The sequence below is a fragment of the Muntiacus reevesi genome, chromosome 3, assembly GCF_963930625.1.
Source record: "Muntiacus reevesi chromosome 3, mMunRee1.1, whole genome shotgun sequence".
NCBI lineage: Eukaryota > Metazoa > Chordata > Mammalia > Artiodactyla > Cervidae > Muntiacus > Muntiacus reevesi.
The window spans coordinates 35,960,529-36,032,396 of record NC_089251.1 but is presented as its reverse complement, the minus strand read 5'-3'; the positions used below and the strand labels follow the sequence as shown (position 1 = coordinate 36,032,396).

At 45.9% G+C, this 71,868-nt stretch overlaps 1 protein-coding gene across 1 annotated transcript; it reads left to right on the top strand.

Moving 5' to 3' along the window:
- The first annotated feature begins 17,240 nt into the window (after positions 1 to 17,240).
- CAPN13 (calpain 13) lies at positions 17,241 to 70,942 on the top strand. The gene is made up of 21 exons (XM_065927235.1): positions 17,241 to 17,438; positions 26,076 to 26,154; positions 27,762 to 27,877; positions 32,859 to 32,992; positions 39,333 to 39,507; positions 40,444 to 40,518; positions 45,365 to 45,450; positions 49,124 to 49,198; positions 51,205 to 51,350; positions 51,516 to 51,518; positions 53,349 to 53,500; positions 59,531 to 59,733; positions 60,995 to 61,031; positions 61,389 to 61,445; positions 62,897 to 62,954; positions 63,048 to 63,106; positions 65,005 to 65,073; positions 66,946 to 67,021; positions 69,132 to 69,260; positions 70,301 to 70,356; positions 70,916 to 70,942. Exons 1-21 carry the CDS (start codon positions 17,241 to 17,243, stop codon positions 70,940 to 70,942), a joined length of 2,010 nt encoding a protein of 669 aa, XP_065783307.1.
- Positions 70,943 to 71,868: the final 926 nt, after the last annotated feature.

Genomic DNA, 71,868 nt, shown 5'->3' with positions numbered 1-71,868 from the left:
GATGCGGGCCTCTGGGGTACTTTTCCGCTGGGGGTTGCTTTTAGGCATGTAATCTGTGAGTTTTATTTATTGTTCCCCTCCCAGTCAGGTTGCCCTCCGAGGTTCAAAAACTTCCCCCAGACCAGCCAGTGCGAGGGTTTCCCGGTGCTTGAAAACTTCCTCTAAGAGTCCCCTCCCGGGACGGATCTCCGTCCTTAGCTCCCCTGTCTCCCCTTTTATCTTTTATATTTTGTCCTACCTCCTTTCGAAGACAATGGGTTGCTTTTCTGGGCGCCTGATGACCTCAGCTAGCGATCAGACGTTGTTTTGTGAAGATTGCTCTGCGTTCAGTTATTCTTTTGATGAATTTGTAGGAGAGAAAGTGGTCTCCCGTCCTATTCCTCCACCATCTTGGCTCCTCCCCCTCACAAAATTTCTTAAATTAAGTTCCCATAAGAATTAATATATGGCTCAATTTATAAAAATTAAACTTCTAAGCAAAGATTCATAACATGTTTATATTTGTACACAATGAATATCTCTGTTCATCCAAAGACATTTTAAAGGAGGTAAAAAAATAAACCGCCAACTGGGAGAAGAGGCTTACAACACACGTGACCAACAAAATAGAAATATCCAGAGTAAATAAAGAATTCCTCCAAGTCCATAAGAAAAATATAACTTACAGACAAATAGGCTTAGATGTGAATATTCATCTCATACAAGAGAGAATACAAGAATAAAAATATTGAAAGATGCTCAGTCTTACCAGTAATTTCAAGGAGACATAAATTAAGACTGCAGGTTGCCATTTTACTTCCACCAGATGGATACAAATAAGAATCCTGCCAATATGCAGCATTAATGAGGAGGTAGAGCAACAGGAACCCTTTTACATCACTGGTGAGATTATAAATTGTTAACAACCTTGGGAAATACTGAGGCATATGTAGTGAAGTTGAATATATGCACAAGTGAAACCCAGAAATCCCACTCAGTAGACATATCATTTCACATATGCACCAATAGTATGTTAAAGTTCCAGCCATTCCATTTTGCCTCACCAATACTTAGTATAGTCAATATTTTTAATTTTAGTCTTTCTACTGCATGTATGGTGGTACCTCATTGTGGTGTTAATGTCCATTTAACTGACAACTTAAGATGTGGGACATTTTTCATATTGGTTATTGCCTGTTTTTGTATACTTCTTGGTAAAATGTCTGATCAAATCTTTGGATCATTTTGAATGAATTATCTTCCTCTTATTGCTTGATTTATCAGTTCTTTATGTATTCAGAGTGCCTGATGAACTATGGACGGAGGTTTGTGACATGGTATAGGAGACAGGGATCAAGACCATCCCCAAGAAAAAGAAATGCAAAAAAGCAAAATGGCTGTCTGAGGAGGTCTTACAAATAACTGTGAAAATAAGAGAAGCGAAAAGCAAAGGAGAAAAGAAAAGATATACCCATTTGAATGCAGAGTTCCAAAGAATAGCAAGGAGAGATAAGAAAGCCTTCCTCAGTGATCAGTGCAAAGAAATAGAGGAAAACAATAGAATGGGAAAGACTAGAGATCTCTTCAAGAAAATTAGAGATACCAAGGGAGCATTTCATGCAAAGATGGGCTCAATAAAGGACAGAAATGGTATGGACCTAATAGAAGCAGAAAATATTAAGAAGAGGTGGCAGGAATACACAGAAGAACTATACAAAAAAGATCTTCATGACCCAGATAATCATGGTGTGATCACTCACCTAGAGCCAGATATCCTGGAATGTGAAGTCAAGTGGGCCTTAGGAAATATCACCACGAACAAAGCTAGTGGAGGTGATGGAATTCCAGTTGAGCTATTTCAAATCCTGAAAGATGATGCTGTGAAAGTGCTGCATTCAATATGCCAGCAAAATTGGAAAACTCAGCAGTGGCCACAGGACTGGAAAAGGTTAGTTTTCATTCCAATCCCAAAGAAAGGCAATGCCAAAGAATGCTCAAACTATCGCACAATTGCACTCATCTCATACACTAGTAAAGTAATGCTCAAAATTCTCCAAGCCAGGCTTCAACAGTACATGAACCGTGAACTTCCAGATGTTCAAGCTGGTTTTAAAAAAGGCAGAGGAACGAGAGATCAAATTGTCAACATCCGCTGGATCATCGAAAAAGCAAGAGAGTTCCAGAAAAACATCTATTTCTGCTTTATTGACTATGCCAAAGCCTTTGACTGTGTGGATCACAATAAACTGTGGGAAATTCTGAAAGAGATGGGAATACCAGACCACCTGACCTGTCTCTTGTATGCAAGTCAGGAAGAAACAGTTAGAAGTGGACACGGAACAACAGACTGGTTCCAAATAGGAAAAGGAGTACGTCAAGGCTGTATACTGTCACCCTACTTACTTAACTTATATGCAGAGTACATCATGAGAAACGCTGGGCTGGATGAAGCACAAGCTGGAATCAAGATTGCTGGGAGAAATATCAGTAACCTCAGATATGCAGATGACACCACCCTTATGGCAGAAAGTGAAGAAGAACTAAAGAGCTTCTTGATGAAAGTGAAAGGAGAGTGAAAAAGTTGGCTTAAAGCTCAACATTCAGAAAACTAAGATCATGGCATCTGGTTCTATCACTTCATGGCAAATAGATGGGGAAACAGTGGAAACAGTGGCTGACTTTATTTTGGGGGGCTCCAAAATCACTGCAGATGGTGATTGCAGCCATGAAATTAAAAGACGCTTACTCCTTGGAAGGAAAATTATGACCAACCTAGGCAGCATATTAAAAAGCAGAGACATTATTTTGTCAACAAAGGTCTGTCTAGTCAAGGCTATGGTTTTTTCAGCAGTCATGTATGGATGTGAGAGTTGGACTATAAAGAAAGCTGAGTGCCAAAGAATTGATGCTTTTGAACTGTGGTGTCAGAGTAGACTCTTGAGAGTCCTTTGGACTGCAAGGCGATCCAACCAGTCCATCCTAAAGGAAATCAGTCTTGGGTGTTCATTGGAAAGACTGATGCTGAAGCTGAAATTCCAATTACTTTGGCTGCCTGATGCGAAGAGCTGACTCACTTGAGAAGACCCTGATGCTGGGAAAGGTTGAAGGCAGGAGGAGAAGGGGATGACAGAGGATGAGATGATTAGATGGTATCACCAACTCTGGACATGAGTTTGGGCAAACTCTAGGAGTTGGTGATGGACAGGGAGGCCTGGCGTGCTGCGGTTCACGGGGTCGCAAAGAGTCGGACACGACTGAGCAACTGAACTGAACTGATACAAGTCCTTTGCCTAACATATGTGCTTCATATGAATATTTTTCTCCTGGCCATGGTTTGCATTTTTGCTAATGGTGTCTTTTACACTTCTGATGAAGTTTTGTTTATCTATTTTTTTTCTTGTAAGGCTCATATTTTTGTGTATAAAAGACCCCAAGATAGCAAATATTTTCTATATTATCTTCCAAAATGCTGTAATTTTAAGTTCTATCTTTAGGTTTGTGATCCTTTTGATTGGATTTTGTGTGTATTGTATGAAGAAGGGTTTGAGTTTACTTTTTTTTCCAAGTGAATATCTTGTTGCTCCAGCATCAGTTTTTGAATTACATTTCTGTCCCTGTTGAATTGCTTTGGAACCTGGACAAAAATTAATTGACCACATATGTTTTGGTCTATTTCTGGTTTCTCTACTCTGCCACACTGATCTATTCATCTGTCTTTCTGCCAATACTGTATCTTTATAACAAGTTTTGAAGTTAGGTTGGCTAAAGCCTCCAATGTTTTCCTTTTAAAAAATTCTTTGGTTATTCTAGGCCTTTTGTTGTTTAGATACAAATTTTAGAATAGGCTTATTAACATCTAAAAAATGATAACGCTAGAATTTTGGTTGAGATTTTATTGAGTCTTTTGGAAGAACTGTAATACTTAGCCATGTAATCAGTGAACCTGATCTACCTTTCTGTTTATTTAGGTCTTATTTAATTTCTTGTCACAATGTTTTATAGTTTTGATATGGAGAGCTTGGATGTCTTTAGTTAAATTTTCCCCCAAGCATATATAATAAAATGCTACTACCTTCCTATTGTTTTCAGCTTGTGTCTTGTGACCTCAAATTCAATTGTTAATTCTACTAGTTATTTTATAGATTTTGTTTTTGAAATCCAAACATCAAATAGGGATCATTTTTTTCTTCTTTCTGATCTTTTTGCTTTTTATTTTCTTATTGAACTGGTAAGGACGTCTGGTACAATGTTAACCAAAAGTGCTGACAGCAGGCATCTTTGCCTTAATTGTGATCAAAAGGGAAAAATACACTCGTCCATCATTAAGTTTTATTTTAGCTGTAGGTTTTTCATAGATGTCCTTCATCAGTTTGAAGATGTTACCTACTTTTTCTAGGTAATTTTCCTTTGAAAGTTTCTATCATAGGTATATGTTGAATTTTGTGAAATAATTCTAATTTGATTATTGGTTTTCTTTTTAGCCTTTTAATATGGTTAATTACTCTGATTTTTTAAAGTCCAACCTTATATTCCTGAAATAAATTCAACTTAGTCTTGATGTGTTACGCTTTTTTCTTTTTTACATTGTTGGAGTTGGTTTGCTAAAATTTTTTAAGGATCTTTGCCATCTCTGGTCATGAGGGATGCTGATTCATAATTTGATGAGGGGCAGGGTAGGGGTGGATTCCTTTATAAGGCTTGGTTGTCAGTGTTATGCTGTCCTGATAAAATACATTCAGCACTGTTTCCCTTCTCCTCTCATTTCTGAAGAAGTCTATAATCTCAGTGCTATTTTTCCATTGATGGTATAATAGAATTCACTGGTGAAACCACCTAAGTCTGAGAGTTTCTTTGGGGAAAAGCTTTTGATAACATATTCGGTTTCTTGATTAGATATAAGGTTATTTAGGTTCTTCTCCTGTCAACTTTGGTAAATTTATATTTTTATTTTATATTTATATTTTTCAAGAAATTTATCCATGTCATATAACTTATAAATTTGTTGGCATTAACTTGCTCATAGTATCTCATATTAGATCTCTAATGTTTATAAGGTCTGTGATGAGGAAGAACTCTTATCAGTGATGATATTGGTGATTTGTGTTCTCACTCTTTTGTTCCTTCCTCATTTGACTTTGGGTTTGTCAGTTCTGTTGATGTTTTCAAAGAAGCAGCTTTTGCTTTGTTCATTTTTCTCTACTGTTTTTCTCCTTCATTCATTTCTGTTCTTGTCTTTATTTACTGCCTTCTACTTCTTTTGGGTTTTCTTAATTCCCTTATGATATCACCTTTGACTCATGATTATTTAGAAATGTGTTTAATTCTGGATATTTGGGGTCTTCTTGAACATTGTTATTAATTTCTAATTTTGATTCTGTTGTGGTTAGAGAATACTCTATGAGATTCGATCCTTGGAAATAATACTGTTTTATGGCTCAGCATGTTATCTATTTTGATGATTATGTATCACATGTTTGCAAAGAAAGTATATACTACAGTTTATATGTATAGAGTAGTATACATGTCAATTAGACTGAGGTGATGGATTGTGTTATTCAGATTTCTGTTTCACTAACGTTTTTGTCTAGTTTGTCTACTAGATGATGAAAAGTGAATGCTGAAATTTCACTATAATTGTGGTATTGTTCCCGTCTTCCTTTACTTCTGTTAAGTTTTGATTTATATATTTTTGGTTTCTATTATTAGGTCACATTTATGATTTTATTTCTTCCTGATGTATTTTTACCAATATTAAATGTCCCTGGTAATTTTATCCCTGGTAACACTCTTTGTTATGAAGTCTGACTAATCAATCTACTAAAAACATTCACACCAGCCTTCTTATGATTACTATTTGCATGGTATATTTCTTTTTGTCCACTGTTTTTCAAATTAAGTGGCTTTGCATTTAAAGTATGTCTTTAATAGACAGAAAATAGTTTAGTCTTACTGTCAATCTCTGACTTTTACTGGAATTAAATTAACATTTAATTATTAATATGGTTAGATTTAGGTTTATTTTATTTGTTCCATTTTAATTGATTTTTGTTGATTACTTGAATATGTGTTTGTATTCCATTTTAACCTACCTATTGGATTTTGGGTATATCTCTTTTTGTTAGTGGTTGTCTGGGAATTAGAGTGTACATACTTAACCTTTCTCATTCTATTGTACCACCACATTCTAAAATGCAGAATATTTGCAATCATATGCATCCCTTTAATTCCCTTCCACTATTCCTTATGTTATAGTTATCATATGAATTATACCTACATATATTTGAAATCTCTCCTGATAATGTTATACTTTTTGCTTTAAACACATATGTACTTTAAAGAATTTAAGAGGAAAAATAGTCTTATGTATTTATTAAGATATTTACTATATACCACTTCTGAAAATTCAGTTTTCCCTATTTTTACTCCCTTTTATGATTTGTTACTGTTCTTTATTATTTATTCATTACTTTCTTTATTATTTCTTCTGAGACATGTCTCTGCATGATGTCTCTTAATTTTTGTTTATCTGAAATGTCTTTATTTTTATTCTTGAAATTTTCACTGGATATGAAATTCTAGGTTGACATTTCTTTCTTTCAGCCTTTTAAAGTTATTCCACTGGCTTCTGTCTTCCATGGCTTTGGATAGGAAATTTCTCCATTTTTCCCTTCTGTTTAATGTGTTATTTTTCTCTAACTTCTTTCAAGAAGTTTTCTTTCTTTTCTCTAACTTCTTTCTTTATCTTTGGTTTTCAACAGCTTGATTATGATGCGTCTAGTTATGGTTTTCTTGACTTTGCAAGCTCCTCTAGTTCATAAATTTATCATCAAATTTGGGGGGTTTGGGGTCATTATTTCTTCAGGTACTTTTTCTGCCCTATCTTGATCCTCTCCTTCTGGATTTTCAACTACATATAAATCAGACATTTTGATATTACATCATGCGTCTCCCTGTGGTTATATTCTACTTTATTTTCAATGTTTTATTCAGTCTGTTCTTGAGATGAATACTTTTTATTGATCTTTTCCCTCATTCCACTTATTCTTTCCTTGATAACCTTCATTCTGTTCTTCAGCCCATCCAGTTAATTTTTTATTTCAAATTTTATATTTTTCAACTCAAAATTTAGCTTCTATTTGTTTCCTTTTTTTTTTTTTTTAATAACTTCTGTTTCTCTATTGAGATTGCCTACCTTATCATTCATTTCTAGTGTGTTTTCCTTTTATTTCATGGAGCATAGTTTAGTAGCTGCTTTAAAACCTTTTCTTTGTAATTTCCACATCTAGATCATTGCAACATTCTCATTTGTCAGTTGTGTTTTCTCTTGAAAATGAGTCACCTTTTCTTAGTTCTTTTATTTTGAGAAGTTTGAGATTATATTCTGGACAAAGTAGAAGTTATGTTGGGTAGATTTTGTGTTCTGTTATAATCTTCTGGGGAATGTTGATTATTTTTAGAAGCAGGATTCAATTTGATTAAGTTCAGAATATACATTCTAGCTCACCTTCTGTGGAAAGTGATTCAAATCTCAATTTATTTCTTTAAATCTCTGCTGTACTGATTCGGCTCTGGACCACACATTTATAATGCAAATAGGTTAGGCTAAAACAAGTGCAAGCTTGCTGACATAATTAGACACTCTCATTCTCTGGCGCCCTCTCTTCTCGGCTTCTTTCCCCTAGTGTCTTCCCCCAGGTCTGTAGGAATTTCTTCCTCAGAAAAACAGCAGGGTATCCATCAAAGCTTCAGTTATCTGCACTGGGACACTTGATGACTGAGCCCCATCCTCATGGCAAAAGTATGAGAGGGAAAAATTAAAGACCTGGAAATTCACCCTCCTGCTTGTTTCTTCTCCAAGTTTTGACTCCCCTGTACAATTTGCCAGCTTTTGTTTTCAGATTCCCAGTTTTTATTGTTTCCAGAGGTTATAGTTATAATCAGGAGGACAGGTGGATACTATAGGGGGCTTCTTACATTGCCATAAAGGAACTGGAACTTCTCTCTATAATTTTTAAAAACTGAAAAACAAGGAAAAGTAAAATAATTCAATATAGAAATGCATAAGTATGTGATAAACCTGTTTTTCAATAAAAGCAAGAGAATGATAAATACAACATTCTGGTTTTGGCCTCCTCTGGGGGAGGAAAGCACAAGTACCTTCATAAGTGTTGGTGTGTTCATAACCTTGGTGGTAGGTTCATGATATTGTTTCTGAGATTATGATATTTCATAGTCTACATAGCTTATATAGGTCAAAGGCTAACAGTTTTGCCAAGAGAACGTGCTGGTCATAGCAAACACTCTCTTCCAACAGCACAAGAGAAGATTCTACACATGGACATCACCAGATGGTCAATACCAAAATCAGATTGATTATATTCTTTGCAGCCAAAGATGGAGAAACTCTATACAGTCAGCAAAAAACAAGACCAGGAGCTGACTGTGGCTCAGATCATGAACTCCTTATAGCCAAATTCAGACTTAAGTTGAAGAAAGTAGGGAAAGCCATTTAGGTATGACCTAAATCAAATCCCTTACTGTTATACAGTAGAAGTGACATAAATTCAAGGAATTAAATCTGATAGACTAGAGCCTAAAGAACTACGGATGGAACTTCATAACATTGTACAGGAGGCTGTGATCAAAACCATGACCAAGAAAAAGAAATGCAAAAAGGCAAAATAGTTGTCTGAGGAGGCCTTACAAATAGCTGAAGAAAGAAGAGTTGCTAAAGGCAAAGGAGAAAAGGAAATATATACCCATTTGAATGCAGAGTTCCAAAGAATAGCAAGGAGAGATAAGAAAGCCTTCCTCAGTGATCAATGCAAAGAAATAGAGGCAAACAATAGAATGGGAAAGACTAGAGACCTCTTCAAGAAAATTGGAGATACCAAGGGAACATTTCAAGCAAAGATGGGCACAATAAAGAACAAAAATGGTATGGACCTAACAGAAGCAGAAGATAGTAAGACGAGGTGGCAAGAATACACAGAAGAACTATAAAAATAAGATCTTCCTCACCCAGATAACCATGATGGTGTGATCACTCACCTAGAGCCAGACATCCTGGAATGTGAAGTCAAGTGGGCCTTAGGAAGCATCACTATAAAACAAAGCTAGTGGAGGTGATGGAATTCCAGTTGAACTATTTCAAATCCTAAAAGATGACGCTGTGAAAGTGCAGTATTCAATATGCCAGCAAATTTGAAAACTCAGCAGTACCGCAAGACTGGAAAAGGTCAGTTTTCATTCCAATCCCAAAGAAAGGCAATAACAAAGAATACTCAAACTACTGCACAATTACACTCATCTCCCATGCTAGCAAAATAATGCTTAAAATTCTCCAAGTCAGGCATCAACCATATGTGAACTGAGAACTTCCAGATGTTCAATTTGGATTTAGAAAAGGCAGAGGAACCGGAGGTCAAATTGCCAACATCCACTGGATCATCAGAAAAGCAAGAGATTTCCAGAAGAACATCTACTTATGCTGTATTGGCTATGCCAAAGCCTTTGACTGTGTGGATCACAAGAAACTTTCGAAAATTCTTCAAGAGATGGGAATACCAGACCACCTGACCTGCGTCTTGAGAAATCTGTATGCAGGTCAAGAAGCAACAGTTAAAACTGGACATGGAACAACAGACTGGTTCCAAATCGGGAAAGGAGTACATCAAGGCTATATATCATTACCCTGCTAATTTAACTTATATGCAGAGTACATTGTGAGAAATGCCAGGGTGGATGAAGCACAAGCTGGAGTCAAAATTGCTGGGAGAAATATCAATAACCTCAGATATGCAAATGACACCATCCTTATGGCAGAAAGTGAAGAAGAACTAAAGAGCCTCTTGATGAAAGTAAGAGTGAAAAAGTTGTCTTAAAACTCAACATTCAGAAAATATTCAGATCATGGCATCTGGTCCCATCACTTCTGACAAATAGATGGGGAAACAATGGAAACAGTAAGAGACTTTATCTTTGGGGGCTCCAAAATCACTGCAGATGGTGACTTCAGCCATGAAAGCAAAAGACGCTTGCTCCTTGGAATAAAAGCTATGACCAACCTAGACAGCATATTAAAAAAAGCAGAGACATTGTCAACAAAGGTCCATCTAGTCAAAGTTATGGTTTTTCCAGTTGTCATGTATGTGAGAGTTGGACTATAAAGGAAGCTGAGCACAGAAAAATTGATGCTTTTGAACTGTGGTGTTGGAGAAGACTCTTGAGAGTCCCTTGGATGGCAAGGAGATCCAGTCAGTCAATCCTAAAGGAAATCAGTCCTGAAATATTCATTGGAAGGATTGATGCTGAAGCTGAAACTCCAATACTTTGGCTACCTGATGTGAAGAACTGACTCCCTTGAAAAGACCCTGTTGCTGGGAAAGATTGAAAGTGGGAGAAGGGGATGGCAGAGGATGAGATGGTTGGATGGCATCACCGACTCAATGGACATGAGTTTGAGTAAGCTGCGGGAGTTGGTGATGGACAGGGAAGACTGGCGTGCTGCAGTCCATGGGATTGCAAAGAGCTGGACATGACTGAGTGACTGAACTGAACTGACATAGCTTATACATTCTCTTATATATATCAAAGTGGCCTAATTTAAAAACTAACAAATGCAATTGTTTGTGAAGTTTAAAGACTTTGGCTCTGCTGTGTTGTGCTTCGTTGTTCAGTCGGGTCTGACTCTGCTACTCCATGAACTGAAGCCCACTGTCCATGGGCTACATGGATTGTAGGCTCCTCCATCCATGGGATTCTCCAGGAAGGAATACTGGAGTGGGTTGCTGTGCCTTCCTCCAGGGGATCTTCCCAACCCAGGGATCGAACCCACATCTCCTGCATTGCAGGCAGATTCTTTACTGTCTGAGCCACTAGAGAAGCCCATGTAATCTTACAGCTATCCATCTCTGAGTGGTAGAAATGCATGAAAGTTTAGGACAAGATTATTGGAGTCAGAGAAATAAGAAATTAATATCTTTGTGTAATGCTTCATGATTTATATCTCATCCCACCTATGTTTTCATTATTCAACAAAGTATCATTGTACCCCTATGACAGAAAAGAAAACTGAAGTTCTAAGTGCTTAGAAAACGTCTTCAGGCTCATATGACTAATAAGGGGCAGAATAAAAACTCGAATTGGAATATTCTGTAGTCATTTAACTTTGGGACTTTTTTTTTCTTCTTAAGTCTTTTAATTTTCGTCCATCTTCTCTTTATGTTAGAATGACTATCATTAAAAAGTCTACAAATAATAAATGCTAGATAGGGTGCAGAGAAAAGGAAATCCTTGTAAACTGTTGGTAGCAATGTAAATTGGTACAGTCACTATGAAAACCAGTAAAAAACTAAAAATAAAGCTACCATATGATCCAGCAATCCCACTCTTGAGCTTATATCTGGAAAAGATGAAAGTTCTAATTCAAAAATATACATGTACTCTACTGTTCATAGCAGTGCTGTTTATAATAGCCAAGAAACGGAAACAACCCAAGTGCCCATCAACAGATGGTGTAAGAAGATATATAAATATACAATAGAATATTGCTCAGCCAGCAAAATATTGCCATTTGCAGCAATATGGATGGACCTAGAGAATATCATACTAAATAAAGTAAGTCCAACAAAGAAAAATATGGTAACACTTATATGTGGAATCTAAAAATTAATACAAGTGAATATTTACAAAACATAAAAGATTCACAGACATGGAAAACAAACCTATGATTACCAGAGGGGGAAGGATAAATTAAGAGTATGAGATTAACAGATACAAAGTACTATATGTAAAATAGATAAACACCGAGGATTTACTGTAGAGCACAGGGAACTATATTGAATATCTTATAATAACCTATATTGGAAAATAACCTGATACATATATGTGTATATATATATACATACACATATATATCTGAAAAAAACTTTGCCGTACACCTGAATCTAACACAATATTGTAAATCAACTATACTTCAGTTTTAAAAAAGAACTCGATTTCAACTCTTTTTGTCATTTTTCTAGCTTCTCCTGTGCCATTTTCATTTTTAGATCCAACCCCAGCAGCAAGACTAGGTATGATTCTGACTATCGGGTAGGCCTTCCATCTTTCTTTTTTTCTTTCTCTTTCTAAGATAGCTGAGACTTCTCCTGCCTTTGTTTATTTTGCAAAGTGAAGCAAGTATGATATAGAAGAAAAGGAATAAGCCAAAGAGTCCTTGCCAAAGTGACAGGTGGGAATATTATTTGGTCTTTTCTGCTGCATGCAAAAGGGAGATGTTGTCAAGTTCTGTAAACCCTTTATGCCCAAGAAAGCGAGTCTACAGGCTGTTGCCTGGCAAAGCCGTTACCAATTCAGAGAGCAAGAAGGTGAACCGAGTAGGTGTGATATCTGTGCCTGTGGAGGCTCCCTTCCAGCCTACTCTCTTTTCCCATCAGTATTCTCCTCCCTCCCAGAGCAGCAGACCACCTCCTCCAGCAGCAGAACCAGGCCTGCCGCCTGGCCCCCAGAACCTTCTCCTTCCTCATTGCACTCTTGGTTAGTGCATACAGAGCAGGGGCAAAGTCAAGGACATGGGTCTGATGTACCAATCCTGACCCTTTCCCATGCTGGCCCTTCTGGGCCTGGCCCATCATTCATAAGAGCAAGTCCTCCTCTTAGAGGGTGTATGACTTCTGCATGTCCTTTCATGACCAAAATGATAATAATGTTAATTATGCTAATAACCACTGTTCAGTGACCAGTTTCTGTTGATCAGTCAGTGCTAAACATTCAGCAAGCATGGTTTCATCTGAGTCTCACCACAACTCTATAGCTTGTGTATTAGTATCATCTCCATTTCACAAAAGAGTAAAGAGAGTCTTAGAAGGGGGATTCCTAATGCTACCCAGCCCACTGCTCAGTAGTGGGCAGTAAGGGCCCTGGAGATGAGCCTGGATCTGATCCCCAAACATAAGGCCTTTTTTTTAAGATTCTTGTGGAGAAGTCAAGCCAAACTCTTCTGACTCATTTTTTAGCTGTAATTAAGAGCTGCTTAAAAACAGTCCCATAATCACAGGTCGATGGCTTGGCAGTGCTGTATTGGTTCCACCATCTCTAAGCATGTGCAGAGTTGGCAGACCCACAATTTACACAACTCTCCCTTATCAGGTGTCATTGCCTTGTCTTTACTTGGCAACCAAATTCTATTATTGTTTTCTTGTTCTTGAATTGTACCTGACTGTTATTTCAGCTTTATCACTCTTACATAATTTGTTGTAGGTTTTCCTCTTATCCCTATAGTGAGTGGTGAGGTACACTGACATATTTTTACCTGTTATTTTCCAAGAACTAGAATGAAGAAATGTGTATATCATAGAGGACTAAACCAAATAAAATTGCCCATATTTACTTTTATATGGTCCAACCTAGTAGTTCACATATAAATTATTCTTACTTCATTTATTAGGCAATTGTATATATAATTCTCTCTAAATGTGTGTGTGCAGTGATACTTCAGTGGTGCTATTCTGTGGATTTATTTGTGTTATCTAAATAATTTGCAATATACTATTATATATAAACTGTAAGAAAATTATAAATTATTTTTATGTGATCCAAAATCTTGATTATAAGCTCATATTCTTTATGAGTTGTTCATTCATGTTCCTCTCTAGTTCTGTCACCATTTGATTGCTTTTTCACTGTGAAGTAGGTATGAATAGGACATATGAACCTTGGGGTCTTTTGTGTCACCTTAACAGACTCTGGTCAAAGAAGCTTGAGAAGTACTAGTTTAAGTGCTAAATAGACTTTTCAAGTCCCGCAGCTAGTAAGTGTGGATTCAGATCCAAGCCAGCTTGTCTAGCAGATGGAGGATGTGATACATATTTTGTTAAATGGCATCAGTTACACCCTGTAGCTTCCTGAACAAGAAAACCCAGACTTCCTTGACTTCTCTTTAGAGAAATTAGGACACTGACATTTATTGTCTGCCTACTGTTGCCAGGTGGCTCAGTGGGTAAAGAATCCATCTGCAATGCAGGAGACGCAGGCAGACGTGAGTTTGATTCCCTGGTAGGGAAGATCCTCTGGAGGAGGGCATGGCAACCCACTCCAATATTCTTGCGCAGAGAATCCCATGGACAGAGGTTACAGTCCATAGGGTTGCAAAGAGTTGGACATGACTGAAGTGACTGAGCATTATTCAGTCTGTTAGGTCCAACCTCATTTAATACAGCAATAAACACTCCAAGATTGGTATCATTAATCCATACAGGTGGAGAAATAGGTTCACAGGGTTGAATACTAACTCACAATTGCAGAACTGGATATGTAGGTGGTGAGAGCAGAAAGCAAACTTCAAAACTTATTTGATTGTTCGTCACACTGCCTTTTCTTTTTCCTACCCCACATCCCCATATTCATCTTCAAGCCCTATATATTCTACCTATAAAACGACTCTGGAATACATCTCTCCACCATCTTCACGACCACTGCCGTAACACTGACCCTCCCAAGGACAAATGCAGCAGCCTCCCAACCTCCACCCTGTCTCAGACCCTCTCCATTCCACCACATGGCCTCCAACTTGCTCTGTAATCCCACACACGGGTCGTCAATGGCCCTGCAGTGCTTGAAGGGTATAAAGCAAAACAATCCAGCTTTCCAACCTGCCTTCCTGGCCTTGTCTGGCAATACTCTTTATCCCCAACCCCCACTCCACTGACCCTCCAGTCTCTCCCATTCCTTCTAATACCCATGACCTTTCCAGTCCAACTCCTGGTCCTCCATGTACTTGCTACTTGGGACACTGGAGGGACTTTAACTTTTTATTTTTTATTTTTTCATTTATTTTTATTAGTTGGAGGCTAATTACTTTACAATATTGTAGTGGTCTTTGTCATACATTGACATGAATCAGCCATGGATTTACATGTATTCCCCATCCCGATCCCCTCTCCCACCTCCCTCTGAGTAATGGGGGAGTAATAGGGAATTTTAAAAGAAAATAAAAGAGAAAAAATTTTAAAAAAAGAAAAGAAAAAAAATTTTTAATTAAAGAAAAAAAAGTAAAAATATATCTAGGAATTTCTCTGGAACTGTTGCGGTCAGTGTGGGTTTGGTTCAGTTTCAGATAGCTCCTTGTTCCAGCTTACAATTCTTGATATCTATAGGCCCCTTCCGGTGTAGTCGGTGTTATCTACAGGGATTTTAATCTGTTGCACTGGTCCCTTCTGAAGCGGTTCCCTTTGTTTATTTGGCTTCTGTTTGCTGGTCTCTTCAGTGTCTAATTTCTGCCCTGTCACAGGCCGGCAGAGGTGGTCTTTTGTTTAGGTTCGCTAGTTCAGTCCTGCTGCGGGGAGGGAGGGGCGCTGCAGACAGATATCGCTGTGTGTGGGGAGCGCTCACAGTGTTCCGGCCACACTCGATTTGCCCTGCTCACGGGTGTGTGCTCTCCCCGTCTACACTGCTCAGGCTCCCGGCTGCTCTATATGGAGCGGGCCCTGCGTTGCGTGTGGTTCCAGTTTTCAGGTACTCCACAAAAGCGTGGACTCGGTTGGGCCTGCGTTTTGTGCCTTCCCCGGTCCAGCAGCTCCGGCAGCCAGGAGCTTGGCGGGCGCACTCTCCCCGGTGCGGTGCGCCTTCTCCCCTCCGCGGTCCCAGCCTCAGTTTCTGCCCGCGCCAGTCAAATGCGTGTGGCCTGTGTCTATTCTTGGGAGTTGGCCTCTAGCCGCGACCCTCCCGGCAGATGTCGACCATCCAGAATCTCAGGAAGTCTTTGGTTAGAAACTGGAGGCCTGTTTGCAGTTTGGTAGGGGTGCCATCTCTGGGGCCGAGTTTGCCCCTTTCCCCTCCCCCCTGCCTCCTGCCTCCAGCGGGGATGGGCAGGTCCGCCGCCGGCTAGCTCTTCTCTGGAATTGCTCAGTCCCTTTGTTCTACGAACGGCGGGCAGTGTGTTCGGGCTGGTTAATTTTCTCTCTCTTTCTTGCTATCCCACAGTTTAAGTTGCTATCTCACTTTAGTTCCCCCTGATTGCCCTCAGGGCATTCGAGCCCGGTCCTTACCCTAAGCAATGCCGCCTGCTCCTCTCCGTTCTGCCGCCACTTGCTGGTGGCGGATGCGGGCGTCTGGGGTACTTTTCTGCTGGGAGTTGCTTTTAGGCATGTAATCTGTGAGTTTTATTTATTTTTCCTCCCAGTTAGGTTGCCCTCTGAGAATCAAAAACTTCCCCCAAACCCACCCGTGAGAGGGTTTCCTGGTGTTTGGAAACTTCCTCTATTACGACTCCCTTCCCGGGACGGGTCTCCGTTCCTAGCTCTTTTGTCTCTCTTTTTATCTTTTACATTTTGTCCTACTTCCTTTCGAAGATGATGGGCTGCTTTTCTGGGTGCCTGATGTCTTCTGCTAGCAGTCAGAAGTTGTTTTGTGAAGTTTGCTCAGCGTTCAAATGTTCTTTCGATGAATTTGTAGGGGAGAAAGTGGTCTCCCCGTCCTATTCCTCTGCCATCTTCTGGAGAGACTTTTTAAAAAATATTTATTTATTTTGCTATCCTGGGTCTTAGTTGTGGCATGGGGATCTAGTTCTCCTCGGGGATCAAACCCGTGCCCCCTGCATTGGGAACACAAAGTCTCAGCCATTGGACCACCAGGGAAGTCCTAGGACTTTTTTTTTAAACCTACCTACCAGTTCTCCACCTGGAAAATTCTTTTCCCTCAAGGCCAATTGCAAGGTGAGAACTCGTGGGAGAAACATCCCTTGGCAGTTCCTAGCTCCTCTTCTTTATGTCCACAGGACTTTTTACACATTTTTAAGTAGACCATTTCTGTTGAATGATAGCTAGTTGTTGAAATGTCTAATATATTTTGCCACTTGATAATGAACCTCTAGGGGATAAAGATCATGTCATATTTATCTTTGAATTACCAACATTCAGAAAAGTGCCTGGTACAAGGTCAGTACTCAATAAATGTTCATTAAGGTACACATAGTCTCTCATGCATGTAAGAGCATCCTGAGAAGCTGTTCGGTAAGCAGATTGAAAACTGACCTGGAAGGAAGTTTTCTTGGATTCAAGTCTGGGCTTGCCTCCTATCAACTGGCTGGGTCCACAGGGACAGAACTTACGTGGTTCCAGTCTCACCTGTGAAGGTAGCAGACATCTGAATGCCTTCCAGGGCTCACATCCAGTGATGCAAAGTACTTGACTGCTTATCCTTAAAAATACCTCTCTTTCTCACCCAAAAGGTAAGATCTGATACCTCTTCTAGGAAGAATCATGGCACACAACCAGCAGTTTCCAGACAAGACCCCCATCATCAAATTCAAGGAGCAGGACTTTTACTCCTTGTGGGATCATTGCCTAAACAGAGGGCTGCTGTTTGAGGATGAGACGTTTCCTGCCGAGACTTCTTCCATAGGTCTGCAGCTCCTCAAGGGAAAAAACCTCTCCAGCCTAAGCTGGATGCGGCCAAAGGTGAGTGAAACTCCCCACCAGGGACATGCCCAGCTCCTGGGCCCTCTGACCATCTCCGATGGTACTTCCCACTGAAAGGATGGGCTTGAAACCTGGTTTTCAGGGCTTGCCGAAACCAAACTGGAAGGAGACTGAAATTCATCTGATCCCCTCAGCTACAGTGTTGCATCCAGAGTGGGATGGAAAGACTCTATACCAGGAAGTAGGACCCCTGGGTTTTAACACAGTTCTAACACAGCATGTCACTAGGTTACATGCCTCAGGATTCCCACGTAAAAAATGGGGAAGCAAGGGTATGAGGATTGTAGTAGCTGTAGGGCCTCTTCCAGCTCCATAAACGAACCCCTCTGTCAGTGTTCACCACTCTTTATTCTGTTCAGGTATCACTGTCTTTTTCTTTTTTCTTTCCTTGTTAGAATTTACTCAAAGGGAAGATAACATGTCAATCACTTGTACAATAGAATGAATTTCAATAATTGCCTTGCCTCTCTCACATGTGTTTGTATTTTTAGTCTTGTAAATGCTGATCACCTATAAAAGAGTTTTAGACATCAGCTGTAAAATTAAAGAGATATTTTGTGGCAATGTTCAAACCCCCTGACACCCCCACCCCAATAGATGACCACCAACTCCACCTTGCAGCCAAGTGAGCCCTCTTGGTTTTTCTAGAACTATTTCAGTTTCAGGACATGAAGCGCCAAGGGAAATTTCTCAGTCCACTAAACATTCGTGTGCTGTCATTTTCAATGATACAAAGGACCTAGCTAAGGGCCACTCAGGGCACTGATGCTCAAACATCCTGTTCATGCTTCCAATAGTAGACAGCAGAACCTAGAACAAGAGGACAGAGTATAATGTCTAGTAAGCTAATGGTTATAATATCACCAGGGTTACTGAACGTGAATGAAACGCCAAGCACTCTGTGGAACACACTCAATGAAGCCAGGTTAGGTTATACAGAATAGGTGTTTTCTGATGACAGAACAAGACATAAACCCTGGAGTAACCACCTCTTGTCCTAATTCAGGACCGATTTGTAGCTTTGGGGAAGGCAAGGGTGAGTGGGGATCTGATGGGGTTTAGAATGCTGCTTAGTTAAAATGAGGGTGCTTCAAACTTCTAGGATCCATCTTACCAGCCAGAAGCAGTAAGTCCCCAACAATGACTTCTTTCTGGACTTCACTCCTAAGGAGAACTGAGCAGAGAACTCTATTTAAAGCTTAGGAGGATTATATTTTTCCTCCCTTTGTTATTTTCAGATGAGATTCTTTTAGAATGTTTTTTTTTTCACAAGGTACTGAGCAATAGATGTGAGACAATATTTATAGTGTTGAAGAATTTATAACATTTTTATTTAGAAAGGATTGAGTTTTTTATTATCTAATTCCAGCAACATCTCAACTTCTGATGTCTTTTGGGGTCAAGGAGAAACTGAGGCAAACAGAAATGAAATGACTCACACAGAATCATTCCAGGAAACCCAAAGTAGAGGCAGCCAGGGGCCAAGTACATTTTACTCCCATTCTTCTCACCCAAAAGCTTATCCATCCAAAAACTCTACCAGGGGATCATTTTTCATTCCCACATTTCTTTTAAAATGTACATGTGGATATTTCTTTGTATCCCTTGTCGCAACTGGCAGCACTTAACACTTGTATTTTTCAGAGCTTTCCATATGTCCTCTCTTTCTCTGTCTTTTGTTCTTTCCCAATTTTATGAGGGAACAGGTTCAGACAGGTGATGTGACTTGCACAATGTGACATAGTTAGGGAAAGAGCAGGATTTAAAATAACATTTCTGACTTCACATACTATGTGCGTGCATCTTCAGTTGCTGTCATGTCCGACTCCTTGTAACCCCATGTACTGTATGTAGCCCGCCAGGCTCATCTGTCCATGGGATTCTCCAGGCAAGAATACTGGAGTGGATTGCTATTTCCTTCTCCAGGGGATCTTCCCAGGGATCGAAACTGCATCTCCTGCATCTCCTGCATTGGCAGGTGGATTCTTTACCTCTGAGCCAACCGGGAAGCCCCCCCACATACTGCACTTTTCCTCATATTGTGTTTTAGGCTCCTGTTTGCTACTAATAATATCTTGTACATCAATAGAATCTCCTGCTTTGTCTGAGTAACCAGGAATCAATCTCTGTCTATGTTCTGCCCTTCTTTTCCTTTTTTTTAGGTGAAAACAGTGAGGATAAAAATGGAACCAGTGCCTAGCAAGATTATTTTAAGGAATAACTGAAGACAATACATAGAACATTGTCTAGCACATTGTAAGAACTTACTAAGCACTAGTTATTGTTACTCTGATTAATTTGAGAGGGATGGCATAGAGTAGCAGCCACAGGAGCCATCCCCTAGGATTCCTTGGGCTTTCACTGTCCAGTCATCTCAGCTTCAGTCTTCAGGCAATTTCAGCAGACACTTTTAAGGAGAAATGTGGGTCAGAGGAAACCATCTGGGGAGCCCAGAGGAGTCTGGCAGGGAGTGTGCAGGATGCTTTTCCTCTCACATTCTGCTGTCTATCTCTATTAGAAGGGTGGCTCCCAATCTAAAGCTTGCTCAGTGCCTGACCAGAGACCTGACTGGCATCCCCTAAACTTCAGTTATATAGCAGCTGAGGTGGCACCAAGGCTCCTTAGGCCATTTCTGCATTCTGTGGTTTCTAGACAATGGAAAAGCATCATACTCTAGGCAGCCACTAAATCAGCATGGATATCCTTCTACCTCAAGTACTCATCCAGGCTTGGTAGGTTCAGCAACAGGGACATGAAACTAGGCTTGGCTTTCTACACGAAGAAGCAAAGTTGTTTCTCACGTAGTTTATGTTCTCTCGCTCTCCTTTTGTCTACCTCTTCTTTCTTCTTATCTCCCCTAACAATTAAACCTGATCCATTTTGCTATGGTAGAAGCTCCTCCCATTGCTTCTTTCAGCTATTCTGGGTTTAAGGAATCAGTAACCCACTCCCCAGACCCTCCCTTCCCCCGACCAGCAGGTAGTCAGGTTCCATAAATGCCTGTGACTGTGCCCAGAGCAAAAGGCCCTGAAAGGACCCAACTCCTCATCCTCCTCAATGCTTCCTGCAACCCCGGCCTCAGGAAGAGATAATGCTGGGAATTACACCTGTACTCAGAGACTCTACATGAGATTTCCTCAAACTAAATTTGGTAGAGTCACTTTCTTCTAAAAATTTTGTCTCATGAATATTATCAAATTCCATTTATCAAGCATGTCTCTATGCTGAGTATTAATCTAAGCACCTTACATACAACATTTCTTTTAGTTGCCATAACAGGCCACTGAGGTAGATGATATTGTGTGTGTGTGTGTGTGTTAGCCACTAGTCATGTCTGACTCTTTACAATGCCATGGACTGCAGCCCACCAGTCTCTGTCCATGGGATTCTCTAGGAAAGAATACTGGAGTGGGTAGCCATTTCCTTTTCCAGGGGATCTTTCCAACCCATGGATCGAACCCCGGTCTCATGCATTGCAGGCAGATTCTTTACCATCTGAGTTACTAGGGAAGCCCAGATGATATTATCCTCATTCAGTAGATCAGCACCATCCAAAAGAACTTTCTGCGAGGATAGAAACGTCCTTTCTGCCAATACAGGAGCCACTAGTCACATGTTGATATCAGACAATTGAAATGTGGCCAGTATGACTGAGATGTTGAAGATTAAATTTCATTTAAATGTAAGTGGCTAATATAGCTTGTGGCTACCATATTGGAAAGCACAGAATTGTAGATGTAGATCTTCACAGCAGAGTTGCCAATACATCAGATTGTGTATGCATGTTCAGTCATGTCTGACTCTTCGTGACTCCATGGACTATAGCCCCCAGGCTCCTCTGTCCATGGAATTTTCCAGGCAAGAATACTGGAGTGGGTTGCCATTTCCTTCTCCAGAGGATCTCCCTGATCCAGGGATTGAACTCATGTCTCTTATGTCTTTTGCACTGGCAAGCGAGTTCTTTACCAGCTGAACTGGATTTAATTTAATTTGAATGTTAGTAGCCAATATGGCTTGTCGCTACCATATTAGAAAGCAAAGAATTGTAGATATAGATCTTTACAGCAGAGTCACCAATATGTCAGAGTAAGAGATTGAAATTTCATCTTTGTCTTCATTCTTTAGTGAAAAACATGCTCATTACACAACTGAAGAATGGGCTGTGGGCCCAAAACAGGTTCAGGGTTCAGCACCCAGCCCCACTGTGGATTCTGGCCTGTGGTAAGCCCAGAATGTCACTTACCCAGATGACAACATTCATCTTCCAAGTAACCAGAGCAGAGTTTCCGAAAGGACCATTTGCTGGAAATGACTCACCTTGGTTCCAACATAAGTTGTCCCAGAAAGCAAGGGGTTAACAAAGTAACAAAAGGCAACAGAGGGAGAACACGGGGCAACAGACAATTAGCACAGCACCAAAGAACTTTGATTCCAATAAAGCAAAGTTCTCTAGCCAAAAATAGAAAAGGGAGTGGCGAGTGACGCTGCCACCTGGTCCTGCGTGAACTCTGGCCACTGACTGAAAGGGGCTGTGTCTGAAGGCCAGCAGGCTAAACCTGGTGTTTCCCCATCTCAGAGCAGAACACCATCTAGGGAAGGGCGTGAACTCTGGCCACTGGCTGAAAGGGGCTGTGTCTGAAGGCCAGCACGCTAAACCTGGTGTTTCCCCATCCCAGAGCAGCACACCATCTAGGGAAGGGCATGAGGAGCTCTTGAAAAGAACACAAGAATCACTGTCCAGAATACAGGAAGTGATGCCACATTAGAAAGACACCTCCAAGGATGACTGCAGGGGAGTGCCTGATGTCATACCACTTCAGATATGGGTGTGGGTATGGATGCAGAGGGGAAGAGGAAGATGGAGAGGGGAGAGGTTGAGATCTCCAATAGGACATAGCCAATAGTAACTGTAGAGATATAGCATGTTGCTTCATCTATTATGAGGAATTGGCACACGTAGTTATGGAGGCAGGACATCCCACACTCTGCTATCTGCAAACTGCAGACGTGGGAGATCTGATGGTATAGTGTAGCCCACGAGGGAAGGCCTGAGAACCAGGGGGGCTGATGATGTCATCCCCAGTCCCTGGGCAGCAGTCAGACAGAGAAGGGGTAATTCTCCCTTCCTCTATCTTTTGTTCTATTCAGGCCCTCCATCGATTGGATGGTGCCCATCCAAGTTGGGGAGGACAATCTTCTTTACTGCGTCCCCTGATTCAGATGCTGATCTCATCTGGAAGCACTCCTTTGAAATAATGTATAGCCAAATATCTCGGTACCCCTTGAGCCAGTCAATTGATACGTAAAATGAACCATTACAGCTTCCTTCTGTACGGATGATGTTGCAGAGGCCTCAAAGGGCCAGTCCATGTCACAGAATCAGAAAACACTGAAGAATGTGCCTGCTGGTGTGGCCCATGGCAAAGGCACTGTGTGGGTGGAGTGTCTAATGCACAGCCTGCCTCCTGTGTGACCTAGAATAAATCACTCAACCTCTCTGAACCTGCTTCTTGCCCTGCTAAGCCTCGGAATCACCGAAGGAGCTATGTGGATCCTGAACTCTACCTCCACTGACCTACAGAATACAGGTTGTGGGAAGGCAGCATCCAGCAGCCTGCATGTCTGCAAAACTTCTGGGTGATTCTGAGTCACTCCTGGGCTGGAGGCTGCCCGTCACCAGTCCTGTCACACTCCCTCGCCGTCACGGTGCGCCCGGCCCGCCTGGTGACAGGGCACCTGCCCAGATCCAGAGGGTTTTTATCTTCCAAGCATACTGACCTGTTTTCTCTGAGGGCCTGGTCTCAGAAGGTCGCCCAGCAGACTGAAATGCTTCTGGGTAGAATTTCTGTCTCCTCCTACTTTTGCTCTTTTGGGATTGCCCAGGACCCTTCTTAAGCCAGGGTGAGGAAGAAATGGGTAGCTCAGAAAAAGAGACAAAAAATCCTAGTTTTGTACCCAACTTTGATGCACACACTTCTAGTGTTTGTCCATGAACTTGATGACTGATTTTTGGTTTGAAATAATTGCCATTTAATCTTCAGAACGTTAAAGTATCCTTCTGTTCCTACTTGGCAAAAATTTCAGTTTTTTAATTTTACTATTTTGGTAAATCAGAAAAAGTTGTGCATTCATGAAATGCCTTCATGGCATTTACTAAAAAGAGAGCAATTATTTCTCTTCTGGCCTATGTAAATGTCATTTGATATCATCAGATATCCTGATAGGAATCCATCCTGGCATCCTACGTTTCTGTGGCAAACCCTACTTGATGCCAGTGGGTTAGTTGTGTAATTTATTGTTGATTCCCTTGCCAGGTATTTATTTCAGTATTTTTCCATAAGTGAAATCAATCTTGGAGGGGTGGGGGCTGTGTGTGCGTGTGTGTCTCAGGTTGGGCATCCAGGCTGTGCTGGCTTCTTAAAATAAAACAGTGACAGGATTCTTTTTTTTTTTTTTTTCCTAATGCTGAAACTATAAGCGACACAGGAATTTTTTATTCCCTGAAAATTTGAGAGAACTCAGCAGCAAATTTGTGTGTAGAAGCCTTGACAGAGATATTAAGGAGGTATTCTTTAATCATTAAAAAACACTACATCAAGGTTATTGATTTTCAGGTGATTTACCAACTTGGATCATTTTTGGCCATGTTAGTTTTTGTTCAACAAATCTTCAGTATGTTTTAAACTGATTAGTGTAGAATTTTATATCATGTTTTCATATTGTTAAAACAAGATTTCTAATTTTATTTGAAATAAGATTCTCTACTATATTAGCCAAAGGTTGGGTCTAAGTAAACCTTCTCCCCAAATACAATGTATTTGCTGATCTTGCTGTGTTTCTATTTTGTAATTCACCAATTGTTCTCTTTATCATTTCTTTCCACCTATATTTGTGAGGCTCTATTTTTCTTTTTTTTTTTATCTATACTTCGACTGTGTAATTCCTGTTTTTATTCTCTCTTGTTTAATAATGAATGCATTGGAGACACTAGGTTTATCCACGAGTGTGGTCTTTTTTATTTCGCAAATATTACAGAAGCAGAGAATCAATATTTATTGAACAGGCCCCTTGTCTGACGCTACGCTAATATTGCACATACTTCCTCATTTGTGAAATAATGAAGACTCCTGTTTGGCAAGTCCATCAGGAGATCACTGTGAATGAAGCATCTCCTCCTCCACGAGGGTTTGGTCACAGCAGCTGGGACATCATGACTTTCTCATTTGATGCCCATTTTCTTACATGTGAAGAAACCAAGGCTCGGCAAAGTAAAACAAGTTGCTCAAGGTCACCGTAGAACAATGCAGACAGGATTCCACACCAGGTTCTGCTCTTCTGACCCTCAGCACACCCACCCCTGCTCTGCCCAGCAGGGTGGTAAACCAGGAGGAAATGACAAAGAAGCTGAGCCAAAACCCAAACACCTTCACCCTCTTCTTTAACTCCCTTGAGTGGAGGATCTCCAGCCAGCCTCCACTAAGGCCTCGAGTTTCCTCTTCCAGTAGAAAGGGAGAGGACAACTAGAGCCACTGAAGCACCCCAAGTTGCTTTGACACTGGGAGAGTTGCTCCCTCCAGGGCCCAGTGACAGCTCTGCCCTTCCTGTTGGTGTTAAGAGAGACCCTGAGTTCTATGCAGCCAACGGTAGGGCAGAGGGTCAGCTCCGTGCCTCCACTGCAAGGACCTGGGCCTGAGGGCCCCCATCGTGGTCATCAGAGAGGGCCAGTTGTATGCAGAGAAGATGGTGGGAGGAGGCCTGGTGCGGTGGGCTGGCTGACTTGTTTGCAGGCATGCACACCTTTATTTGCCCCTCGGAGGCTCCACCAGGAAACTGAAGGGCAGTTTACAAAGGGCTGACAGGTCTCACAAGATACAGGACTCCATATGTTCATGCCTGTTGAGCAGATGAATCCATTTCCACTTTGCAGCCCCGCTCTCTGGGAACTGTTTTATCAATGTGAAAAGAAATGACACAGGAACAATTATACCAAATCATGCAAATCCATGCAATGGAGATCCAGGACACAGAAAGGATGCTGAGGAAATCCTGCAGGCTCCTGGTTGCAGGAAAACCTAGAAGCTGCCTGGGGTCTTCCAGAATCAGTCTGGGTGTTAGCCAGGGAGTGGGCAAAGACCTGAGTAATACACAGCCTGCATTCTGTACAGCATGTAGCTGGACTTGGACCTGGAGCTCCGAATGCCTATACTGACTTCTGAGAGATGACATTTCACAAGGAAAGTGTAATTATGCTTGTGAAAGTTTTCTCTAGCAAATGCATCCTTTTCTTTCTTGGTTGTTTACAGACTCTTAATGAAACACTGCTGTTGGGACCAGGATGGCTGATCAGTCGATGTAAGGATCCTGGTCCTTATCTCCTCGTGCAGTCTACCCATGCATTTATTGCCTATCTGGGCAGTTACACATATGCCCCTCTGACATCTGCCTCCCTGTCAGCAATAAAACCTGAAGGATGAGGAGAACTTTCCTAACTCAGATCCTAAAGACCTCTTTACAAAGTAATCTCTACTCCTCAAAGACGAGGAGAGTGATGTCTTGGGTACCACACTGGGCAGAGGGATAAAAGATGCTCATGGCTTTCCCCTGCTCTTTTCTAAGGATTTATTGAAGGGTAAATCAGAGCCTCTCTTCATCCTGGAAGGTGCGAGCAGATTCGATATCCAACAAGGAGAGGCAGGTAAGAACTCAACCTCTTTCTTCTTGGCCCTGGATGGAGGCAGGCTGCCCAAAGTCCACCTCTGAGCAGCAGTGGGTGGAGAGAAGTGCCCCCACCCAGTCCCACAGAGGCCGGGACCCTCAGTGTTGCTGTGGTTGGACTACTCATGTTCAGACCTTCAGCCTGCAAATCAGCTTAGCAGTGGGTGTGCAGAGCCCTTTAGGGAGAGGAATTGTCAAAGAAAAGGAGAAAATATACACAGAGTTCAGTCTGAGCCCTGAGTAGAGGGAAGTAAATGTTTACTGAACTTCTGCAAGGTTTTGCTAGATACTTTGCATGAAATAGTTCATTAACCCTGCAACATCCTCATTTTATATATGTGGAAACTAGGGGTCCAAGGGACACAATAATGTCTTTCATGTCATAAAAGCAATACATGACAGAGTTGAGTTTGAATCTAGGGCTGTGTGACTCCCTCCAACCCACTGGACCCAACTGGAGTTGTTGCTGAGACCTGAGGAGTGTGGCAGGAGAAGGGAGGCCCATGGGCAGTAGCAGGTGTGGCCATGCAACACCCCTGAGCAAGAACCCTAGGAGTGAGGGGCGAGACTTCTTGGGGTGGGCAAGTAGGCATGGAGCCCAGAGACATCGCAAAATAAGATGCAACCCTTGGGACTCCCCTGGTGGTTCAGTGGCTAGGGCTCTTTGTTTCCATGCAGGGGGCCCAGGTTCAGTTTCTGGTCAGCGAACTACATCCCAAAAGACCCAGTGCAGCCAAATAAATAAATAAGACACAACCCTTCTGAGAGCAGGCTCTATGTCCTCAGAATGTCACTTTCCAGGTAATGCCCTGGCACTTGGACTTCACCTGGTGAATTTGATAGAAGCCTGCCTGGCTTGCTGTCTGTGTTGGAGACAGTCCCCTCCAGCCAGTAGCCTCCTGACGGGAGAAGGGATCTCTCCCAGGGCATCCCTGTGGCTTCTGCACCCAGCAGCATGCCTGACTTGAAAGGGCATTCAGGCCATTGTGTGAAGGTGGAGAGAAGACTCAGGAGAAGGGGGTGAGCTTGCTCAAAAGGGCTCACAGCGACCTTCAAGGAGAAACTCAAAGCCATGTTCCCTCAAGAGGGAAGAGGGGAGAAACGATTTGGGCTGGAAAGGCCCCAGCACCAGGAGGGACTGAGTAAATATTAGTAAAGAAAAACTGAAATCTGTTCTTCCCAATTTTAGAGCGCACCATTGTCACCAAAGCTGGCAACAAAATTTGCTGTAACTTTGGCTCTGGGCACCTTGGGCCAAACGAGAATCAGAAGGCAAGCAGGCCCATCAGCTTGGCTGGGGCTCTCCTGACTGCACTACCATCAGCATCATAGCAGCACCAACACCACCATCCCTATCACTACTCCACCCCTGTCCCCACCACTATCTCCATAACTACCACCATCACCTCTGTCTTGCTTGGAACTGACCCCAGTGAATCTTTCCCCCAGTTCTCATCTCTCAGACAGGAAAAAAAAAAAAAAAAGCATTATTCAGAAGGAGGCACACCAACTCTGAGCAGTGCATGGGGTGGGGCTTCCAGGTGGGTCCAAACAGCATCTCACGGCTTATGTCCCCCTCCCCTCCAGGAGACTGCTGGTTCCTGGCAGCACTGGGGGCCTTGACACAGAGTCCACAGTATCTGCAGAAGATCCTAATAGACCAAAGTTTTTCACACGAGTATGCGGGGATTTTCCATTTTCGGGTAAGTATGCTGCTGGGATGCTCCTTAAATGGGATTCTCTGTGAGCCTAGGGAGGCAACTGTCTTAAACGTTCTCTTGGTCTAGCAGCCTGAGATGTGGGAGAGACACTTAAGTGTTAGTTAATGTGTGTTAGCTCCTCAAAAGGATTTGAACTCAGGATCTGACAACACATAGGGAAGATAAGAATTAAAATGTTTTCGTGTAAATATTGGGTTGGCCAAAAAGTTCATTTGGGTTTTTCCTTAGCATCTTATGGAAAGATCTGAACAAACATTTTGGGTAACCCAATAAAAAGTATGGCAGAAACAATCAGCCAAAGAAAAGAATTATTGATCAAAGACCCTGTACATCATTGAGATTTTGTCTGTCTGTCCCTGTGCCACACCTTGTTGTTTTGATTACAGTAGCGTCAGAGTGAGTAGTAACAGCTGGTGGCATAAGTTCTCCTTCATTATTCAGTATCTTTACCTCAAAAATATTTTACCTTGTTGATTCTTGCACATTTATTCTTCTGTGAGAATTTTTAAATCATTGCATCTAATTAAAAAGAAAAGCCACCATGAAGCAGAATAGAGCAGCATTAAATTTATGTATTAATTTGGAAAAATCACATTTTTATTATTGTAATTATTCCTTTCCAAAAACACAGTATATCTTTCCATTTATCTAGAACTAGTTTTATGTCCTTCAATAAAATGTTATAGTTATGTTTTGATATTCTTTCTATACCCTTCTTGATAAATGTATTCTCAGATATTTTACAATTTTGTAGTTAACTTGAATGATTTTTCTAACTATATGTTCATGAAAAGAGAATGCTAGTCCTTTTTTTATATTAATTTGTATCTAGCCACCTTATCAAATTCTAATTTTTTCTTTATTAATGTCTGGATATTTTTTAGTTATCTAATATTATCCACAAATAAAGATAATCTTGTCTCAATATTTATAGAGTTATTTTGTTTTGCTGTATTAATTAGAAGACTGTAATTTTGAATGAGGTGACAAGAGCAAAATTCTGCCTTCTCTTGATTTTAGTGGCATACTTTCTTGGTATGCCATTTTTTTAATCCACTGTTGGATTCAATGTGCTAAAAATTTATCAGAATTTTTGCATCTATATCACATGTATAATTGGATTCTAGATTTTTGTTGTTTTTCTTTGGAGTTATACTAACTTTTTAATATGAACACATTGAGATTTACTTTGATCTGAAATAATTTGTATACTGGTTGTTAATCATTGATTGTCTGTTCTTTGCAAGTGAAATAGACAATTGTTAAATTGTCTGGACCTATCTCCTTTTAAAATATGATTTCTTTAGCTCTTCCAATGTGTTCAATAGCTATTGATCTGATTGGGCCTCTTATTTCTTCTGGAGTTAATTCTTGAAATTTATATTTTGCTGGGAGAATCAACTATTTTTTCTATAGTTCTAAATGCATTGCCCCAAAATTGCTTATTTAAGTCTCTGGAAATTTATTTAATTTCCTCTAATTTGTGGTTAAGACTACTTTATCAATCTCTTTGCTATATATATATTTTTTAATATATTATCCAATGGTCATAAGTTTGATATATGCAGTCAAGTTCTCTGATTTATAGATTATATAATCTGCAATTATCTCTTTTGTCTTGATTTATTTTTTGTCTGTTTGATTTGTCATATTCTAAAAGAAGTGAATTAAAGTTCTTTCCCAAAGTTATAGTTTGGAGGGTTCCTTTTATGTTCTGACTTTATAGTTTTCTTGCTCTATTCCTTTGTACCCAAATAATTATGTTTTTGCTCTTCAGTTGTTAGAATAAAGCTTACACAATATCCCTCTTTGTTATGTATGACGCTTCTAACCTTGACTTCCTCCTCACCTGATTTTCACATTGCTATTCTAGATTCCTGTTACTTACATTTCCCTGTTATATTTTTGCTCATCCTTTCACTATCAATTTTACTTTCACTGTGTTACAAGTATGTTTCTTGTCCAAAGCATATTCAAAACTCATTATTCACCATTGTTTCCTTCAGCCTTCATTTCCCTTAAGATTTTTGTTCTAACTTCATTATCATTTAGTAGGAGTAATTCCTTGAATAGTTTCCTCGGATTACATGAGTATTTTTTCACTTGCTCTTTCCTAAAAACAGTATTTCAGTTGGGTTTAGCATTTTTGGATTACATTCCTTTTTCTCAAAAATCTGTAAACATTTTTCCATTGTCTTATAGCTCCTCCAGTGTTGCAGAAGAAACATCCAATCTATTTTCTTGACCTTGTATGCAATACATTCTTTCAAATTGCAAATTTCTATGAGGCACTCTCTCTCCTTGGTTCAGAAGTTTCTTTAGAATATGACCAGATGTATGCCTTTTTTATAATTAAATGTATTTATTTTTAATTGAAGGATAATTACAGTATTCTGTTGGTTTCTGCTGAACATCAACATGAATCAGCCATAGGCATACCTATGTCCCCTCCCTCTTGAACCTCCCTCCCACCTCCCTCCCCATCTCACTCCTCTAGGTTATTACAGAACCCAGGTTTAAGTTCCCTGAGTCTACAGCAAATTCCCATTGGCTATCTATTTTACATGTAATAATGTATATGTTTCTGTGTTACTCTTTCCATACATCCCACCTTCTCCTTCCTCCCCCACCCCCTGTGGCTATAAGTCTGTTCTCTATGTCTGTGCCCTTTTGAAGAATAATCTTGCCTGGAATTTAGTGAGCCCTTTCCTTCTGAAGACCTGCCTCCTTTTTCTGCTCAGCTGTTTCCTTCCATTTTTTTTCTGGGCATCCTCCTTTATCCTGTTTTCTCTTCCTGATGTCCAATTATTTGCATGCTAGGTCTTTTAACAGATGATGCTGATATTACTGGTCCAATGATCACACTGAGAAGTTAGCCAGAGTGGGCAGGGTTTAGCTGTGTCCAGGTTCACCTCAAAGCTGCAAGTGGTGGAGAGACAGGTGGTTAGGACAAATTGAGGTCTAGGCAGGGTATGCTCTGCCCTTCTGGAAGGTGAAGAAAGTCCCACGGTTCTCCAGAAATAGCTGCAGTGCTGACCTCTGTACATCTGTTCTTTCTGAGCCTGGGCACGGTTCTCAGGAAAGAGCCCTGTATCTGGGCAACTCGGATTCTTTGCCCAAAACCCTTCTGGTTTCCTGCAGATACTTGGGTGCTGGTCAGATGGCCCAGGCTTCTTGTTAAAGGGTGCAGACATTATCTAGGAGCCAGCCCTCCTCATCCAGAGAAGTGAACTAGGAAACACAGCTCACTGACCTCATTCTTGACCACCACATTTTCATCAGGCCATTTGCATCCTTTCTGGGAACAATGATCTTATCTGAGGTTCCCTTTGTATAGGGAGAGCAAGTTTGGTCAGCTCTACTGGCAAGGGAAGGTGCGAGTGAGGGTGTAATCAACCAGAGGGACTCATTCAAGCCAGGACTCACTCATTCTTGATGGCCTACTGTGTGCTGGGCACTATCCTAGGTGCTGAACAAAAAAGCTATTGAAAGAACAGTTCCTTCTGTCAAAACTGTGATCCCACTCTCACAGTTTCATCTGATCCCAGTCACAGTGTGAGGTAGTTGTTACTCTTACCACCATTTGACAGATGAGGAAACTGAGTCACAGAGAATCAAGTATCTTGTCCAACAGTTATTGCTCAGGACACAACTAGGCCGGGAGCATGGTTCCACTGATTGGACACTGGCTCCTACACTTTGCTGTGCAGTTAAACTCAAATGGGTCTGTCCTTCTGGTACCCTCCATCCAGGAGCTAGGGTTAGCTTCCTTGGAGCTTCAGACATGTTCAATTATCTCACTATAATAGCATCTCTGTTGGCTCCCCACTTCACCCGCCTGTGCGTCTGACTGCAGTGGGGATGCGGACCCACAGCTGTGAGAACACCAGCTCCAGTGGACTGGTTCATTAAAGACTGCAAGAACACTTTCTTTTTTTTGTCTCCCCTGACATTCCTGTCTTGGTCTCCATCTCGGCTTCGATAATGCATCCTCACGTGGGTACAACAGTCCAACACCGGGGACATTCAGCCGTGGACAAGGCCATGTGGATGGCTCCCCCTCACCATGAGCAGGTGATGGATCACATCCACCCGGCCTTACCCTGAGCCCCGCTGTCGGAGGCTTGCCTGCCTTAAGACTGAGGCCTAAGACCAGAAGCCCTGTTGCTGATCCAGAGACCAGCAAACAAACTCCAAAAAGCTGGCTTTTGTTATGCATTTTTGTCATTTGGCAGTGTCCCCGGGTGAACCATTAAGAGTTGAATGCTGAAGATTAAATCAGTCTGTTTTGGAGAGGAACATCTGGTTTGTTTGCTCTCTTGGCGGCAGCAGTGCCAGCCTGCCTCATTGCTGCTGCTCTGATGGCAGGGCCAGCTGGACGTGAGGGGAGGAGGGCCAGGGCGAGGCTGAAACTGCTCAGTCCTCCCCAGCAGCCTCGTGTGTGGCAGCCTCCGGGCCCTGCCCACTCCGTGGCTACCATCTGGGATGCTTTCCCACCTCCTCGCCACCTGCAGGATCCCTGCCCGTCTTCCCTCGAGCCTCCAGCTTCCCGAAGTCTCTCCTTCCCCGTCAGGACACTCCCCGTCACCCATTCTCCTCTGCCATCAGCATCTGCTCCCATTTTGTACACAAGATGTACCCGGAGCATTTAGCGTGTCTGACGCTCACAAAGGACGTGCCAAAGTGAGGCAGGAATTAGTAGCAAAGTCCAGCTAGACCCGAGACGCCTTCCTCCCTGCCTGTGTTTTCCTTGATTAACTTGACCTGTGACTCACCTGTCAGTGGAGATGACAGGCACGTCCCCTGTTTGCCGGCCTGGGCTGCAATTTTGATCTGCATAGACTTCTTGTTGCACTGTGGTGAATGTGGCAACGGTGGTGATCTTTTGGCCTGGGCTGGGGGGTCAGCACCTCCCTCCTGCCCCAGCTCTACTAAGGCATATATTTTGCTCTCTCTCTTCCAGTTCTGGCGGTGTGGCCAGTGGGTGGAAGTGGTCATTGACGATCGCCTACCTGTCCTGAACAACGAGTACCTCTTCGTCAAACCTCGCAACGAGCGAGAGTTTTGGCCGTGCCTGCTGGAGAAGGCCTACGCCAAGTAAGGATGGGCCTGTCCCTATGCCTGGGGCCTAGATACTGGCCCTGCCCACCCAGCCACTAGCCCTGACAGCTGCTCCCCATCAGTCGGTCCTGAGACTTTTGGCAGCTCTGCTCAATTCAAGCAATGCCCCTGGGAGCCTCAGAGCCTTTGCCACCTCATGGGACATCCTATATAAATAACCACATGTGCAAGATTGTGTTAGACACAAGCCTTTGGGAGGGACCCAGAGGCACATAGCGAGGGATGGGCAGGGCAAAGCTAGACAGAGATAGGGACTGACAGTGGTATTATTTTAGGGGCTGGTGTACAGGCCCAGATAAAATACAATATCATGGTCAAACTCTGCTGAGAGGGCAGAGAAGAGAGATAGCAGTTCGGACTTTCTGACTCACAGAGAGTCAGCTGAGGCTGCACAGTGGAGGTGGCAGTAAGTGAGGCCTTAAAGGATAGGTGAGATTTCAGAAGGGGGAGAGGGGATGGGGTCATGGACATCCCCAATAGTGGGAATGATATGAGCAGTAACCACGGCAGGACAGTCTAGGGCCTGGTGTGGATACTGTGAAATTGGATTTATGTGTGGGGGGCAGGGCAGGAGCTGCTTATTATTATATGGTCTAAACAGCCTGTGTCAAGGGCTATTTTCTGGGGTTCACAAGCTAAAGGACCTATAAACTCCCCAAGTCACGTGCTTCACTTGCACAATTTGGATTGATTTTATTGAACAGATGTTTATTGCGCCTTTAGTCATAGTCTAGGCACTGCACTGCATGCTGGAATAGAGATGCTCAGGCTGGCCCAGGTGGGGTATGCAAGTGTCACTTGTGTGTAAGAGGTTGCTAGCATCAAGACCCACACAGGTGAGGGACACATTACAGCTAGGAATCAATACTAGGAGACAGAAGGCCAGGGGACCACACATCTCGGGAGAAAATGAGTAGTGGAGAGTGTTCTGGAATCTAGTTCCCCAAAGATCTTCCCAACCAGTCCTTCATATGATGAATGGGGAAGCCAAGACTCCAAATAGTGATGTGATGGCAGTTGCAAGTGATTAACCTGAGTCTACTGAGGTCTTTGGTCATTTGATCAGGTGACATTATTTGGCAAGACTGAAGACCCCACCTTGTCCAGCCTTGGGCTCTGAGGAATGGTTACAGCCCTACAGACCACCACCAGTCCCTGTCCTTCTGAAGGGCACATAGCTAGCACTCTTTTTATACATCATTTCTTTTGAGTCAACTTGTTCAAAACTAAAGCTGTTGCTCATTTCCAGTGTCAGGAAGAGCTGGACATTAACATTTGAGAATGATGCCCAGAAAACAACCCAGGTGGTTGAAACAATCCATATGTTTTGGGAGGTTAATTCACTTCTAAGCTTCTTATGCAAATACTGCCATTATCTTTCTTGGGTGGATTCAGCACTCACCACTCCAGGGCTTCATTTTTTTTTTCTTTCTTTATTGAAAGTGGGGAGCAAGGCAGTTCACTTGGAGAATTAGAGAGCTCACAAATGATGTGATAACTTTGACCCCATTTTGTCAACAACTGACCTAAAGCAGTCGTTCAGCTTGAAAAGAAATGGGAAACTGGACTCGGAATCCACACTGCACCGCCTGAAGAAATCTAGAGCAGGAGAAAATGTTGCAAACTCCAAAGCTATTTAAAAGCTTTTTCCTCCATCCAAAGAAGGGGGTTGTAGAATGTAGAGGAAATCAAATAGAGTACATCAGAGCTAGACAGAGCCTTTGTCAGCATCAAACCCTACCTTCTCTGAAAGATGAGGAAACCAAGGCTGGTGCAGGGATGAAATGACTTGCCCAGGGTCACACAGTGCTTGAGGCCAAGCTGGGATCAGATATGTCCTCCCCAGTCACATGCCTGTCCATCATCCCTTGACACTGCCAGTCCTAGAGGAAAAGGATTTGTCTTTTGCTTCAGTGTCTGGCCCACAAGAATCGCAGAATAAGCATGGAGAACCCACACTTCTGAGTGGAGATGGTCCTCTTTCCCTCCCAGGGTGTAGACAATACTGAATGAACACTTGGATTCCAGACTTTGAAACACTGTTGCAGTTAGGGAGTCTGGAAATGAACTGGTCAAGTGAGTCAGATGTGGAGAGGGAAAAATATATATTTGCCTGGCTTTTTTCCTCAGAGGTCACAGAACAGGAGAGTGGGGGACAAAATCTGGTAGGCTGCCTAGCATCCTTTCTGGGATCTCTGCGACTCAGAATTATAGCCTTTCAGCATATTTCCTGGATCCGATTTGACATCTGAATTCTTCCCTCTCTCCTATCATTGTCAGGCAGAGAGACGTTTTCCCAAAATGAGGCTGAAGCTGAGGGGGTGAGAACAAGGCTCTCTCAGAATTCCTAGGTCCAGGTGACAGGCGTAGTGACAGGTGTGGCAAACGCAGCGCTCTCTGTCTTTCCCTCCTTTTCTATTTCCTGTCAGCCAAGGAGGCTGAGAAGAGCTGCCATGTCCCTGAAACACAAGCAGGATCCATGAGCTCGTGTCTGTAAAGCAGAGAGAGCACGCTTTGTCTAAACACCCAGCCACTGCTGGGACAGGCTACATAGGCATCAGGGAGACACAGCGAGAGGAGGCTGTGGACGACCCTGAGAGAGGGGGCTGCTGGCCGCGGGTCCTTGCCCTTTCATCTGGTGTCTCTGTGGTGGCTGCAGAGGGTAGGGTGCTGACAACAGATACAAGAGTCATATGTGTGTAAGAGGTTGCTAGCATCAAGACCCACACAGGTGAGTGACTCATCACAGCTAGGAATCAATACTAGGAGACAGAAGGCCAGGGGACCACACATCTCGGGAGAAAATGGGTAGTGGAGAGTGGTCTGGAATCAAGTTCCCCAAAGATCTTCCTAAGCAACGTTTCATATGATGAATGGGGAAGCCAAGACTCCAAATAGTGATGTGATGGCAGGTACAAGTGATTAACCTGAGTCTACTGAGGTCTTTGATCATGTGATCAGGTGACATTATTTGGCAAGCCTGAAGACTCCGGACCATCCAGACTTGGGCCCTGATAAATGGTTACAGCCCTACAGACCACCACCAGTCCCTGTCCTTCTGGAGGGTGCATTGCAAATACTGTTTTTGTACATTGTTTCTTTTGAGCCACCTTGTTCCTAACTGACCCTGTTGCTCATTTCCAGTGTCAGGAAGAGCTGGACGTTAGCATTTGAGAATGAAGCCCAGAAAACAAGACGAGGCCTGTAGACACTGAGGCTGGGGCCCTGGAGTGGTGGGACAGAGCCAGCAGGGCCTTCCTGGTGTGGCTCTAGTGCAGTTCTATTTGAAGCCAGAAGGGAGTGTGGCAGCAAGGGAGGTGGGTCATGCTGGTGGGCTCTGGAATAGATTCTAGAACCCTGGTCTTGGGCTTCCCCGGTAGCTCAGACGGTAAACCATCTGCCTGCAATGCGGGAGACCGGGGTTCGATCCCAGGATCGGGAAGATTCCCCTGGAGAAGGAAAGGGCAACCCACTCCAGTACTCTTGGCTGGAAAATTCCATGGATGGAGAAGACTGGTAGGCTGCAGTCCATGGGATCGCTAGGAGTCAGACACAACTGAGCAACTTCACTGGTTCACTGGTCTTGGTGACCTTCTGGCACTCTCAGCACCCTCTTAATCTATGACCCAGAGCCTGAAAAACATGTGGAAAATCAAGTGAGTCAGATATGCTGAGACCCACCTGGGCACAATTATGACCAAAGGGAAGCTTTGCAGTTGACTCAGCAAACATCACAGAGATAAGAGTCTAATACCAAACATAACCCCGGTCAGAGAGAGGGAGATAAGATTTAGAACCAGTTTAATAACAGGTCGAGATCTGTCTGTCATCTGGTTCCTGTAGAATGGCCCTTGGATTCTGTGGGTCCTTCACTTTCATTAATACAAGGCTTTCTCAGCATCCATGGTGTTTGTACCTGGGACACTGGCCTGCTGAGAGCAGCTGCTTGATCTGTGTTTGCTGGAGTGGATTTATGTGAATTTTGGGGGTCTCAGGGGAAGAGAATGGCAGAGTTGGAAGTATGATGAGAGAAGGATGTCTGAGGGGGCCCAGAGCAGATCCGGGTGAAAGGCTGAGGACTGGAAGGGGTCTTATCTGAGACTGTGGGCCCCACTAGAGGTGGCAGCAGAATGGACCCATGCCTGACTTCCACGTGGTCATCACCAGAAAGCAAGCCAAGGCCAGGGCTTTTCCTGGAAGGGGCTTGGCCACTGCTTGCCCATCAGGAACAGGAGAGCTGAAGTCCCTGGCCAGAGCCCAAGTGACCAGGCAGTAGTGGGGAACATGCCCACCAGACAGCTTTGACGATGGGAGGCAGGGTCTTCCACCCGGCCCGGCTCACCTCCATGTTGTTGTGGGTTTGCCCTGCCTATATTTTAGGACCCCACAGCAACTTCTCCAGGTCACCCCATTGACAGGAACTTGAGTTCTCAAATCAAATGTGACCTCATCCACCCGGCCCCTGCTGTAGGCTTTTCCTGTGATCTATCAATCTTGCCTCTCCCAGGAGCACCAGTCAGTCCATCATTGGCCCCACTCCACCATGCTCTTCCGGCTCCAGAGCCTCCTGATTTGTTCTTCCTCCCCAAAGTGTCTGTCCCACTGTCGTTCAGTCGCTCAGTCATGTCTGACTCTTAGTGACCCCAGGGACTGCAGCACGCCAGGCTTCCCTGTCCATCACGAACTCCTGGAGCTTGCTCAAACTCATGTCCATTGAGTCAATGATGCCATCCAACCATCTCATCCTCTGCTGCCCCCTTCTCTTACTCTCAATCTTTCCCAGCGTCAGGGTCTTTCTCAATGAGTCAGCTCTTTGCTTCAGGTGGTCAGAGTATTGGAGCTTTGATATCAGTCCTTCCAATGAATATTCAAGGTTGATTTCCTCTAGAATTGACTGGTTTGATCTCCTTGTAGCCCAAGGGACTCTAAAGAATCTTCTCCAACACCACAATTTGAAGGCATCAATTCTTCAGCGCTCAGCCTTCTTTATGGTCCACCAGACTCATCCGGACATGAGTTCTACTGGAAAAACCATAGCCTTACTTGGATAAAACTTAGTTCAGAGTTGTGCCCCTTCTCAGAAACTTTCCCAGAAGCCCCAGTCACTTCCTCTCTGTTCCAAGTTGATCCATGCACTCTCATAGTTAACAGACACTCGAGGAAGGTCAAGCAACCTAACATGTCCTTTGAAGCAGAGAGCAGCTTGGTGGCGAGTGCTGCTATTCAGGGGGGACAGTAGAAGCAGGGAAGCAGGGACTTGCTGTCCCGATTGTGCCCACAGGAAGCATACCTCCATGAGCCAGACCCTCTCCACGTGCTGTGTGTGCTTTACTGGCAGCACCGCTGCAAGAGCCCATTCCCTGGATGAGCAGAGGGGGCCTTGAGAAGCTCAGCCTCCTGCCCGAGCCTGAGACATCATGACAGGGGAGGCCAGGAGTTGGCCCAAGCAGATTGGCTCTTGAGTCTGGAGACTGTCTGCCTCACCAGTAGGTGACTGGGGCTGCCACAGTTGGGAGAAAATTGGGAGGAAGGCAAGATAGGGGCAATAAAGCTGGGCTTTTCTTGGGGTGTGGGTCTTGAAGCAGAAACCCCATGGGAAGGCAGGAAGAGGCACTTTGGAGCACAGGTCTGAGAGTTTAGGTAGTTTGCTTTGGGGATGTGTATGGAAGCCTCGTCCTCACCTGTGTTACCTTCAGTGACATCACCTCCCTGATGATTCTTGGAGTGGGAAGAGGGCTAGTTCTGGGAATTCTGCATCAAGCTTCACACAAGAGTAAGTACTAAGGCTGCTTATGGTCACAGAGGTCATTAGAGTTATTGACTGTGGTCTCCTGGAGGGCAGAGGTCTCACCCATCTTTGAACACAAGGTACCCTGCACACAGCCAGTACTTACCACTGTTGTTAAACAGGAAACAGTGGATCCTCATTGTATTCACAGCCGGTCTTTGTTAAAGGGTTTCCATGGGCCAGGCACTATGTGAAGCCCAGCTTTAGGAGATTAAGTAACTTATCTAAGGTCAAGCAGTTAAATATCTGGGGAGATTGGGGTTTGACCCTTGGCCTGTGGCCCCAGCACCTGCATTCCTAACCTCTATATAATGCTGCCACCTGTGAGACTGCCCAGGGGACCAGGATAAGGAAGCGATAAGGGTGGCACATTGCTAGAATCTTTATCCAGGAGAACAGAAGCTGGGCAGATGGCCATAGCCAGGGGGTGGTTGGTAAATCCTTCCCCTGGAAAATACACAGAGATCCAGTGTGCTATCTCCCTTCCTGGAGGCACCACTGGGGTTGATCTGCCTTCCTCTTTCCCAGGTTTCATGGGTCCTATGCCAACCTGCACTATGGCTACCTCCCCGATGCCCTGGTGGACCTCACGGGAGGGGTGGTCACCAACATCAGCCTGCACTTGTCCTCGTCTGACCTGATGACGATGGTGAAGACGGCAGCGGAGGCAGGCTCTCTGATGACCTGCGGCACCCTGGCCGGGGTGAGTGGATCGGGGATCTTGTTGTACTGGTTCCAGCCTTTCCTCACCCCAGAGTGTTCAGCCACTGGCCCATTCAGTTAGTAAGGGGAATGGCTAAGTGACCACCATGGAGTTCTGATGCTGTGCTTTATTGACACTGCCTCACTTAATCCTCGCAAGGGCCCTCCATCTGAAACAGGGATCACAGACTTCACTTACAGAAGAGGAAATGGGCTTAGAGAGGCTAGGTGAAATGCCCACCATCACACAGCCAGTAAGTGGCTGAGCGGGGCTTCAAGTGCTGTGGTCTGATGCTGAAGCCTTTGCCTACTGCTTTCTGTGACCAGGAGCAGTGGGGTTCAGAGTGATCAGGGGAGGCCCTTTGATTCTCACTGGCTCTAAAGGCAGCACCCCAAAGGCAGCCTGTCCCATTCTGAAAAGCTTGGCTACCCTCCAAATGATCTGATTCTGTTCCAAGGCAGCCAGTGCCCTATCCCTGTGGACCCCTCCTTCACTCTCTAACCACGTGGGCTTTTGAGTCACACACCCCTGGTCTGAAACGCCACCTGAAACCAAAATGCACTTTAAATCCCAATTCCTCACAGCCTGGAGGTGGCAGGTCTTCCCGACTCCCACAAAATGCCCAGAAGATACATGTTGGTGTATGTCTCATTGATAACAAGCCATTAGAGAAAAGCAAGCAGCCCAGGTCCTCGGGACCCAGTGTGTCGTAGCGTGGTCTCCTGAGGTATGAAATGCTGGGGCCTCAGACACCCTACAGCCTTCAAACTCCGCCTCTCTAGGAAAGAAATCCAGGAACACATGGCGTTCCAGCGTGAGTCAGTGGGAGGCTTGTCATCTAGCCCCAGCTCAGCTGCTGAGTGAATTGTGCTTTTCTGGGTTTTTTTTGAAGAACATATGAGTGTTTAATGCTTGGTCTGCTTCCCTCCTTTGAAGCCCACAAGCGAGTCCATGAGGAGGGCAAATGGACTGGTGAGCCGGCATGCCTACACGGTGACTGGCGCTGAGCAGGTAAGGCTCCCTGTGGACACAGTGCCCCAGGGTTCTTGCTCCCCTAAGCAGGAATCAAAATCACATGTCGAGTTGAGTCCAGCAAAGCTGAACAGGTACTGATCACTCTTGCCTCCACTTTCTCCAGGCCCATCACGGACAACCTCATTCCCTCTATTCATCCAAAAGTTCTGGTGTCTGGTATCCCCATCCCTCAGGGACACCCCCCCCCCAACCCCAACCAGAGATCTTACTCTCCTTAAATGACCTCAGAGAGGCTGAGTGTTTAGCCAGGTTGGAGGATTAGCCCCAAAATAAAGCAGAATAGCTACCCAATTGACTTTGGAGGAGAGTTTGCCCTGAAAGGGTTTTATTTGCTACATACCAACTTAACTATGACAAAGACTCTCCAAAATATAGAGGCTCAAACAAGATCAAGTTCACGTCTCAGGTGAGCAGGTGATTCCAGAGCTGGTAGGTGGCCCTGCCATCTGTAACATGGGGCTTCTACCTGTGAGCCCAGGACAGCTGCCTCTGGTCTCCTCATTTCCCAGCCTAGGGAGGAGAAAGAGGTCAGGGACACTTACACACCCATTTGGAAGCCATGTGTCAATCAGGCACACACCATGTCCTCTCAGATCCCATGAGTCTGGACCTAATCGGGCCACCCCGAGGCCCAAGGGTATCTGGAAAACATACCTGGTAGGGCTGCCATATGCCCAGCTAGAACTTTAATTCCCACAAAAGGGTGGAGGGTGCCTCTTGGGGGACAGTCTTTCTCCCCAGTGCAACAACCAACTTGAGGTGGACAAAAATGCATGTCACCAGTGTGTGCAGTAGCATTTATTCTGGAAAACATGACTTAAGTCCAGCCCCCTCCATTCATAAATGAGAAGCCGAGGCCTGAGAGGGGAAGGTCAGGGTTCCATAGCTACTTGCAGTGGCTGGGCTCAGACACCACGTCTCCTCATTTCCCATCTATGCTCATCACGCAGACATGCAGGGACCATCCTTCCTGGCCTTGTGATGATTTCCCACAAATGCCTCCCCCACCATGATCCCTGTATTTCTCACAGCTCTTGAGGTCTGATAATGTTTTCTAGGCCCTAAGAGACAGAGTTACAAACCCCAGGGTCCATTTTTCACATGTGTTTATGGAGCAAGGAATGCAAAGCATCAGCTTCTATTTCTGGCTTGTTTCTCGTATCTCCCTTCCCTGTGCCAATCTGTCTCTCTTGTCCATTGACCAAAGGCCAGTTGCTCCACTGTTTTGTGTTTGGGTGAATGTTCCAATCTGTAAAACAGAGGCAATATCTTCTGTCTCCTGTCCCCCTGTCTGCCTCCCTAAGGAAATCAGTCCCAAAATGCTTCCTCTGCAAAGCACCTGGAGGAGAGTAGGTACCTAATAGATGCTCTTGGATCAATGGATGTGGGCACTTGCCTGAGTGAATCAACGCATTTGTCCTTGGGCTGTGAAAATGACATCATGGATCCTCCATCATAGAACATATGTGAGGAGCTCAAATATTTCTCAGAAGCAAGGAAGAGGCCCTGACAAACCCAGGCCACAGGAAATCCCAGTCCCAATGACTTCAGTGCACTTCATCTGGAATTGGCCATGCCCTTCTCTGAATTCTCAATGGAGACAGTCAGTACCATCATCACATCTGACCACGGATGGATGCTCTGCTCCCCCAAAGCCCCCCATCCCAGATGTGGACAGGTCTAGGCTAGGGAGAACAAATTGGCTTTCTCATGTGCCAGCCTTGATCCTGGCACTGCTGCCTAGATAACTGTGTTGACAAGACTTTGGCTCTGCTTCCAAACTTGGAAAAGAGAGCTGTAATCAATGAGTGACATCTGTGCTGGACCTGAAAGGAAAGAGCTGTGGTACCAGCATGATGTGCCGGCCATTCCCGGCAAGGCGGTTTTCACACATTGAGATGGCCTCTGTTTCTCCTCTGAACGCAGGGGAGAAGGCACTTTGTGTATCCAGAGGTCCAGACGGCTGTGGAATGTGAGTCCTGCCAAGGCTGGGCCTGGGGATGGCAGTGACAGAGTAGCCAAGTAAACTTCCTGGGCAAGGTCAGGGAGGGGAACTGGGGGAGTCCAGTGTGGGTTTAGCCGGGGCTTGGGCTCCTGATGATGCTGCTCGTAGCCCTGATGTTTTTCCTCCACAGCACATGCTTTGAGTTGTTCTTACAATGCATTGAGCAGTCTGAACAGGACATTCTCCTGTGACAGTAGGTGATGAAGACTGTGTGTTCTGCACGGTCCATTCCCGCCATTCCTGCCATTCCGTGGCTACTGACACTTCCCAACGTGTGCTCTCAGTAGTGCCAACCTGGTGAGATGCTCTGTGAAAGCAGTATTTGGATGCTAGCATTTTAAAGGTTCCGAGAAGGCCTGTATTAACAACATAAGTGCAGCTTGGTTTTAATCTACCGTTAGCCATGAAACAATTTTCTCTAGGAGTCACTATTAACCACCTATGGAACTCAGATTCAAGAGGATACTTTCAAGGAATTATTATCCTAGGAGAGATGACCTGGATCACCTCTTCCCACTGGCCCCCTTTCTGAGAGATCTGACCAGGGTCAGGGTACAGTCAGTAGCCAGGAGAGTGACGTAAGAAAGCTCACCCATTCTCAGATGCAGCTGTGACCTTGACCTTGAAGGTGACCCCTGAGCCACTTGGCTAAGGCCATGTGTTAACAGAACCCTGTCAGAAAGAAGTAACACAGTCAGACAAGGACCCAAGGACTTGATTAAAGATTCTTCCTCCAGAAAGAGGGGCTTATAACTCTGACCACAAGTGCTAAGATTAAACCAGCCCATAAATGCAGCATGCTTTTTAATCTGCTCATCCTCCCTCTGGGCGGGACACAGACAGGAAGATAAATGAAATTGGCATTTTTCACTATGCACCTAGCTGGGTCGGTGACTCCCCGGGGAGAGGGGATGTGTGTTTCTCTGCATGCATCATTTAGCGCTGCCTTAGCCCCTTCCAGTCACTGGCTGCTCTTCTCCCATGCCTACCCGAGCCCCTGACTGTCCCTTAGGCACCGAGGGTGGCTTATTAAACTTTTTGGACCACCAGAAGACTGTTTCTCACATCCCTGTTCCATGGGCTCCATCATATGCTGGTGGTTAATAATACAAAGCCTGGGGTCCCAGGGGATGGGGCATAGAAGGGGAACCCCCATCTCATGTGGCATTAAAAATCAGAGTCCCTTCCACTGCAGTGTCAGCCACAGAAGTAGACAGAAAAGAACTGCACCCAGGCTAGGTTCGTGTGCTCTTGTCTGACCCCATTGCTCTCTCATGTATATGTGTTAGTTGCTCAGTGTGTCCGACTCTTTGCAGTCCTGCAGACTGTAGCCCACCAGGCTCCTTTGTCCATGGAATTCTCCAGGCAAAAATACTGGAGTGGGTTGCCATACCCTTCTCCAGGGGCTCTTCCCTACTCAGGGATCGAACTTGGGCCTCCTGCCTTGCAGTCAGATTCTTTACCATCTGAGCCACCAGGGAAGCCCCTTGCTCCTTCATGGCACTACCCTTTTGGTAATCACATGCTAGTCCAGGGTTTCCATGCAAGATCAAAGTCTCAGCCACATTCAAGAATGAGCTGGGCCCTGGAGCAACTGTATCCTTTATCCACTCCCAATTCCAAAATTAAGAGCCTGGGCTTTGGAAACTGACCATGGTGAGAATCAGAATTCCTCCTCTGCCACTCACTCTCTGGCCTTGGGAAAGCTGCTTAACTTCTCCGATGCTCATTCTCCACCTCTGCAAGACAGGGGTTACATGAACATCTACCTGAGAGGATTGAAGGCTATAGCGCACATCATACGCTCGGTCAGGCATGGCTCTGGGCCTGCCTCCACACACAGGCTTCTTTTCCACGTGGGAATATTACACTCAGAACTTCCTCCTCTGACCTGGAATCAGTGAACAAATCCGCCCCTTCCTCACCCCTCTGTCTCTTCCGACAACATTAACACTGATCAATATCGCAGCTGCAATTCAATCATGCTTTAATTCCTCTCCCCAGGAGGAGGCCTCCTGGATCCAGGAACATAAGTTCAAAGGGTTGTGATTGTTTTAACTTTGCAACAAACAGTCCTGCCCTCTGGCCTCAGTGGTCTGAAGGAATAGGTGTGCTGGCCTCCGTATCTGGGAGGGGTGATGATGTGACCCCTCCCTCCCCACCCCACCTCCCCCGCCCCCAGGAAGGAAGGAGATTTCAGGGCACTCAGGAGATGCCCCTACAGAGACAGGCTGCCAGAGCCAGGTGCAGCTCCCACCCTGCCCCTGCCCCTGCCCCCCCGACTGCAGGCTGTTCAACCCCTAGGCAGTTCTCTTCCTGCTCAGATCATCCTCCTCTCCTGGTTTGCTCAGGACAGTGCTGTGGAGACCCCAGCACAGCTCCCAAGGGGCCACCAGTCAGGAAGCAGCTATTTCGGTGGACTAGAGATGCTGGCTGCAACAGGACGTGGAGAAGGCTGGGGACCCATAAAGATCTCCCCTCTGCAGCCGTGGCAGCACCAGCCTCAGTGTTTATTTGCCATGCAGTCTCAGCTGGCGCAGGTTTTAGGTTAGGACGCAGTCTTACAGAATGAGGAAGCTGCACCTGCCTTCAAGGTGCTGCGCAGAAAAAAAAGGACCATTTTCTTCTCGATCTCATTCCAACCCCACACGGGCAGAAGCATTGATTTTTTTCCCTTTTCATTTTTTTCTTCTGGCTGCAGCCAAATGAGGTCAGAAGTTAAATTAGTCCTTGGAGGTAAAAAGCAGCTGCATTCATATCCCTTCTGCCAAATTTTGCTGGAGAACACTGACAGTTTTCCTTTTCTGTTCTTTGCAGATTGAGTACAGGAGGAGATGGGAGTATCTTATCCGCCTGTGGAACCCCTGGGGCAGGATCGAATGGAGTGGGCGCTGGAGCGACCGGTATGGCTTGAAAACCTCTCTCTGTTTCCTTCATGGATACCTGGTGTTCCGAGAGCACCCTGGCCCATGAGGGCAGCAGGTGGACCTCCCTGCAGGCCTATCCAGCTCACACCTGTGTGGGACTGTCCGTCCATCACACACTCTCATGATGCCATTCACCAGGCATCGTTTAGACACCTACTGTGTACTCTGTACTAAGTCCACTGTGCCGGATGGGAGCTGTGGGACAAGAGACAGTGTCTGTCCTCCAGTGGGTACACCAGAGTAGTGACCTCATAAACTACCTAGATTAAGTAAAAAATTAAAAGGGGGTGGGGCAGGGCAGACGCTGGGTTCTTCTTGGCAGACAGAGATGGAGAGCAGGAGCCTCAGCCCATAAAAGCATCCCATGGGATTCGGGTCTTGATGCTGCTATGTCATCAGGATGGAAAAGCCTTCTTCTAGAGGGGGAGTTGGCAAACTGAGGCAAAGATCTGGCTGAGTTTTTGACTCAGTCCACCTGTGTTGTCTCTCCTGCCCTATCGGTCCAGACTCACCTTGCTGGTGGTGGGAGTGATGAGGGGAAGTGGGTCTTAGTTGTGACCATGTTCCAGGCAGCTGCTCGCTGGCCCAGATGACCTATGTGGCCCCCGCTGTGTAGTCTGTGGTTCCTGGGGAGCTGGACTGGCCTTTCCCAGCTGCCAGGAGGACTGATTCCTGGTCCCCACCCCTTTGCTGACTAAGAATGACACAGCAGTCCTGAGTGGGGATGGTGGGCCAGTCACAGCAGACTGGCTCCTCTTGGCTCCTCTCCTCCAGTGAGGCCCAGCACATCCACAGGCCGCTGAGGACCTGTGTTAGTCCATGGAAAGTGTCCAGAGGCCAAGGCAGCTTAGCACAAGGAAGAGATGATCCAAAAGGAAATGCAAAGCATTCAGGCACACAGGAGAACAGGCCCCAACAAGCGGTGAGCATCAATGCAGGGAGAAGTGTGTCCTGGAGGCAAAGGCCAGCGTTGCTCTTCTCCCCATCCTGACCCCTGTGCCCCAGGCTGAGTGGTGTGTGATCCTGTGTGGGTCCTGGGATGCTGTGTGAGCCCCAACAGCTGAGGTGCCTACGTAAGTGGGGCTGGAGGGTAGTAACATGAGAGAGGTTGGGAGAGGAAATAAGTAACCTGACTTTGAGTAAACCTGTTGTGATCTCAGATACCCTCTGAAAAAAGGGCAGCTAATCCCCTCTCCCCCAACAGAAGGGAAATGAACTTGCAAAACCACGAACCACTGGACAGTATTTTTGCTCCCTGACACCCTCCCTCCTTTTACTGTATCTCTGTTCTTTCCTTCTTCCCCAGGGGTATCCATGGTGCTACCAAGTCCCTCTCCCCACCTTCCCAATCATCGCTCCAAGCTGCCCACTGTGGCCAGAGTGATCAGATTAGCCAGAATCCCTGATTGGGGCTGGCCACAACAGCAAGAGTAGAGGAAGGGAAGGTGTCTGCAGTACATCCTCCTTGAGTAAAAGAGGCAAGAAATTCACACGAGCTGATGTTCTGGCCGCAGTCCCTGTGCTAGAGATCAAATGGCCAGTGAAGGCAACTAGGGACCCCAGAGGTGAGGGAAGAGAAGCTTCCCACAAGCAGGTCTGTTCAGGGATGGGTGGATGGGGTTGAATGGAGTTCAACCGAAAAATAAACAGGTATAACTCACTTTGGAATCAATCCCTAGGTAGGAGGGAAGTGTCGGCTGCTGTGCCTAGCCACATTTATTGGTAATGTCTTAAGGGCCAGGAAGCTGGCCTGGGGCAGTGGAACAAGAGAGAAAGACGTGTCACAACCTGGAGCCAGGGAGCCTGTGCCAGCTGAGAAGTTTAGATTTGTGCCCTAGAGTCCTGGGGTTCATGAAGGCCTTTGAACAGGGCAGAGAAGTGTGCAGAGCAGGGGTGGGGGGTGGACCCCGCCACACCTTCTCTGGTGGATCACAGGACTGAGGGCTGAGGTTCACAATCCCCCACCAATGACCAGGCTGGAAGGAAGTGGTATGGCTGCATCCTCCTTTCCCTGTGCGCTGGTTAATTCCCTCCCTAGTTTTTAAGAACTGGAGACAGATCTGGAGAGCTGATAGTCTAATCTCACACATAATGGAAATTTCAGTCACACACACTTAAAGGCAAACTTGCATGAATCAATAGCGTATTGATTTACACTACATTTATTTTCCCTTACACACTGCAGAAAATGTAATTATCACTTAATTATAAAATTACCATTTTACAATAACACATCTAACTGGCTCAGCCTGCAGCCAGAAGCCTGAGTGGTCCCTACCTTGCTCTTCTGGCTCAGAGGTGACCCAGCCCCACCCTGCAAGTTACTCCCAGAGAAAGGTCTCATTACACTTTTGTGCCTATGGGGCCCATCGCCTGTGAGCATGCCTTTGCTTTGAGGAACAGGCTGGAAAGGAAGGGACAGCTACTCCCTTCTGCCTATAAGATTATCCTTCACTGTAGACCCTAGGAGTAGCTTCTGGAACACATCATCCCAATGAAGCAGACAGCTTTAATTGTTTATTAAGCCAGCAAAAAACTATGGCACTCTACTATATGCCAAGGCATGTGTTCAAGCCCTATGTCGGATGATATTATGCAATGCTGAGCAATGTCACTGATCTCATGGACCTTGGAGGCTAATGAGGGACAACAAGAAATATACATGCACTAGTATCAGAGGGTGCTAAGTACTGGGACAGGAGTGGTACTCCTGTCCAGCGGGCTCAAAGGAGGGGCTCCACAGTGGGGACAAGGAAGATTTCCCAGCAGAAGTACCTTTTAGGAGGAAAAATGAATAGAAGTTATTGGGCTTCAGGACTGAAAAGAGGAGGAGTATTCCAGGCAGAGGGAGCATCATGGTGAAGGCCAAGGTGGGGTGGAGGTTGGGTGCTGCCATGGCCACCAAACAGACCAGCATTTTTAAGAAACAAAGATATTCTTTATTGTTGGAGTGTATAGTTCAAGGGCAGGGAGAACAGGTCACTGCTCAGGTAAAGCTGGAGAGATGCACAGAGGTCAAGTTCTGCTGCAGAGTTTGAACTTCGTCCTGAGAGTAGTGGGGCAGTGCTTCAATGTTTATGGAACTGCCATAATCAGACTTCTGCTTTAGAAAGATCGTTTTGATTGGAGGTGTAGAGAATGAATAGGAAAGTGGGCAGGGCTGAGTTCTGGAAGGCCAGTCCATGAGGGAGATGAGGATTCTTGAACTTGAACACAGCAATAAGGATGGAAATAATTGGATGGTTTTGAGAGGGGTTTAGAAGGTAGAATCAACGCATCATTAATATTTGGTGATGGCTTGGATGTGGAGGGTACAAGAGAGAATAATTCTTCATGTTCTCATTTGAGCAATAGGAGAAGGCAGCGGGTGAGTACAGTTTGGAATAGGTTGCTTTCAAGTCATGGTGGGGCTCTGGTGGAGACAAGGGATGAAGCATAGCATGTATCCTTCTAAAGCTCAGAAAAGAGGATAAGGCTGGGGACAGTGTAGAAGCTATCAGCATAGAAAGAATCGTCAGGTAGAGTGACACTGTCCACTCGCACCTGGAAACTTCTGGAGGCCTGTGCAAAGGGCCCCTGTCAGGGCCCGTGTAGTTGAAATCAAACATCCTAGGAGATCTCATCCCATGGTCTGTCTCTCCATGCCCAGGTCCCCGGAGTGGCAGGAAACCCACGACCTGCGGAAAAACCAGCTGTATGAGGATAAGGACAATGGCGAGTTTTGGTACTTTATTTTATTATTTGGTACTTTTAAAACTATTATTATATTTTAAATCTTTAACTGTTGCCCAAACCCTCAATCCCCACCCTTTCCCTAAACTTTTGTGAGAATGAGGATTAGCTTTGCAGAGACCTATATAGAAGGAGTTTATTTTCTCCATCAAGACACCAAAGCTTTGAAAAAGATATTGTGTATTCTCTCTTTGCATGAAAGGCCTTTCAGCAGGTGTTAATGGTGAAAAGGAATATTGACACTAAAGCTTTGAAATCAGCAGTTTCCTGGCAACCAGGATGCATGGTTATCAGGCATGTAAATTCTTTGCTGTGTTTTTGGAACCCTGGAGTGCCAGTCTTTCCTGGCATGAATTGTAAAAGAGCAACTTGAGGTTAACCTCCCAGCCCTCTCTCTAGTGTTCTGAGTAAGATGTCAGTGTCATCACTCAGCAGCTATGTAAGACTAGATGCTTTAAAACATATCGTCAGATAAAGAAGGTGTGGTACATATATACAATGGAATATGACTCAGCCATTAAAAAGAATGAAATAATGCCATTTGCAGAAACATGGATGGACCTGGAGAGTGTCATACTGAGTGAAGTTAAGTCAGACAGAGGAGGAGAAATATATGACATCCCTTATATGTGGAATCTAAAAAGAAATGATACAGTGAACTTACGAAACAGAAAGAGACTCACAGACTTAGAGAATGAACTTTACGGTTGCCAGGGGCAAGGGATAGTTAGGAAGTTTCAGAAGGTCATGTACACACTGCTGTATTCAAAATGGACAACTAACAAAGACCTACTTTATAGCACCTGGAACTCTGCTCAGTTATGTGGCAGGCTGGGTGTTGGAGGGGAGTTGGGGGAGAATGGATACATACATGTATATATATGATTGAGTCCCTTTGTTGTCCACCTGAAACTATTGAAAAATTGTTCATAAGTTATACCTTAATGCAACATTTAAAATTTTTTTTATTTTAAAAAATTTAAAAAACATCCTCAGCCCTACACTCACATTTTAAACGATAAGACGGACATTTCCCTGATGAGTTGTCTGGTTTATTCAGTGACATATTTAAATAAAATTTAGAGTGCGTGAAAAAGAGACTAGGTCTAAGTAATTGAGAATCAGAGGGACAAATAAAAATTAGAAGGAAAAATATTTCCAGTCTTGCAACTTTAATCCCAGGCATGATTTTAGGTGTTGAATCCATTGTATTCTGATAAGGGCTTCCCAGATGGCTCAGTGGTAAAGAATCCACCTGTGATGCAGGAGACACAGGAGATGTGGGTTCCATCCCTGCGTCAGGAAGATCCCCTGAAGAAGGAAATGACAACCTATTCTGGTATTCTTGCCTGGAAAATCCCATGGGCAGAGGAGCCTGGCGAGCTACAGTCCATGGAGTCACAAAGAGTTGGACACAGTGGAGAGATTGAGCACACACATACACAAGATTTCAATAGTATATTTGGCAAAGGGCCTATGGAAAGGTGATTTTATTAGTAGTATGTAGGACCCAGGACAGAAAGAGACTGACAGTCATCTTGCTGGCCAGGAAAGGGACCTGCAGAACCCATAATTTGACTGTGCCCTTGTCATCCCCGTAATTTGACTGTGTCCTTGGGTTTCCCTGGTGGCTCAGTTGATAAAGAATTTGCTGGAGACCTGGGTTGGATCCCTAGGTTGGGAAGATCCCCTGGAGAAGGGAACAGCTACCTACTCCAGTATTCTGGCCTAGAGAATTCCATGGACTATTCCATGGGGTTGCAAAGAGTCAGACACGACTGAGCAACTTTCACTTTCACTTGTCGTCCCAGCCACTGGAGAAATCAGAAGGGCATTTGCCCACAAATGAACCAGAATGGGGCTCTGGTCTTTGGGTAGGACAGTGGTAAGTCAATAGATACTGTAGTTGACAGTTAAAGGGACAGTAAAGTGATAGGAACCTCCACCCAAGGAACAAACCAGTGGTCACTAAAGCAATGTGTCTCTGCTTAAAAACAGGATGTCATGTCAAGATTTCCGAGATAACTTCTTCGGCCTGTTTATATGTAACCAAGTTCCAATCAGCCTGGACCATGGAAGCACGCTCCATGAAAGATGGTCCCAAGTGATGTTTAAGGACCATTTAATTCCAGGAAACACTGAAGGTAACTATGACCGTAATTATTCTACCAGGTGAGAAGCTGCCAGCTCTTGCCCTATTCTGGCTTAAGCTCTCAATGGCCCTTGATTCTAGACCATCAGCCTGGAGAAAGGGAGGACTTTGTCAGCTCAAAGGGACAACTGTTTCTCCAGGAGAATGATTGCTGGAGGGGGTGGGTGGGAGGCTCTCAGACATGCCTCCCCTGGCTTCTTGCTTTCCCACAACCCTTCTGCTAGCCTCTACTACCTCCCAGGACTAGAAAGGGCCAACTGCACTTCAGTGATTGCCCAGAACTTTGGGAGGGTTGTGAGAAGAGCACTGGACATGTGTCAGGGCCTGGGTTCAACCACTGTCTTTGCCACATTTTGGCTTTGTGGCTCTGGTCTGTCTGTCCTCGGTCTCCCTAACTGTTCCCAGTGGAATTAGTCATCTCTATCTGCCCTTGGAAGCCACAAAGCCCCATCCAGGCCCCAGGGAGCATACTCCTGCTCCTGCTGGTTGATGTTGATTGGTACCTGCAGCCCGCAGCACCGTACTGAGGGCCCAGAGGTGGGCGCCTCAGAGCCTGTCTTTGGGCTCCTAGAAGATGAATTTTATTGATGAGATTTTAAGGGAGTGAGTGACATACTCTCACTGCTCCTCGGCTCCCCATTTGTGACATGGATGAGTGAAATATCACTCTCTGAAGATGAACCTGAGTGTGCTTACACACCCTGGATAGGAAAGACTATGCAAACAATGTATTTTTGTGTGTGTGTGTTTGCACCTTGACATGCGCATTCCCTCTCCTTGGCACCAGCCTGCCCAGAATGGTGTGTTTGAATGATCTCACCACCCACCCTCCCCCAGATTTTTCACTCTGCTGGTCAGAGAAGCTAGTCATCAGGAGGCCATGGGCAGATTCTGAGAAGTCGCTGAGTCACTCTTGGGCAGCAGGTTGACTGATTTAATCTTCCTAAGCTCCGCCTACCTGACTGGGGCTAAAGCCCTCTTCCCTAGATATAATGCGGGTCGAGGAACTAACCAGAATTATACATTGGTGCCATCTTTAGTAATTCCTTACAAGGGAGAGAGGGCAGGGAGGCAGCCAATAGTACCTGCTGTGTGCTGCTAAGTGCACTTGAGTGTATCATCTTCTTTGATCCTCACAAAAAACCTGACAACTGTGATGGTCATGTATGTCTCCCTGCTTCCCTTTCAGAGCTTCCCAATTGTGCCTTAACCTTCTGATGTTTACTAATTCATCTCTATCTTGATTTATCTTCATTTATTTTTCATATGTTATCTCCCATGCATTTGGATCTAACGGTTTTCACATTAGTGGTCTCCCTCTGGCTTTGGTGAGGACACTAGGGTGGCAGAGTTCTATGAATGGACATCTCTCAGCCTCTCTTCCTCTGTCTCCATGTATATTTGGGGGTTTGACATCATTTCATGGCTCCATGGTTGTCACCAGCGCATAAGCTCATGTATACCTGAGGCCTCTGGAATTCTACTTATTACAAAAATTGTTTATGTTTAGTCACTAAGTCATGTCTGACTCTTTGCGACCCCTTGGACTATAGCCCACCTGGCTTCTCTGTCCATGAGATTTCCCAGCCAAGAATACTGGAGTAGATTGCCATTTTCTTCTCCAGGGGATCTTCCCAACCCCAGGGGTCAAACCCACATCTCCTGCATTGGCAGGTGAATTCTTTACCATGGAGCCACCAGGGAAGCCCTTTATAAAAATAGCCCTCCATTTTACAGTGTAAGAAACATTTTCACCACATAGGAACTATACTTTCCCTCCTTGTTTATAAGAAGAGACTAAGGCTCACAAAATAAAGCAGCTTGTGCCACAACTAGTAACTTTGGGGACTGGAACTCTAGTCTTAGGTCTTCAAATCCAGAGTTTCTTCCACAACCCACTGAACTGGGCTTGGCTCTCTGAAGTGGTCATGGTCCCATCCCAGAAACCCAGGAACAAGCTGAGGTCCAATCACTGCTGTTTTTCATGCAGGATACCAGAGGGACATGCAATACATCTTCTCTGTGCCAGACAGCGTGGAAAACAACAATGTCATCATGTCCTTCAACATTGGGCCACAAAATTTAAAGGCAAAAGACAGGACATTTCCACTGAAGTACAAGGTGTTCAAGGTAAGGCAGTATGTTTCAGGGCTTGCCCTTTGGGGAAATTTCCATACCCCTCGGGTGGAGAAAGCAACTGACTAGCCTGGGAAATTTCACTTGGCAACAGACTCAGAAATAAAACCAAAAAGGCAATTGAGTTCACCTGGTTCAAGTCTATAAATCTGCAGGAAAACCTGAGACAGAGAGAAGAGTACAATGGGACACACCTCCTGTCCTTGTCACTTGTCACAGTTTCCTGGTATGCTAGTGGCTCTAATGCTTGTTCCTCAAAAAGTAATCTGGTCCAAGGCCAGCTGTTGCCACAGTACTTATTCCCAGGACCACCCTCCAACCTGCTGAGTCCCAGTTAATCCCCCTGGACAGAGCCTGAAAGTTTCAATTATAATGAGCTCTCTGGAGACTGCATATACCCAGGAATGTTTGAGGATCATTGGTTACACTGTGGGAGGAGTTTAAGGAAAAAAAAACAGTCCTGGGTATACATCCGGTAGGTATACTTTTCTCTCATGCTGAAACTAAAGTCTGGTGTAAGTTCCATGATTGACTTACAAGCATCTACTTGGCCACTCATCCAAGGTCAGGTCTTTGTCTCTACCCAACCTTCCCTCCCCTCCCCTCTCATGGCTCTCCCAGCCAGCCCTTCAGTTCTGAAGGAGCCATCTCCTCCCATCGCCTACTCATACTCACCTGCACACACCCTAACTGTGAATAGATGATCAGGGAATTCTTTTTTAACTACCATGTAAAATAAAGGAGTTACAAAAGAAAATCTGACACCCTTGATCCCTTATCCTTTCCCAAATAATTTAATGCATCCCAAAGATCAAGTGAAGGGTCCTCAAAGCATACATCCTGCAGCCTCTCTGCACAAACATGGATAACTAAGTGCGCAAACATCCAATGCTGGGATCCTCTGTCCCCATGTTAGAGATGAAGTGACATGGTCACAGTTAATGGCAGAGCTGGGAACTGGGTACCAGATGTTTCTCAGGCCTTCAGTATACCCATCATCTGTGTGGCTGGAGCTCTGATTATGGCATCTTTGGGAAGGAGCCCAGGAATGTTACCTGAGACTAAGGTAACATTCATATCTTGGGCCTCCACCCCCTCATGGACAGGCAGAAATCCTGGGTCCTGAAACAGTCTTGTGCACTGACTGTGGTTCACTCTAATAGGAAGACCTTACTGATAGAGAACTTCAGAGTTCTAAGCGTGTTCACATTCATTGTCTCAAAAACCCTAGTACACCTGCTTTTATAGATGTGGAAATCACAGGTTAGGGAGAATGAATGTCCTGCCCAAGGTGCAGCAAGATGCTGACAGGGGTGTGCCTGAGACCAGAACTTGTGGCCCTAGGACCAAAACCCTCAGCAGGACATAGGCATGTGCCTTTCTGGTGATGCTCACGGCTCAAAGAGAAACAATGCTTCTGGTTCTAGAAAGGGGAGAACCCTTTGGATCATGCCCTCTCTGAGCACATTTCCACTTCTAGTTGCATGAAATCAATGAAAAAGACCATAATTTTGAGGTGCCTCAAACCAGCAGAGACTATCAAAAGAATATCTAAGGATGCTGTCATGGACAGTTGTCCTTTTCATCACCACTGGGTACATGTGAACCCTTTCCATGTGGGTGGGGACTAGGCAGGGCCTGGTCTCCCACTGCAGCAAAGAGGTCAAATGTTGCCTCTCCCAGCCCTTGGATACAAAGGAGTAGATTGTTGGGCCAGGCTTGTCCAATCAGATGTTCTTGGTCACTCTAGGTCTCGAGTATGGAGAAAGTAACTAAAGGATGTGGGGTCAGCTGAAGGATTCTTTGCAGCAAATCTTTGGGCCCACGAGCAGCAATGCAGTCAGATTCGGTGGTGGTGTCCAGCTGTGTAGCCGCCTCTTTTCATTCCTGCCCACCGTCCAAGCTGCATTCTTTAGATTTCCCATTGCCTCTGTGACTTTCCTTTCCATAAATGAGTTTTTGCTCACCCTAGATTGGTTTCCATTGTATTTGGCCAAGGATCCCAACTGATTCAGGTGCCTCCTAAGAGGACCCTCAACCTCAAAGTCCCCCAGTTCCCCACCTCTGAGAAAAACAAAACAAAAAGAGCTGGGAAAGGCTGGGAAGGAATGAGGCATCTGGTATACCCAGTCAGAATTTTACAGTTCAGGACCAGACAGAGCTACTAAAAGTATTTCGGCCTACTCTCCCGTTTCCTAATGCGAGAAGTCCAGAGAGGATATGGGGGCTGCCCCCAGTGCACAGAAGTTGTGTGTGCTCTTTGTATCGTCATCTATAATTCTAGGTTGCCCCAGAGCCAGACAATGGAGCAGCCTTGTGTTTGCTGATTTGCCCAGTCTTTATGGTTCAGGAGCAAGATTGTAATCATATCTGTTTTCTAAACGTTGCCAAGCCCGTTTGTCTACTTTTCAACTAGAACTGCCTTATTTTTCATCTGCCCACCTTGCTGAAGGGTCATGCAGACCTCAGCTTCCCAGGTGGCTCAGTGGTAAAGAATCTGCCTGCCAATGCAGGAGACATGTGTTTGATACCTGGGTTGGGAAGATCCCCTGGAGAAGGAAATGGCAACCCACTCCAGTATTCTTGGCTGGGAAATCTCATGGACAGAGGAGCCTGGTGGGCTACAGTCCATGGGGTTGAAAAAGAGACAGGACTTGGCGACTAAACAACAACAATGTGCAGACCCATGAGCTCCTCAGGCTCCCTGGAGATCCCATTGGATCTTGTAGGATCCTGATTGAGAGGGTTCTAAACACCAAAGAGCTGTTCAGACCTTGACAACTCAAGAGACACTTGTGGGGTCCTTCCATGGTTCTGCTGAGAAATAGGCTATGTTAATGGCAGCAACTAGGCTTTGAATCTCCAGGGCTCCAGTGGTATTGTAGGTACAGGGCTGCCACCTTGGCATGGGCTTGTGACCCTCCAAGTGCTATGGGAATATGGCTCTGCCTTGTATCAAACCAAACATGGGTGATATGCAAATAGGCAGGGAGAAGAGCGAAAGGAAAAAGGGAAGGGTGGACAAGCTTCATCCTCCCCGAGGCTGGGAGTTTCCACCTCCCTTCCAGCTTACCCCTGAGCTCCAAAGACATCTGAAGAAGGCAAGTCAAATGGTCTGTACACCTAAGTGGAGCTGAGGATCAGCAGTAGAATAGAACTAAAACCCATGCCAACATGAAATACAGTGCCTGGAGGTGGTGGGTATTAACTGAAAAGGAAGCAACACAGCTTTCTCTATTCTTACCTCTGCTACTGAGACTGCAAAGCCTCAGTTTCCACACTCATAGAATAAGGAGCCTACCATCTGCTTGGGATTACTGTGACAATCCAATACATTACCTGAAAGTACTTTGTAAACCCTGAAGTGGCTTAAAAATGGGACTCCATCTTCAGTGCTTCCTTCTACAACATGGGCAGACAGGAACATAGACATTTCCCCATTCAGACACACGCATACATCCTTTCAAACACTGGGGTACAGTGGGGTGGGGGACATGAGAACAAACTCCCATCATGCTGTCCAGCAATCTGACAGAGCAAGTTTCCTTCTCATTGGAGCTCCAGAGCTGGAGAATTTACACTTGATCCAGGTTCTGTCTTCCCTCCAGTCCCCATCACCATTTACCTTTTCCTCTCAATTTTATCATCATTGCTGTGAAGAGTAACCAAGCTGAGATGATAAAGGTAGACTCTCCTCTCCTCAAACACCTCCCCCACTCTTGATTTCCTTCCCCTTCAGGTCTCTACAGCAGCTGGCTTTCCTTTCTTGCAGCTGCACTTGGGGAATGAGTGATGGTCCCCGTCCACCCCCCGGGTGTTCCAGGGAACAGGCTGAACATGCAAGAAAAAGGAACATAGGGCCCTGGGATAGGCTGCTCGGATCTACTCGCCTTTGGGTTTTTGTTTGGGTTCCTGAACCTGCCTTTCTTCTCCTCCCACAGGTCGACTATCAGGTATGGCCACCGCCCCACTGCCATCTGTCGTCATTGCTATGCCTCTTCCGACACCCTTGACCTCTGTGTGTCTCTCAGTTCGGTGGCTGCCAGTTCAGTCTTGCTATGTCCTGCAACAGACACAAGCTTAGAACTTCCAAACAGGTCAACAACACAGGAAATATTTCAGCTTTGCTTGTCTAAAGCTGGATTCCTTGGGTTGTTCTCTGGCTTGACGTCCCAGAGAGGCTGCAACCATGAAACCATCCTCAACATTTGGCCCCTGCTAGATATGATTGATGCTGCTGATTCTTTCTAAGACGAGAGACAGGACTAATGAGTATCTTTAGCCTCCTGTATTCTTTTTCAACCCCCAAACCCACCACAACTAGGATGCATGCAATGCAAATGCAAGCTCAAGGCATGTCCTCCAACCCTTCTTACAATCACATCACTGCCACCACCCTCCTGCCAGCTGCTGCCGCCACTACTACCCCTACCCACCACCCCCCACCCCAGTAAATATTCTGGCTTGGCATGGGTGAAAGGTGACCAAAATATGGGTAAGAATGGAGAAGGAAAGACAGGGTTTGGGAAATCTAACCTCACCGGCACTCAGGCCACTTAAATAGATGTGAGCTCTCTGGTGCTGTTATTGCCAAAGGGAGATGCATGTGACCGGACAGAGGATGGAAGGGAGAAGGGATGGAGCAGGATGGAGCCACAGTCAATGAGTAGTGACTGCAGCCTGCTGGCAGGTCCAGGGACCCTCCTCCAGACCTCCCAGAGATACCCCAACAGGGAGACAGTGGCTGCGACAAGGGTCTCTGAGCAGGGGACACACAGAAGCCCAGGCAGACTGCAGGCAGCAAGGAGGCCTGTCTGCCACAGCACAGAGCTGCATTTAGGGTCTGACTCTGGTTCTCGGCATGCCAGTCATGAAATCTGAACTTCTGGAAGGACTTCAAGGGCAGCACTCAAGTGCAAGAAATGGGTCAGGGTTCTAGTTCTCAGAGCTGGAGAATGAGATGAGGACTTGATTGAAGAAAAGGCATGAGACCCTTCCCTGGAATTACAAGGTCAGGTCTTGTGACTGTATGAGGCTCAAAGCCCATACATCTCTTTACACACTGCCTCCCCATGTATGCTTGCGCACACACACACATATATATATATACACACACTCATACATGCAGAACAGTGCTGACTCTCTGGAGAACTGATCTCATCATTGCTGTTGCCAGAAAGGCCCAAGCGAGGTAGGCTCTAAACCTACTGGGGCGGCTGCTGCTGTCAGCAGAACCACTGTGGAGACTCAGCCCAGCTCCCTGCGGCTCAACAGCCACCCCGGTCTCCTTGTGCAGCCCAGCCTGGTCCCCAGCCCCTGCAGAGAACCTCTCCCATCTCCCTGTTTTCCCCCAAGGCAGAGCTCACAAGCAGTCATTTCACGCTGCGTGATCATTCTAAATGGAATCCCAATCTCAACCGTATTGGGGAAAATTTATTTAGTAAGGGGTTTTTATTATGTAATATGTATGTGACATCCAGTAATAGGAACTGCATTATATTTATTGTTTTGTCGCTAAGCAAATATTGAAATAAAAGGAAAATGATCAGGGCCTATTATTCTCCAGTGAGAAGGCATTTCAGGACTTCACTGGAAGGACCAGACAGAGGGAGTGAAAGGCCCCCAGCTGCACAGTGCTACAGGAGTCCAAGAGCACTTTGCAAAAGAGCCCAGGGAGAAGGGATTTTAGGGGCTCCAAAGGTAATCTAGTACTGAAAGAAGCTCACTAGTTTTCATGGGATTCGTCTTTATATATAAGTAGAGCAATAAACCCAGAAGCCCAGGATGCTGTGAGATTTAATGAGGTAAAACCATGTGTCATATTTCCTCGCATTCACTGCAGTGTTAGCATCTATATTAAATAACAGTCTGAACTCTATTGCATTTTGAGACTTCAGGTAAGCAACTGCCTCTCCCTTTTCAGGGTCTGTAGGGCTGTTCTGAGGGATAGTGGGGGTCTGAGAGGTTGGGGGTCTCTCCCAGTGGCTGGGGCCCATAAACATAGGAGGTTTCTCACCAACATCCCATCTCCTCCAGTTCCAGCACTTCCAAGAGAGATTGCCATCCACCTTCTTCTCCAAATTCAGAATTGCTGAGAAGGGCATTGTGTCTGAAACCACGTGCAACCTCACAGAGTGCTTCAGTCTGAGCCCTGGGACCTACGTGGTGGTTGTCTCCGAGGGCAGAGAAGCTATTGAGTTCTTGCTCCGAATCTTCCTGAAGATGCCAGACAATGACAGGTACAGAACTTCTGGGATTCTAAATGATTTTATCCTACTTAATTTTATAAAAACACATCACATCATTCTCTGCAGCAATGTGTCAGTGGTGGACACAGCTTGGCCCTCACTCTGGAGAAACTCAATGCCAAGTCCAATGCCAAGACAAAAAAGAGGGTGGGGATATTGCTTGATGGAAGACATCTCTCACATGGGAGACCGAAGGGAGGGACCCATTTCTGGCTAGAGAGCTAGAGGAAGGCTTCTTGGGAGCATGGCATGTGAGCTAGTCCTTGAGAAAAAACAATTCAGTGTTTCAAAGGGGAAGGCAGTGCTGTTGTTGTTCAGTTGCCCAATCATGTCTGACTCTTTGTGACCCCACGGGCTGCAGCACACCAGGCTTCCCTGTCCTTCCCCATCTTCCAAAGCTTGTCCAGACTCATGTCCATTGAGTCGGTGATGCCATCCAACCATCTCATCCTCTGTTATCTCCTTCTCCTGCCTTCAATCTTTCCTAGCATCAGAGTCTTTTCTGATGAGTTGGCTCTATGCATCAGGTGGCCAAAGTATTGGAGCTTCAGGTTCAGCATCAGTCTTTCCAATGAATATTCAGGGTTAATTTCCTTTAGGACTGACTGGTTTGATCTCCTTGTAGTCCAAGGGACTCTGGTGGAGGAAAAAAGCTTGAGCAGAAACAGGGAAGTGGGCGAGGATGGGGCTCATCGAAGAATAAGCAATGTTGTCTGTAATGAGCAGGAAGGTGGTACATGGCATACATGGTAGTTGTCTGATATGTGGCCAGAATGTGGGGTCACTGCCAAGTCGGCAGTCAAGACTGGGACCAACAGCACACCCGCTGCTGGGGCACCAAGGCAGATATCACTGCTGCCATGGCAGTCTTCACAGTTGAGTGCAGACGAGGCTTTCTCAGTCCAGCATGCCATGTGTTCACTGTGCCACCACTCAGAGTTGGAACCTAAGACAAATCTTATTTGCCATCCTGGCAATGAGGGTCACTACACACCTATATTTGGGTGTGAAAGGAACAGTTTACTAAATGATTTGAAGGCCAGGGGAGGCCTGCCCTGAAGACTGGACATGAGGTCACGATGTTCATCTGTCTCCTGACTGCCCACTTCACAGCCTGCTGTGCTGAGGGCTCTCCACGCGTGTCCTTGGCATAGGTGCCCAATGCCTCCAGAGGTGCCCACCATATGTAAGCATGAGCCTCCTTTGAATAGTGAGCTGGTCATCCTTGTCACACTGTCCCCTTGTTTTCTAGGCATCTGGACGGCAGCCTCAACCTGAGAGCCCTGCAGGTAGGTGTGCCGCAAGGCTTGGTTGGCAGCCTTCAATGGGTCATGGCCCATCCCCAAGAGCTTTTATCTCTTTCCTTCTGCCTCACTACTGACCAGTGAATGCAGAGACACCACAAGGGACTGGTGACTGCTCCAAGGGGGCAGAGACGAGGGGAGAAGCCCAGGCCTCAGAGGCCAGGCTGGACCCAACCGTCTTCCTTCCACAAACTTCCATTTTCCTATTCCCCACTAAGGTTTGATCCAATTACTGGATAAAGCCTCTGATTTTCAAGTGGGAGGTTCTGGGACCCTCACTGTATCAGACAGGACACTCCCCTTCCCAGAAATTTGATGTTGGCTCTTCTTCCTTACATCCAGGCAAGTCTTCCAGGAAATGACTCCCAGAAGAGCATTTTCTACAAGTACGCTCAGCAGGTACTGTACTTAGCAACGTGGTGGTGAGGGGCCCTACCTAGGATAAGGATGGAGAGATGAGAGGAAAGAAAGCCTCTCCCAGGTCCTTACTAGAGAGGAGGATGACTGGCTTCTCTCCCTGGATGCCTCTAGAACTGATCCGGGGAGACGGGACACCCCAGCTGGGTGACATCTGGAGTGAAGTGTAGAGTTTTGAAAGGGAGGGGCTCCTTATAGGAGGGTGAGATGTATAAATCTTTAAACAAGCTGTCAGCAATGCCCCTGGAAATCTTCCCTTCTCCTGCTCTGCTGCCTCCCACTGGCATTGGCACCCTTCCTCCTGGGAGCTGGCCAGCTTTCAGAAAGCACCACCAGCCTTCTTCCTGCCAAGCCACCTATGTGCACAAGGGATTTTCTTAATGGTTTAATAAGCTGTTATAAAGATCCTTGACTTGTCGGAGAAAAACAGCTGCCAAGGGCTCCACACGATGGGCCTTTTACCATTAGTCATCATGTCAGTGTGGGAAACAGAAAGCCATGCAGATGACCATACATACCGAGCTGGCCTTGGGAAGACAGGAGGGCAGTTCCTGGGCCCTCGCTGTATCAGACAGGTGGCCTCCTTTCCCAGAAATGTGGGTTCCGAGAAGACCCCCGAGGAGGCGTCTCCTTCCCCCTGACCTCGTGGTGCTCTGCGGAGCAACTGCTGGAGCCCTCACGCCAGCTCCTTCTCCTGTGGACAAGCTTTCCCAGGGTGGTGATATCTCATTATGCCCTCGCTTTTACCAGGCTTGGTGTGAGAAACGGCTGCCTGGGGAACAGCTCCGCTTCTCCATAAAATCATCATGGAAGCTGCTGCCCTTAAAGCTGGTCAGGGTCCCCAACAGAAAAGGGAAGGCAGTTAACACCTTCAGGAGTTTAAGCCAGGAGGAGTTTCTCTCCCCTCAACCTCTGTTGTTTTCTCTCACTCCCATCTTTCTGGAAGCAGATGGGGACACACACCTGCAGGGCTGAATTGATTCATTCAATAATACTTCTCCTGAGGGGCTCCAAAGTGCCTGGTGTGATGGGAAGGAAGCCAACACTGCTTTCAGCCCAATAATGAACACAGAGGGAAATGCAAGGTGGCCCTCACCAGGTACCAAGTGTCAGGAGTGATCAGCCCTGCAGATGTTCAGGGAGGGAGTTATGGTCTGGAGCAATCAGGAAAGCCTTCATGGGAATTCCATGGAGCCCTGGTGGTTAGGATTCCACGCTTTCGTTGCTGAGGGCACAGGTTCAGTCCCTGGTGAGGTAACTGAGATCTCACAAGTTGCGCTGCGTGGCCAAAAGAAAAAGGAAAAGCTTCACGACAAAGGTGAGATGGGAACTTCAGTGCTCAGAAATCCCAGTGCTTTCACAGTCAGGCAGGCACTGCCCCTCAGTTCCTGGGCACTGATGTGATTCCTTCATCCCTTCCTCGTTTGGACCAGGGGCTGGACATTGATGCTACGCAGCTTCAGAGCCTTCTCAACCGGGAATTCCTAAGGGGTAAGGACCTGCTGGCCTGGCCCCATCTCCACGGCCACGCCAGGCCGACGCCGCCCTCTCTGACCTCTCAGTCCTTTCTGCTCTCCCGCTTAGGACCTCCAGGGGACGCGTTCTCCTTGGATGAGTGCCGCAGCATCGTGGCTCTGATGGATGTATCCTTTGCAGTCACCGCCCCCCCCCTCCACTGCCTCCCTAGCACTGAGAGCCTGTCTGCTCCATCAGCTTCCCCAGGAGTCTAACTGGGACAGTAGAGAATCTTTTTTCACTGTCACTGTTTTCTCTTCTTCCTTGGTTCTAAGGGCTTGCCAAAGAGCCTGGGCTTCTGGGGACTCTGCACTAACTCACTAACTCCCTAGAACCACCATTGCAACAACAACGACACTATCTATCAAGTGTCTACTGCATACCCAGAGTGGTACTGACAGATATTTTTTCCTTTGTAGTTCTTGCAAGAATCTCTGTGATATAAGAAGTATTGTCCCATGGTAGAAATGGAAGAAACGGGTTCAGAGAGGTTTAGTCATTCACCCAGATCGCACAGCTAGTCAGGATTTGTGCCTGGATTTGAACTTGAAGTTTTCAGCCTCCGAAGCCCATGTTCTAATAGTATTCTTCACTGCTTGGTGAAGGATAGAATCCTAACTTCTTTCCTTCTACCCCTCTCCTTACCACTATTTAAATCCCTTGCTCAACAAACCTCCAGTTCACTAAAGGTAACAACCACCAAACTGAAAGTTGCTCAGTCATGTCCAACTCTTTGCGACCCCGTGGACTATACAGTCCATCCAACTAATGTAGGAAATCCTAGGTCTGTTATTACTATTCTGTTGCATTGACAGATGAGGCTGGGCTGGGCCGTGCAGTGACTTGCGCTAGTTCCGTGGTCACAAGTGGCTGGACTGGGACCTAAACCCAGGAACTCCTGCCCCCCGTCCTGACTTCCACTCTCCTGGGAGCCATTTCTTCCCTGCCACCCCATCTCCCCACTGGTGGGCATATCCCCAGGGGTCACCTTGCAACTCTCCCCTTGGTGTGAACTGTCTCCCTGAGGGGACACAGATCCCCCAGCTCTTTCACTCTTAACAAGGCTCTACTGGGGACATGAAACTGGGCATTGTCGAATAAGAGCCATCTTGATGAACTCATCAGTCAGGCCCTGTCTCTTGACTGTTGTTTAGAATCACTCAGAGACACTGCTCATCCCTGCAGATAAGTCAGAATGATACTCAGGAGCCCCGCAGCCTAGGGCAGGTAACCCCAGGGGAGGTCATGTCTGCTGGACCCCTGCACAGAAGACCAATCTTTTCTACCCTTCCTCCTGCTCACCCCTCAGTTCCTTCCAGTGCCACAGAGATCCATTTTTTCCATTAGCTCTCATTAAACTCTTTGTATGGAAGGACCAGGCTTCCCTGGTGGCTCAGACGGTAAAGAATGAACCAGTAATGTGGGAGACCTGGTTTGATCCCCGGGTTGGGAAGATCCCCTGGAGAAGGGCATGGCAACCCACTCCAGTATTCTTGCCTGGAGAATCCCCATGGACAGAGGAGTCTGGTGGGCTACAGTTCATGGAGTCGCAAGAAGTCGGACACGACTGAGTGACTAAGCACATCACACAGCATGGAGGGACCAGGGCTGGCCTTAGTACCCAGAATGTGGTCCATCCATGGCCGCACACTTAGCACATGCACTCATCTCTCAGCCCGCCTCAGGAGTTGCAGTGACCTCTCCCCACCGCTGCTCCCCACTCCCCTCTACAAGGGGGCCCCACCCCAACTGGTGAAGGCTGTGTTTGGGGTTCACCCTCTTTGCATGGGTGCAAATGATGTTGGCACCCCTTTCTCAGGGCTGTCTTCTTCCAATTGCCTGTTTTCTCCTGTGAAATGAGTTGAAGCCCAGGTCCCTTTTAGACTCATCAGAGCCAACTGGCGTGGGGCCACGTCCAGGTGACTCTGGACCACCTGTGTTACTGGTTGATGGATGGAGCCTCTCCAGGCCTGAGGCCCATCTGCTCACTACACACAAGACTGCTTGACTCTTAACTCCCCACCAGCTGAAGGTGAACGGGCGACTTGACCAAGAGGAGTTTTCAAGGCTGTGGAGCCGTCTTGTCCACTGCCAGGTACCAGCATGTTCTCTTTTGACTAGTGTTCATTCCAACTGGGTTAGCACAGATTTACTGGGTACCCGATTCTACCCCAGGATTGAGGACTGTGAAAGAAGGGGAACCTCACCCCACCCTCAAGGAGAGCCCCCCGTTTTGCTTGAGGAGATGTGCATGCACCACTGGACGGCTCAAGGCAATGCTCAGTCAGGTGTCAGGCTGAGGACCGCTCTAGGAGGCCAGAGGAGAAAGGGTCACAGTGGACTCTAGCTGAAAATGCCAGTGGCCACCGCCCTCCCCATTTCTCTGTGGGCCCACTGCAGCGTCCCCCAAGCTGCTAGTTCACCTCGTTCCCTTCCCCTACCTCTGCCAGAAAACAGATCAGAGTCACAGTTGTGGTCTGTGGCCTCAGTGTGGCCTCACCATTGTTCCCAGGACAGAGTTGAAACCCACCAGCTGTACCCAAGACCCTCTGGGTTAAGACTCCACTTTGGGGTCTAGGAGAAGCCCTTTCATTCATCCCACCTGCTCCTTTGGACCCTAATGTGAGACTCCTCACTTTCCCCTCCCTCCAATGGGAGCCTGCCTGGTGCCCACCCAGCCTGAGAGTCCAGACCCCAAAGCTCCGTGGGGGCCTTGCCTCCCCTCTCCAGATCGGGTTCGTTCCCACTCAGCTCCCAACACTTGAACTCACAACAATAAGACCCAAACGCTTCCTGTTTAATACTATTTATTTATATTGCCTACCTTTGATTGGAGTGATTGGGCTTCCCATTGGACACAGCAATGACTGATGGCCCATCCCCCTGGGCAGGGAGCCCTCATGTCCATCCTTTCCCCCAGTGTCTTTCACAGTGTCCGGCACACAGCAGATGCTAAAGAGTGCTGGACAAATGACTGAACGAGTGCATGACGCTGAGTCCCTACCTAACTGAGAACATCTAGGACTCTGAATTCACACAACCATATAAGGCCAGGAAAAAGTTCTCAAGCTGCTCTTTTACCGTAATTGGCTCTCACAAAAAGCCGGGACTGAGCACCTGCTGGGGGTATTTTGCTTTGAAACATCCCTGGTTCAGTCCTCTGGTGCTTGTTGTTTCATCAAGGCACATGACTCACCAGCCCGTGTTCTCACGTGGGAAACGGGAGGAGGCTGAGGGTTAGAGTGAGAATTAGAGGGAGGTAGGAAAGTCCCCAGAAAATGGAGAACTATCCTGTAAAAAATTGAGGTGTTCAGGGGACTCCACCCCGAGTCACCGCCCAGTCCCAGAGGCAGTTCTCACTAGCGTGCAAGGTGCGCTTCTAAGCTCTTTATAAGATGTGTTCATTTCTTCCTCGTAGCAAACCTACGAGGTGGGTAGTACATTGGCCTTGTGCTACAGAGGGGGTAGACTGAGGCCCAGAAAGATTAGGTCACTTGCCCAAGGTGACACTGCTGTAAATAGTTAGGCTGGGATTTATACCCAGCAGTTTGGTTGTGAAGTCTGTGCTCTTAATGCCCATCCTGGGCAAGCTCTTTAGCAAACTCTTCATGTCCCTGGAAAGTGACAAGCCACCCTGGGTGGATGGAGCCCGGTCTATGGGGTGTAGAGGCTCAAGGAGAGCAGGTTGGTAGTGGGGAGGTGCAGGCCTGAGAGAGGGGCCTGCAGCCGTGCAGTTGGCAACCAGAAGGTCAATGGGCTTTAAAAAATGGAACCCATGCTGCCTCCCCTTCCCCCTCTCCCTCCTCCCCCCACCACCATCCTCAGCTGTGACCCTTCGACCTCTGAGCTGAGCCCATCATGTTTTAGTGAAGCAGCCTCCAGGGATGGGTATAAGATCTTCCAGGACACCCTCTTCCACGTGGGCACTGGGGCTTATATGGGTTTCTTGCTTCTTCCTCCATATCAGAGTGTTTTCCAGAACTCCCCAAAGAATGCTGACGTTTTTCTCAGCTCGGATTTGTGGAAGGCCATAAAGGACACAGGTAAAGCAGACAACCCTTTGAGCTTTGATGACTGGGAGTGGCAATGGCGTGTGTGTGTGTGTGTGTGTGTGTGTGTGTGTGTGTGTGTGTGTGTGTCTGTGTCTGTGTGTGTGTCTGTGTGTGTGTCTGTGTCTGTGTGTCTGTGTGTGTGTGTGTGTGTGTGCGCACCCCCGCCCTCTGTGGACCTCCTGACTGCAGACTCCGACTCCACCCTCACCCACCTAAGTTCTCACCTGCCAGTCAGCTCTCCTAATTGCCTTCTTTCCCCAGCACAGCGCTAACCATGAAAAATGACCCTGAATGGTTGATACCCTGCCAGAAACCTAGCTTGCTTGAAGACACATCCACCTCAGCATCCAGTCCATCAGGGTTAAATACCCACAGGCCAGCAGGTGCCCTCTCTTCGCAGAGGTTCTGGGGTTAAGTGAAATCACATGGTATCTCTTTGCTTCAAGGAGGCAAGAGCTTTCAGTCCTGGGAGAATGATAATAATACCTAATACCGAAGGGCGAGGATGCATCAGAGTTCAGCCACAACTTGCATGCACATCACCTCCTTTGATTGTCTAAACAGCTCTTGAACTGGGCAGGGCAGGAATCATTGTCCCCACTGTCCCTGCAGGGGAATGGCCCACAGGAAGGTGAAGTCAGGAAATTGCCACCTTCCCTAATGAAATTTAAAATCAGACTCCCGCAGGTCACTGCTGAAAGGGCAGCCTCAATGGGTCTCCCTCCTGGGGCCCTGGAGAGCAGGAAGAAACCTGAGCTCTTGCTCCCCGCCCCTACCCCCACTTCCGCCTCTATCCTCCCTCTTCCGCTTATAAAAATACTTGTTTATTTGGCTGCATCAAGACTTAGTTGCAGGAAATGGGCTTAGTTGTCCCACAGCATGTGGGATCCTAGTTCCTCGACCAGGGATCAAACCCACATCCCCTGCACTGGACGGGGGATTCTTAACCACTGGCCCACCAGGGAAGTCCCTCCCCTCCCTTAAGTCTTCACAGCAGAGGGTTGTGGTTCTCACATTTGAGGTTGAGGAAGAAGCCCCTGGGGGCTTATGGAAGCAAGGATTGTTGAGCCTCACCACCCACCCCAAGGTACTGACTCTGGAGGACAGGGGTGGTACTTGAGAACCGGCGTCTCTGACAAGTTCCCAAGTGAGGCCAAAGCTCCTGGTCTGGGGATCACACTTTGAGAACCACTGAATGGCCAGTGGAAGTTGAAACCTTTAAAGGAGCCCTCACCCATGACTCCAGACTAATAAAAGGGAGAAAGAAAATAGCTGGAATTCAACTGAAAAGCTTGCAGGGGCCAGCAGTTAACTGAAGAGGGCAATGGAACTGATGTGATTTGAGGGGCAGTTTGAGAATGTACAAGCTGCAGGCATGTCCTATCTAAAGGCATTTGAATTCATGTTTTACTAATTCTGCAGGAGAAACCAACATGTCTCAGACTATGTGGGGCCCGAAGGCCACCAGCCTTGTCCCCATGATGGATGGTCCAGTTTACAGGGTTCTGCTAGCTCACTGGGGTGCATAGACCCCCCTGATTTTCAGTCTGCCCTTGTCGGTTCTGTGGTCAGTGCCTCCCTGGAGCTTATAGCTAGAAACATAAGATCACAAAGAGGGCAAGGCAGCTCTGTCCTGCCAACCTGAGGTCTCTGCTCTGGGCACCAGCCTCATCCCTGGATGACCAACCTAGGGCTGAGCCCTTCTCCAGGAACCGCACATGAGACCACACATGGTCCAGGACTAGGCGAGGAGGGCTGTTGGAGAGGGTCACCTGCAGAGGGAGGCCTGACAAGGTGGGGCTGGGAGCAAACTTTTCAGGTGTCCTGACAGCTCCCATCCCCACAGGAATTATCAGATGATTGTGAAGAGTCAGGAGTGTTTTGAGTTGGCCAAACTCTAAAACAGTATTCTTGGGGCCTGGAAGCTAATGTACTAAAGAGTCACAAGTACACAGAAGAGGAGTGGACTGGCCGCTGAGCCAGGTGGAGGAGAGGATGGTGGTGAAAGGCCACGAGGTCTCCACACAGGTGTTTCTGATCTCCTGAGGTGGAGGACCACACCTGTTCCTCCCTGTTCACCAGCTCCCCCACTGTGTCCCAGACTTCCTCACAGGGATCTCCATCACCAGCGAGTTACTGGACCTCATGAAACTCCGGTACAGCGACAGCACTGGGAGAGTCAGCTTCCCCAGCCTGGTCTGCTTACTGATGCGGCTGGAAGCCATGGCAAGTAAGTGTCACTCGGAGACCATCATGCTGACCAGAGAACACAGCAGAGGATCAGGAATGCACTCTGGCCCCAGGCCTGGGCAAGGCCTCAGTAGCGGGATGGGCTGGAGTCCTGCAGGGGAGCCCTCATCCTGAGGGGCAGAGCCAACATCAGCCTAGGTGACCGTGGAGCTGGCCTGAGACCCCAGCCTCCCTTCTGCATCCTTTTCTCCCCAGGACATTCCACATCCCAGATGGTTTATTTCCTCTTCACCCTTCTCAGCACCTCTCACTCAGGAACAAGATTAAGTCACCATGGCCCCCCTCCAAATTGTTTACAGTTCAAACCTACTCTTTAGTCATGCAGTGAATGGTTTGATCTCTGCTGAAGGATTTCACAAATGGTGTCTTGGTGGGTGCAGGAGGTCCCCCCAAGGCCTCAGAAATCCAGCTATGTAGGCCAGAGTTTTTGACACTTTTTAGCAGCATGCCCCTTTGTTTGGAATGAAATTTCACATGAAACCCCGAACCACAATAGAGCTGCAAACGGAGCTGTGGTGGCTGAGTTGAAGTGGGGTCTGGCCTCCACTTGCATCATTCCACCTCCTCCCCCTAATCTCCTCACCCCACCCTGTGGTCCTTAAACCCCACAGCTCTAGCCCCACACCTCTGAACTAGGCAGTTAACAGGACAGAGAAAACAGGGCCCTGGGAGGGTAAACGAGAAGCCAAAGGCATAATCTTGCTCCAGAGAATTCGCAGTTGGACAAGAGCGCTGCCCTTGAAATACCGCCTAAGACAAGACCTCTGCATCTCCACGGCCAAGAATAGAGGGTCTAAAGTGCAGGGAAACTAGAGAAGCGAGGGGCGAGGTGGGCAGAACAGTCAGGGAGCTGTTTTGAGAGCTGAGCCCTGAGCTGTCTCATGGGTGCGGAGTTTAACTGGGAAGAGAAGCGGAGAGGAGGCCAAGCACAGCCTGTGGCTTCTCATGGGATCAAAACACTGGCTTTCCTCTCATGTGGGCCCAGGCCCGTCCTGATCCCTCCCCTCCTCTCTACCCTAGAAGCTTTCCAGAACCTCTCCAAGGATGGAAAAGGACTCTACCTGACAGAAATGGAGGTGAGGTGCCTCCCTCTCCCAGAGACAGGACACAACCCTGACCAACTCTCCTCACCTGATTCCAGTGGGCATCTCCCTCCCTGAAGCTATTGAACAGTCTGTCAAAGGCCAGCCAAGCTGCCGGCCCCCTTGCCTCCAATTACTACCTTTATATATCGCTAGCTGCCAAGGCTAGGATCTTGGCAGACAGATTTTATTTTTTTCCAATAGCTTAATAAAGCAGAGGATTATGTGGGAGTCATAAATCCAAGAGGGAACTAAAGAACACCTGCTGGGCTCCCTGTACATTAAACTGACTCCCAGTGAGTTTTAGAGAGAGCCTCCTGGCCCAGCCAGCTGGTCGACCTCAGCTGTCCCTCTCATTGCCCGGCTCTTCAGGGAGTAGCAGATGACAATGTTGCAACAAGGGGCTGAGACCTCCTGCTTGGGTGGGAATTAACTGGAAAGAGCTGATGAAACTAGACTGAGATCTTTCAAAGGCAGAGGGAACCATTTGCCCCACTCTGTGTTAAGCTAACAAGTTTAAAGATTGGTTGTAATAGGGATGTTTATTTTTCAGTGGATGAACCTGGTGATGTACAACTGAAGCCAGGAGGAGAACAGGCACCAGAGCCCAGGTAAGACATGGCAGCTTTGGAATCATTTCCTCCCAAGGGCACAATGTGTCTCCCTCCAGGATCTACACACAAGACTCTTTCCCTGGGGGCAGCCTCCCCAGAGATTACAGAGCCCTCATCTGTGTGAGTCAAGGCTTACAAGCTGCTTGACCTGTGAGTTTCCAAGCCAATACTGCAGATTTCATCCAAGTCTTATGTACATTCATAAAGGGTGTGGCCTGGAAGTTACGAGTGAGGAATTTAGAATTTTTTTTCACTTATTTTTATTGAGATATAGTTGATGTTTAGCACTGTGTTCATTTTAGGCATACAACATAATCATTTGATGTATGTATGTATTATGAAATGATTACCGTGAAAAGTTCAGTTAATATCTATCAATTCACATAGTTACATTTTTTCTTGTGATAAAAACTTTTACAATTTACTGTCTTAACAACTTTCAAATATACAACACAGTATTGCTAATGATAGTCACCATGCTGCATCCCCAAAACTTATAACTGGAAGTCTGCACCTTGTGGCACCTTCACCCATTTTGAAAATGCCCTCACCTTCCACCTGTGGTAACCACCACTCTGTTGCCTGTATCTATTCAGTTTGGGTTTTTTATTAGTTTCCACATGCAAACGAAGTTATACAATATGTGTCTCTCTCTGACTTACTTCACTTAGCATAATAACCCTCAAGGTTCATCCATGTTGTCACAAATGGCAGAGACACCACAACGGGATGAATAATATTGTGTTGTATGTATATATAAATATGTATACCACATTTTATTTATCCATTCATTCACTGATGGACACTTAGATTGTTTCTGTATCTTGGCTATTGTAAATAATGCTGCAGTGAATATGAGGGTGCCTATATCTTTTCAAGTTAGTGTTTTTGT

Coding starts and splice junctions, on each gene's coding strand:
- CAPN13 (XM_065927235.1), top strand. CDS start 17,241: ATGGCACACAACCAGCAGTTTCCAGACAAGACCCCCATCATCAAATTC. Junction 26,155..27,761: donor TATCCAACAAGGAGAGGCAG/GTAAGAACTCAA, acceptor CCTCCCCTCCAG/GAGACTGCTGGTTCCTGGCA. Junction 65,074..66,945: donor GCCGTCTTGTCCACTGCCAG/GTACCAGCATGT, acceptor CCTCCATATCAG/AGTGTTTTCCAGAACTCCCC.